Source organism: Lactuca serriola, chromosome 9, assembly GCF_051521515.1.
Source record: "Lactuca serriola cultivar US96UC23 chromosome 9, Lser_US96UC23_V15, whole genome shotgun sequence".
In the NCBI taxonomy this organism is placed as follows: Eukaryota; Viridiplantae; Streptophyta; class Magnoliopsida; order Asterales; family Asteraceae; genus Lactuca; species Lactuca serriola.
Window position 1 is genome coordinate 78,618,716 of NC_136416.1, and position 72,089 is coordinate 78,690,804.

Sequence of the window (72,089 nt, forward strand, 5' to 3'; positions counted from 1 at the left end):
GGATTTAGGGTTTCTTGGACCCTTTTATTAGTTAGATTTGATGTCCATTAGTCCCTTTTTGTGATGAGGCTTTAGATCGGGATCCATAGAGGTCCAGAGAGCATTACTCATCCACCTTTATGAAGAACAATGGGGGTATTGACCTTGGGTTATGATATTTGGGGCTAAAATATCATATAGGATCAAGTAGATGATGCATGTGCATCAAGATATAAACTTTACGTGATTATCATGCTTGGGAAGGTCGGATCAATGGACTAATGGAACAGATCTGACCTCAGGAGGTCATTTGGGTTTGTGCATGACATGGACTTGCCGAGTCCAAGAACAGACTCGACGAGTAGGTTTAAGGTTTCCCTGTAAATCACACAGTTCATATTTGGGTGTGTGATTCCCTGGCGTCTTTCCAGAGGAATTGTCAGGTATGCCTGCGAAAAGGCAAGTGGAGTTCCGGATCGATCTGATCCCTGGTGCGGCGCTAATTGCCAAATAAAGGTTGCTTTTAGATTTTTGGACGTTTTATCTAAACTAAACGCTAAAAGTTTGTAGTGTCAAACGGAGTTTTTTGTTTAAAATATAACGTTTTGTCAAACGTTAAAAGATAGAAGCTCCCGCTACGTATCAAACACGTCCTAAGGATCGATGCTACAAGTCCTAGAATGCTATAATTTAACCCACAAAACCAATGTAAAGTTATGATTTAACCCATGCGTAGAAAATTATATGAGAAATTTCTCATCAAAATTGTCATTTAAAAAATTAAATAGATTAATTAGTTATCATCGGTGACTGCTTATATAGATCAACCTCATTTGTCGTTTTTTAGATGTCATATTTTAAAAAAATATATCTTATATGACAATAAATGTTTATTATAGAAATATTTTATTTATATTACATATGGGAAATTTAAAATAAAGCCCTAACATTATGTCGGTTCTTTTTCAAATATATAAATTATAATAAAATTATTAAGAATATAGTTACAAATTAAAGACCATAAAAATATTAAATAAATGTTACGAGTTTTACATTTAATATTAATAATTAAAATAAAATATTACAAAATATTTATTATAATAACTAATTGTTGAAAATTAATAAATAAATAAAAATTGTAGTGTAAGTACAGTTAGCTAGTAAATTAAGATGAATTAATTACACAAAACATATAACTACGAAAAACAGTTATCGAATAACGTTGGTTAATTAAAATAAAATAAAAAAAAAAAATCGTCCTTATTATCAGGGCCGGCCCATGGGCATGGACAAGCTAACCGCCCAAGGCCCCCATTTTATATTTGTTATAGTGTTTATATGGTAATAGTCCATTAGTTTTAAGTATGTTGGACCGATTTTTAAAGCCCAATAATCTCAAAAAGAAAGCGGGAGAAAGTGATACTGAGACGAGGCATGCAATTGCTTCCTACTTCCAATGCGCAACAACTCTTCAGATTTATATGGAAAATCAAAACGACGTTTCTACTCATTCAAGAAGCAACGGTAATCGATTTCTTATATTTTTAATTTCTTATTCAAGATTTCAAGTGATTAATTGAATCAATTTCTTCTCCATTTGATTTTTTTATATTTATGATTTTCTTAGTTTCTCCATAACAACCACCGACTAAGGAACGACACCAGTGAATTGAGTTTGATTGCTTCTCTTTCTCATGATTCGAGAAAACTGAAATCGATTCTTGCCCTTCTTTTCGTTTTCTAGTTTATTTACTGAAACAACACATGTGAATGTGAATGTGATTCTCGATTCTTCCTCTTCTTATTTCAATTTCCAATTTCTTTTTTTTTTAAATAAGATGATGTCGAGAGCACACTATGTGTATGAGAGGATCCGACCTTCTCATTGTGAATATCTATAAGTTCTACTTTCTAGCATTCATGAATAACTGCCTTTTGAATGTGAATTGTAAGTAAGTCTTCTCCAATTCTTTGGAGATGATTTGTTATCTGTCTTTCTTTTAATTACTAGGAAATTGGAATTGGTTTCTTCATTGTATTTTTTTTATCTCTTAGATTCAGTTTTTTTCTTTAGCATGTTTAGTATCTGTTTGTTGTTAGCCTCGTATTATTGAACAGTCTAATTAAACTCAAAGATGATCTATGCATAGTTTTTAAAGTAAATAAATTATGCTGATGTACAAGAAAATGATGAATTGTTTTAAATAAGCAAGAGTATTAAGACTGATATAGCTATACATTTTTCTATAAACATAAAACTAAAGTAGCTTATATAAAGATTGGCTATGCATTAATAAGAGTTGAAGATATTTCTAGACGGTTTTGCTCTTATTGTTGGCTGAAACACAACTGAGATTGAAATCATATTGGGTGTTGTTGTTCAAAGATGGTGTGGAATCTGGAATCATATTTTTCTTTTACAATATAATCTCTTATATTGATTTTAAGACATATATATCCCTATTGGCAATTTTCAATACTAAAGATGTTCTTTATTCTATGTATAATAAGGACCTTTTGTTAGCTTTAAGACAGATTTACCTCTATTATTGACAAATATGATCCCTGTATCTCTTTGACCTTTTATGATATTTTTTTTAATTTACAGGGACCACATCTGTAAGTTCGTGTATTAACCTTTTATGAAAACTGTTTTTTTAAATGCATACTTAAAAGAGTTATTAAAATGAAAGTTTGTTCATAAACTTCAAAGTGAATTGCTATTTTTTCCATTTAGCCAATAGAGAAGAAATAGCACAATATAGCAATGTCCTTTGGTTTGTTTCTCAAATTAGCATCTTACTTTACCTACATCTTTTTAAAACATTTTTCGTATTTAAAATGGTTTATTTTTATAGAAATGTATTTTCAATAGTGTTTTTATTTTTCAATTGTTGTTTCCAAAGGGCCCTATCTTTTTTGTTTTGCCTCGGGTCTCAAATTGTCGTGGACCGGCCCTACTTATTATCCATTCTAATCAAGCGATATCTGTTTTATCACATGTCAATCGTTCATGAATTTTGACACTTGTTATTTTGTCGTATTTTTTAAATAAATAATATTCATTTGTCAATTTTTGTTTTTTTTTTCAAATTTTAAAATTAAACACATACACACAGATATATATATATATATATATATATATATATATATATATATATATATATATATATATATATATATATATAATGTATTAAATATAATGAATGTGGTACTAAATTGCAATAAATACGTTTTTTTTCCTTATTTCGAAATTTTACTTTAAAAAACTCTTAATGTTACACTTTGAAATTTAAATTTTTTTTAAATCTATCCGTGTAGAACACGGGTCTCACACATAGTTTCTAGTAATAAAATAAGTTTATTGGTTAAAGCCTAAATGTAATATTAATAACCTTTTTTTAACTGGCGGAATTTTATTAACCGCTACCTTAAAAGCAAAGGCAGGGCAAAACAAAAAAAAAACAAACAAAACAAAAAGCAAAAAACACAAACGATTACATAATGGAGAAATGGTTACAACTCCAATTAGCCCACGTACAGTTTCCGAATTTTCTCCTATGAACCATAAAACTAAACACCATAGTAACAACGTTGTCCGCCAGCTTGAGGAGGGAACAGCGAATCTTGTTGAAAACGATGTCATTTCTTTCCTTCCAAGTGCTCCATAACAAACCATAATAAATTGCTATAAAAATCTTTCTCATTTTGGGACAATGACCCCAATTAGCTGCATAGTTTATAAATTCTCTCACCAAGTCAAATCTTTGTGAGGGAACACCACACCAAAAATAGATCCAATCCATAACATTTCTAGCGAAATGACAACTAACCAGGAAGTGATCAACCTCATCAAAACCAAAATCACAGAGCAAACAATAGGTACTATTCACCTTAACTCCCATGTACACCAACGCCATAGCAGAAGGGATTCGATTCAGAGAAGCCCTCCATACAAAACAATTAATTTTGAGAGGAACAATAGACAACCAAATGGTGGGGTTAAAAACTTGAGTCAAAGTCTTGACATCTATCAAGTGCCTAAGGTCGTGAACGTAGTAATTTCCATCAGCGGAAAGCTTGGATTTCCATTTATCAACCTACGCTAATATTGAAAAAGAAGAAACAATACCAGAAATAACGTCCAGCTCCGAAACCTCCAAAGGACATCTCAGAATTCTCTTCCAGGCCCACGAGATGTTATTATCAAAAAATCTCTCCGACACAAAACATGATTTATTCTTTTGTAAATCAAAAAGTCGAGGGAAACTGGTATCAAATTAGCCTCCCCCTAACCAACCATCGAACCAAAATAGAGTTCTCTCACCAGAACCAATCTGAATATCAAAAATGGACGAAAGCACAATGTCAATACCATTAAGGTCAGGGATAATAGTCATGATTATGTACCACACCCTAGGAAGGGACTTTTGGCCAACAAACTGACATGTTTCTGATTACCATTGTAAACCCTGCAAATAAATCGCCTCCAAAGGGAATTAACCTCCATTTTGAATCTCCAAAACCATTTTAACAAAAGCGCCAAATTAAAAGCAAAAAGCGACCCGGCTCCAAGACCTCCCTTATTTTTCAGACTAACAACCACTTTCCAGGCTACCCAATTTATACTACTCTTCTCCTTGCTACCCCCCCCCCCCACCACCACCACATACACACACGCATACACACATAATTTTTCTTCAAGAAGACCAAGGATCGATTTCGGGGCTTTAAAGATGGTGAAGTAAAAAAAAAGGAAGGCTACCCAAGACAAATTTGATCAATGTCAATCTCCCTCCGAAGGAAAGAGATTTCGTTTTCCAATCCGACAGTTTAGTCCTAACCCACTCCACAACAAGCTGCCAGTTCCTTTTAAGAGGCATGTTAGCTTCGACAGGAACCCCGAGATATTTGAAAGGAAGGGAAGAGGCATCACAACCAAGAATGAGAGCACATCAGGAAATTTCATTAATGGGAACTCCAATTTCATAGACCTTCGATTTGTGAAATTTCACCTTAAGCCCCGACGAATCATGGAAACACCTCAAAATACGAGCTAAATTAACAAAATTGGAATTTGACCAAATTCCCATAAACATCGAGTCATCAGCATAGGACATATGAGATAACAAAGGTCCGGAATTTGGGATATTGATCCCCTTTAATAAAGACTTCTGACACGTCGTTTTGATAGCAACATTTTGTAACGCCTTGTTCCGAATCGTTTCTTATTTCGGGGAAGTGATCAAAGACCGGTATCAGTAGGCTTAGGACCTTTAAAGAGTTATGATCTGGACTCATTTAGAGGCGGGTGATATATTTGGATCATCCGGGTGCTCGGTTTGTGTTTTGGATCCAAGGGGTATTTCGGTAAAGTGTTAGTTCGGGTTTTATGGAAATTGGATTCTTGTTCGGGAAATTTTATGGCAGTTATGAGTTCATGAAAGCGTAGAGCTTCTTGTTACCTTTTCAAGGATATAAGGATCGTCGAAATCAGATTTATAACAAAAAAGTTATGGCCTTCGGAGTGTTTTAGGGTTTAAGAGGAAACTCTAGTATGTGAGGCGTACATAGGGAGTACGTTGGGCATACTGGTGCGAATGGTAGCACACGAGGCGTAATTTGGTGTATGTTTAGCGTACTGTGAAGGGTGGATCAGGAGTGCGAGGCCTCGTACGTTGGGTGTACGAGGAGTTAGTGGAAACCCTAATTTTGGGTGTTGTACCCTATATAAGCATCTTAAGTCCTTAGGGATGGCCTCTTTACCAACCTCCAAGCCCCCAAAACCCTATAAATCATCCCTTAGCCTCCATTGATGTGCATTTGAGCTCTTGAGGAGAATTTGGTGTTGTTTTGCTCATTTTTAGAGGGATTGAAGAAGGAGGAAGGTTCATAGCTTGGTGGGGAACTTAGAGATCCAGAATCATTCATCACTTTGCAAGCTCCTAGAGTTATCAAGTTCAAATATTGACTTGTTAATGCTAATATCTCTTCTTGTCTTGATTTTCATGCTTTTGGGTCCCTTTTTGGGTTGATTGATGAGTTAGATGTTTGAAGGACTTATTCTTTTGGATCTAAGTTCATTGGGAGTTCCTATGCATAAAGATGCCAAGTTTATGGGGTATTGGGTCTCATGCATGCATTAAGTCATATGTTAAGTCCTTTTAAAGCTTAAGAGTTTCATTTAGCCATGAATGAACGTGAAGTTGATAACTTTACGTGATTATCCAACTCTAGGAAGTCATATCAACATTTTGGGATCAATGTCTTAGTTGATTAAGAAGCAATTTGTTTTTGGGCTAAATGGAGGAGTACGATGTGCGTACAAGTCTGTACGCGTAGCGTACAAGCCCTTAAGCCAGTACGCTTAGCGTACAAGCTGAGTACGCCCTGCATACTCAGTAGGATGGGATTTTGATGTTTGGGCCATCTTTTGGGCTTAGTTGTTTTAGGCCATTGGGGCCATCAAGTTTTGGATTGATATTCATTTGTGGAGGCCCACTATGCGATTTGGTCCTAATTTGGAAAATTGGGCCATGCTTTGGGCCTTGGGTGGCTAATTAGGTTTGGGCCATTAGATTGTTGGATTGGGCCTTGGCCTTGAGTGAAGTTATGGACAGTGTAAAAAGGTATTTTACCCTAGTTCATACTTTTTAGTGTGAGTTGGGATCCTAGTATTTATTCGGATTTTGTCTTGTGATTGATAGCGCGGGGATTCTTGTGGGGCAGCAGCCAGAGATTCTTTCTGTGATATTCAACTGTGCGAGGTGAGTTCCTCACTAATTTTAGCGGGTCGAAGGCACCAATGTCGGCCCCTGGTTTGCTATATAGGGTGCTAGATGTAGGTGTGACTCTTGCATATGTATGTGCTTGTATGCTTCCTGGGCGGGGCCCGATGGTTATTCTGTATGCTAGAATCTGGTTATGCATATATGATTTGTATGTGCGCGGGGCCCGATGATTGTATAGTATGCTATTATCTTTGTGATTTTTGCATGTGTTTAAATGTTTATATGATTATATGGTTATATGTTTAGTGGGCGGGGCTCGTTATATGATTTTGGGCAGGGCCCGTTATACTCAGTGGGCGAGGCCCGTTGTATGAGTTTGGGCGGGGCCCGTTATATTTAGTGGGCAGGGCCCAATATATGAGTTTAGGCGAGGCCCGTTATATGATATTGGGCAAGGCCCATTATATGAGTTTGAGCGGGGCACGTTATACTCAGTGGTCGGGCCCGTTATACTCAGTGGGCGAGGCCCGTTATATGTATGATATGTATGGTATGTGGTATTTTGGGGAACTCACTAAGTTTTGTGCTTACGATTTTCAGTTTATGTATCAAGTACTTCAGTTTTCAAATGGAAGAGCTCGGGAAGGTAGCAGAGCACACACCACATGTTTATGCATTCTGTGATTACTTTGATAACGATGTAGTATTAATAAACTTTGATTACCTTGGTTTATGAAAATGAGATGATGTACTATTTTAGTAATTTAAAAATGAAAGCTTTTTGGGTCTTACTCTTTGGGACGTTACACATTTAGCCCTTCCATGGTGATGATGAAGAGGAAGGGGGATAAAGGATCGCCTTGTCGCACTCCTTTAGTGAAAGGGAATTCTTTTGTAGCGGAACCATTGATGATCACGGAAGCCCTAGAGGATCTAAGGCATCCTCTAATCCAAAGCCTCCATTTATCTCCAAATCTCATCGGCAACATAGTAGAGTCCAAGTAGTTCTAGTTGGTTGAATCAAATGCCTTATCAAAATCGACTTTGAACAGGAAAGATTTGCATTTAGATTTTATAGCCCAAGCGCACACTTCATTGATGATCATGGGACCATCCAAAATATTCTTCCCCTTAATAAAAATAGTTTGAATCTCGTCAATGACCAAACCAATAACCCTCATGTTTCTAGAAGCAAGTGTCGTGGCAATGATCTTATAGACACACCCAATCAGGCTAATTTGACGAAAATCAACAAAAGTAAGAATGTATTTTACTTTTGGTAACAGAGAAATGAAATAGGAGTTTCTACCCCTTAAAAAACAACCAAACTATTCAAAATGTTTTACAAACCTCATAAAATCATCCTTCATAAGGTCTTAGTAACGTTTAAGAAATTTAAAAGTGAATCCATCCAGGCCAGGGGCCTTTTCACTTCCACAACTCCATATAGAATCCTTAATTTCATCAATATCAATAGGCGAATCCAAGTAATCTCTGTCAATGGGGGATAGCACTCTAAAATTGCTATTGATCTAAGGTGGCCGATTTACACAATATTCATGAAATTTTGCTCCAAAGAACCTCCAAGCTTCGAGTTTATGGCATTACAATCGGTTATCCAGGAGCCATTAATCATGAAGCCATGAATATTTTTTCTGCTATTTTTTACTTTAATGGAGTTGTGGAAAAACCTAGAGTTCTCGTCACCATCACTAAGCCATTCGATGTGGGATTTCTGGATCAGATCTAATTTTGCCATGTTTTCCAAGTGTAAAATTTTTTGTTTTCGATCCCTCCTATCAACCCTCTCGCCACCGGTGAGCAATATGCATTCTGCTTCTAATTCCAAGCTATCGACTATCAACTTTTGATTTAAGATCATGAATTGTCTTGTTTTCTTTTTCATATTCGGTGCGCCACCAAGACCTGATGGCCTCCTTAACATGTTTCAATTTGTCTGAAAGGTAATGGTCTAGAACCCCACCATGTATGAAGCTATCCTTAACATGTTTCAATTTGTCTGAAAGGTAACGGTCTAGAACCCAATCACGTATGAAGCTATCCCAAGCTTCTTTAACCACCAAATCCAAACCATCACGGAATAGCCACGAGTTGAAAATTTTAAAAAGTGGATGCATAAAGTTCAAATAACTCGTACGGAGCACAATAAAATAATGATCAGAGTACTCCCTAGGTAGGGCCAAGACAGAAGCAAAAGGAAAAAAACCACAACAAACTTGGACTAACCAAAAACCGGTCCAGTTTGCTTAATTTGCATCTGTCATCACAAAAATAAGTAAATCTCCTTCCTCCCATGCTTAATTCCAGCAACCCTAATTCGGAGAAAAATTTATTAAAAGCAGTCGCAGTTCTAGGACAGAAATTAGAATTGAATCTCTCATCTGGCCTCCTCACCGCATTAAAATCCCCAAAAAGAAGCCAATTGTCTGGCCTAGAGGCGATTAAATTTAAAAGATTCGATCACAACATTTTTTCTCTTTTAGCGATTGAGGAGCATGCATATTAACAATAATTGTTTCATTAGGAATACCATTCCAATACTCGACGATAGCAAGAAAGAACTAGGATTTAATAATGGTGATATCCTGAAAAATGCCCTTGTCCCAAAAACTAATAATTCCACCTGATCTCCTAGTGGATTCCATGAAGTCTAAACCAACATCATTACATCCCCACCGATTGCCAGTATCAACACGGATGACAACTAACTTGGACTCTTGAATACCACAAAACAAAATCTTATTTTCCCTACTTAGCTTCTTCAACCACTCAAATTTATGGGTCACGCACAAACCCCTTATATTTAAAGACATCAGATTCATGGGATGTTTTTTACACCACCTCTATTAAAGGCATCTCGAATCGCTACATTATCTCTATCCAATTGAAATCCCACCTGATTTCCGATCGCCATTGTTTGACTCAGCACGTTAGAAAAGGAAAAACTTTGGTTGTATTTAATAACCTTTAAAACCCCTCTCTCATTATAAGTGGAACAAACTAAAAATAACTTAACTCGAAATTAATGGATCGGATTAAAAATTTTAGTTTGTCTAATTAAATAGATCCAGAGAAACTTACAAAAACAACCACACGATATTATATATATATATATATATATATATATATATATATATATATATATATATATATATATATAATAATCATCATTCCCGAAATGGTTATTTTGGATTTTTGTGATAGATAATTATTTTTTTCTTTTCATTTGCATCAAACATTTTTTTAAAAGGAATAATGACTTAAAAGGGTAATATATTTTTTGATTTGTACACATTTGGTCACTGGGTTTTTTTTCGTCCACATTTACCCCTTCAACTTGTTAAACTGTACACATTCAGTCCTTATGACCGGTTACTCCAGGTTAGCCGAGAAAAATGACTTAATATGGTAATATATTTCTCATTTTGTACGCATTTAGTCTTTAATATTTTTGTACACATTTAGCCCTTAATATATATTTTTTTTCAAAATAAGTCATTTTTGTTTTTGTACTCATTCAGTGCTTATGAATGATTTCTATAGGTTTTTCTCACAACATCTTACGTGGGACAATCATTGATAAAGTGTGTGGATTGTTGATGTTTATGTGTAACATCTCATTTTCACAACCAAAAATTTTCATTTTTAATTAAGGAAAAAATCTCTAATTATAAATCTATTATTAAGAAAAAATGTTTATTCCAAAATACATTTATCGAAAATCAGAGTAATATAAGAAACACATAATTCTCAATATTGTTGATGAGTGTATACAGTCATGTCTTCACCTTCCCACGATCAACGATAGAACCTGAAAACACAAACAACTGGGTAAGCACAAATTTTAGTGAGTTTTTCCCAAAATATTCGATACAACAAACATATTATCATGCATAACGAACCCACACTCATCATATTAGATTACCTTGGCCCAATCCTTCATCGAACTGGAATGCCAACACGCTCATCAGATTAGAATACGTTGGCTCAATTAATCATCGGACTGGAATGCCAACATGCAACAGATCCGATCAGTAATCAGACTGGAATACCCAGGGTTTGTCGACATGCCGCCTTAACCTAACCGCTCTTCTCGAGCCTCACTACCTACAGCTTACAATCGGCCCACACCAGGTATCTTGTCCTACAACATATAGTAGGACCACCTCAACTTATCCCACCACCATATGATTATCCCACGTAAGATGTCGTGAGAAAAATTTTAAGAAATCATTCATAAATACTGAATAAGTACAAAAACAAAAATGACTTATTTTGCAATGAAAAAAATATTAAGAACTAAATGTGTACAAAGTGAGAAATATATTACCCTATTAAGTTATTTTTACCGGCTAACCTGGAGTAACCGGTAATAAGGACTAAATGTGTACAATTTAACAAGTTGGAGGGGTAAATGTGGACGAAAAAAATCAATTACTAAATATGTATAAATCAAAAAAATACATTATTTTTTTTAAGTCGTTATCCTTTTTTAAGACTGCGGACTCATTTTCAAAATTCAAAATAGTTATTTGGAAATATGTAATATCACCTATTTTTCAACCAAAACCCTCATTTTACGCTGTATCATATTTACTTCCTATGTTTTTTATTTTATTATTATTTTTTTGTGTGTGTTAGATTTCATTAAAAATAAGCATTTTCTTAAAAATTTGAATTCGTTCATCGAATATCGGAAATGTTCTGAAATTTCTTTGAATACAATATTTTTTGTCTGAATATGTGCTTTTAATGTGACATAAGTTAGTTCGTAATAACTATGAAATACCTTCGTTTCAAACATGATGGTCATTTGACTCATTTCTAAAACTAAAATGGTTTGATTATTTTATTATATTCTGAATTTTCAGACGGTTATTTTTGTGAATATCCTTATTCGAACCCGCCATCCTTTAAATATAATATTGTTTTTATTTTGTATTTATTTTATTAACATTTAGTTATCTTATCTTATAATTAATAATTGAATATAATCCTTAATTTTGAAGCACTCCCTACTTACTTTTTATTTTGTAAACCTAACCGACTAATTTGATTTCTTGTCTCCCACACGAACTAAAAAACCTTAAATTAGACGTTTCTAATTTATTTTTTGAACAACTAATTTGTATTTATAATTGTATTTATTTCAAACTTCAAGCAAAATTTTATGGATTTGTAACAGTTATTGCTAAATAAACCTCCAATATATGGTTTTGTGCGTGTTTGGATCCCAGGTATGCTTCAAAATTTTATTTCCTACTAACCAACTTAATCATATATTAAAATATTATTTTTTTCTCTCATATGCGTAAATAGCCTAGTTTTATATTTTACCAACACATTATTGTCTATAGTTAAAAGTTATTTTATTTCAGATCATAAAAAGTAAGTAAATATTATTATTTTGTATAGTTTGTATATTTTACTTATAATCCACCTTCCATTCTCAAACTATGATTCACCTTCACTTCTCTTATAACCTCTAATAAAACATGTTTCACCACAACACCTATATATTTCTATCAAAACATTTAATAACTCTTTTTGCATTTCATGGGTCTGAATTTTGAAAGATCTTAAAGCATTCAAATCAATCCTCCCTCATTCAATATATAATACCAAAACTTGCAATAATACGTGAAATCCAACACAATAATTATTCAAAAAAACCACAATATATTCAATGACATGTGACTCCACGATGACACACGTTAATAAACAAAATGAATATAATAATGATCATGAACGAAATATTTTCTTGAAAACTCTTTACCTAAATCTCAGTGTCAAAAAGACGAATTGTCACTTTTGAAACAACTGCTCGAGCAAAAGGTATGTAGCTTAAACTATACCTGAAAATATTTTATACCACTTACATTATCAAAAAAAAAAATTTTAAAAAAAAAAGGAGTAAAGAGATTGAATAAAGATGACAAACTTACCAGATGAGTGCACATATCTCACATAGTATGGCAAGGATAGTTAACAACTTACTATGAATCTGCGAATGAAAAAAAAAGGTCAAATCATAAAAAGTCAAAATATCTTTAAATGGATTCAAGTTATTTATTTTGTTACCCCAAGAGCACAAATGAGAGCTAGAACAACGAATCCAATGTAAATAGATGTTGCATAAATACGAACTGGATCAAACATCATTTGTAGTTGTCGTGTAGCTCCCATAAGAAAAACTGTGCTGTTAAATGGTAAAAAGAAAAAAGATTAGACAAATTAAATAGATTAAAAGTGCAATTTTTTTTTATAATATAAAAAGGATTATATATAAATACAAGAAAACATACCTTCCAATAGCCAACAAGTTACCAAAGGTAAACAATACAGCAAACTTAATCGGAATGGCAAACACAATTGTCGACTGCAAAATTACCATTTAGATTTTAGATAGATGATGTTAAATTATGAATAATCATGGCCTTTTTATTCATGCCATTATCAATTTAAGTACTTAATGAAAATTTAGTAACATATATGTCAATCAAGATTCAAGCTTGATGCTTGGTGTTAACTTTCATCATGCCAAACACTTGAAGGATTATGATTTAGTATACTTAAGCATAACCCCAATCCCAATTTTACTTGAGATCAAGAACATCTTTCAAACGCAATCGATAATTCGCATTTTCAAGAAAATAAGGGTTTCCATCATAGAAGCCAAACCCATACTTGATTTTTTTTTTTTTTGTTTTTTGTTGGTATCGAATGATCAAAGTAACTAAATAAAACTCAACAGTATCACATTAAAAACGCCTTTCGAAAAAAACCATATAGTGGGAATGAGATCGTATACAGAAGAGTGTAAATCGAAGTACCAGTAACATACAAAGGAGTCCAGCTAAACAACACGCACCGAAGCCATATAATCTCTGTGTCGAACAAGAAAACAGTGACGTTGTATAAGCTTTTAGGGTTCATCACAGATGATCGTGATTTATGGGAAATTTGCGAAATATTGGGGGAATTGGATAGAGTAATACCTGTGTGGGAGATAAAGAACAGAGACCTTCGGCTTCTTCCAACAGATTGTCTTGTGAGTCGTCATATTCTTCTTCCGCGAACAGAGATTGTGCCTGCTTCCACATTTTTCAGACCTGGATCATTTTATTAATGGCTGCTTTACTCCTTAAACAACTTTCCCAACTGTAATTACAGGGCGTAATCGTAACTTTTGAAATATGAGGGGGTTGTCTGTATATTACAGAATTACAAAAAGAGCAAACTATCGTTTTGGTCCTTGTGGTTTATATCCATCTACAATTTTGATCCAACTTTTGATATGAATAGCCCATATGGTATCCAAAGAATGCACGCACCATGCATCGTTAAATCTAACTATTTGACTATTAAATATTTTAAAATGCCCATACCAAATGAGTAAAAACATAAAATGAAAGAACTGGTCATGTAAAAACTCCAAACTCAAACCTAAGAACCCTAAAAGGTCGTCCCTACTATCATTTGAACCTGACGTCTTCATCACTGAAGCCACCACCACCTTCACCTCCATTATCATTTCCCTCACCGTCGTCACATCCACGACCCAAAGGCTTGGTAGGGTTAGTTAAGTCTTGCTGGTTCGGTGGGCATTTATGTTAGGCTGCGAGTGTTGTTATTGGTTAGCGGATCGGAGGTAAGCCTGAGTGTTGTTCGTAGTTAGCGGATCGGGGGTAAGCTCGAGTATTGTTATTGGTTAGCGGATCAGGAGTAAGTCTGAGTGTTGTTATTGGTTAGGGGATCGGGGTTAAGCCCGAGTGTTGTTAGTATTAGCAGAGTTGTTCGAGCCGAGTGAATACTTGGTCTAGTTTAGTATGTGATTGATTGTTTTTTTTTTTAGTTTTGTCGGCATGTTTATGCAGGGTTAGCAATAACGACATTCGGTCGTGGGTTTCATGCTTTATCTTTCTTGTATGGTGGTATCTGGCCGGGAAGATCTCGATTCGATCAAATCTATAGATTTTTGGTCAGTATAGTTGATTTGGAGGTTGGTTAGCCTCATCTTCTAGGCTTTTCTAGAATTTACGTTGGTGCGTCGGTATGCAAGGTTGTCGGCTATGGCATGGGTGGTGGTTTCTTTCTTTGGCTTTTCAATGGGCGGTGCAAGGTCAGGAGGTCTTGGTTGGGTCAGGTCTGCAATTATTGGGTAGCATGGGTGACAATTGGGATGGCTCGGTTTACCTGGAGGTTGTCTAATACTTCGGAATCTACATGTTATGAATAAGGAAGTGGGTCCTTATCGTCATGGTTTAAGGAGGTTGTGTGAAGATGTTTTCATCAGATTGCATGGTTTCACAAATTTAAGGTTGGCAAAATTGTCGGGAAATGATCGACTATTTAAAAGATGTTACAATAGAGGTGATTCAGAACTTGGAGTCTCTACTTAGATTGGCTTATGAGCTTGGGATGGAACCATTGTTGGCTATGGTTGCAAATGTTGGCATTCAAATGATCTCAACCCGCATTGAGGGAGTAGAGTTTGGAGAATCCACAAGGAATTTGAAGAGTGTGCGGAAGTGGAAGCGAGAACTGATTTCAAGGACAAAATCGAATTTAAGTGGGGGGTAATTGTAACATTGAGTTTCCAAATCGAATCGGTTTAGGGTATCAAGGAGTGAAGTGCATGGTTTTAGGGTAAAATCGGGTGTCATGATGTGACAGGTTGAAATTGAAATGTGTATCCAAGGGGGCTTGTCACAACATGACAATAGAATGGTCACGTTGGGAGAGTGGTTGCAGCCCAAGCCCACGAATTTTAGGGTTCTCTTCATATTTAAGGAACTTATCTCATGACCTAGGGTATTCTCTTCAGCCTCCACTCAGTTTAAACGAAACCCTAGCCCTATTTATGAGTTCTTGAGCTTTTGGTGGTGACTTGGTGACCATTGAATTTTGACCAGTTTGACCCTAAGCCAATCTTGAAGGGTTTTGGGCTGATAAATAAGAATCTACCATGTTTTGGTGCTAGTAAGTTCGTGGCATCAATCAGGGCGTATCGCGGTGTTTTTGGGTTCTCCAATTCAGGTGAGTTTCCTCACTATACCTGTGGGTCGAAGGCACCAATGTCGGCCCACTAGATTTGATTATGTATCCTTGTGTACAGGATGTTGTTGTGTTGTAGTGATATATATATATATATATATATATATATATATATGTGTGTGTGTGTGTGTGTGTGTGTGTGTTTTAGTCAAAAATCGATTAAGTAGAATCAACCAAATTGTATGAGGGGATGTGATGTGTAACAATTGGTAAAAAAAAAAAAAAAATAGGAACGATCGTACGATGCTATCTTTTGATTATTAAGCAATATGAGTATTTTATTAAGAATGGTTGAAGGAATTTAACCTCTTTTATTTAAATAAGTTACTGTGAAATATAAAACAAGTAGCTATTGATAAATTTCGTTATGATGTATGGCTACGAACCATCACCGGTTTGTGAAATTAGCATATAACATCATTTGAACGCAACAAACTTAATTTTTGTAACAACATGTATCTAGTTGATAATTAAGTTAGGTTCTATGTAAAACGTGTGCTTAATAGTTGTGTAGGATCTAAATTCGACAAATATACGAACCAAAGTGACAAAACGTGTTTAACGATATGGTTAACTGGTTAAATGTCACGAAATTATACATTGGTCAATAAATTTTATATTTAAATAAATTAAAATATAAAATGAATTATTATAAGGTATAATTAAAATGTATCCAAGTGTTTTTGAATAAAAAGAATAAAACATAAACATTAAAGTTCAAATACACAAAAACTACATTGTTATTTTATACTAAGTATACATGTATGTATTTATACATATGTATTATTATCTAGTGAATAACTAGTTATGGGTCATTACCTAAAGTGATTTCATGTAAGGAATATGATTTCTAAATCAATTAAGATAAGAGAATTGGTGGAGATAAGTGCCAACTTAACTAATAAGTGCTTAATCACTTAAGACATTTTACTAAGAATGCTTATTAATCCCTCTTCTAATTTTCAAGATTAAGACCTTCCCTCTCCTTAAATAGAACTCCTAACTAACTAAATAACTAGTAGTTAGTTAGTTAACTAACTCTATCTCTAAGCAACCACCCAAGCAAGTGGCTAGACAAGATCACATCACTTAAACTCACATCCCATCACAAGCTAGTCTAGGTTTTGTCCCCTTATCCTCTTCCACCCTTTCCTCCTTCATAACCACGAAATTTCCTCTTCATTTTACCCTCATTTGACCAGCCAATACTCCAAGTAATTACTCTCAACCTTCATCTCATTTTCAAGCACAAGAACTTCCTTCCAAAGCCATCAAAACCATGAACTAAAGGGTTGCTGTCCCTTTTGTGTTTCAGCCACCATTTCACCCATCTACACCTTCCTTTTGCTTGATATTTTTACCACCAAATACCCCTGGAAGTTACTTGTTTTGATACTCAAAATTATTGATTCAAAACAGTGAGTAAACTACCCTTTTTCTTGCACTTTTGCTGTGAAATTTTCGTGACAGCAACATAGCCAAAAGAGTGGCTGTTTTGGAGCATCAAACCAACAACCAAAAGTTCATCTTCAACTTTCCATTCTTCAAGTATTCACATAAGGTGAGTTCATACCCCTACATTTTCATGTTTTATTCAAGTTTTAAGGGGGGGAATACAAGTTAGAACACTAAACATAACTCAAATTTAAATGACAGCTTTCTACAGAAAAGTTGAGTCCTGTTCACGGACTGTTTTGACCATCTTAAACTTAATATCTTTCAAAACTGTACAATATGCAAATAGTTCAAGTTTATACCTTTCTAATGACTACTCGCACACGTTCATACGATTTTTCTACAATTTATGGCGATTTTTATAAAACTGCCTGTCATTTCAGAAGTGATTTCGGACCAGTCTGTGAAGATGTTCATTTTCACACTAGTTTGAGACCACTAAAAATCATAATAAAAATTAGGAGCAAAGTAGACTTATTTTATAAACTCTCAGAGGTGACGGATTCAGTTTTTGACTTACGATGATTTTTCTATGAGTTTTCTAAAAACAGGGACAGTAAAGGGTAAAACTGTCAAAAGTGGTTTATAGATTTATTAACACCTTCTAACATTTTTGAGTAATGTTTATACATTAAGGAAGTTAAAACACAATCATTTAAATATGTTTAATGACCATTTTTACAAAAGTAATAAGTACAAAAAGGTCTTTAGTATCAAACTTAAGGATTATTTCATGCAAAGTTTCTAATAAAAACGTAAGAATATGAACAACAATTACGAAACATGCCAAATCATCCTTTAAAACTTATACATATATATAACCATATACATATATATGTTTTGTTTACAAACTTGTCTTCTACATCAAAAATTTAACTTTACTCGTTTTTATCAAATGAATCACTTGTGATTTATTACTACTATGTGAAAACTCTTGTCATACTTCGCATGCACTAGATTTATACAAAGTATTTAGAAATTCCAAAGTATTCTTCGTTGCTAAACCGTTTTATACATTCTAAAAACTTATGATTTATGCTTTGTCAAACATTGTGAAAAAGGATAAACTTTGCATACAAAACTACTACCTTATTACGGACTTAGTTGAGAATCCATGAGTCGTGTATATCTTCAAACGTTACTTTCTTTATTAGAAAATAATGCTACAAGTCCTGTCTATAACCAGAGTCTCCCGTTCGGAGAACGTGTCAAATGTGTATAGATCTATACGGGAAGTCATGATCCCGCGCCCTGACTGTTAGCTACAGTCCGTCTTTTGGGGTGACAGTTGTCATAACGCTACGACGCCTGAAGAACGTCGCTACAGGCATATTATGTTTAGTATGGTTATAAAACTCATCGGATATACAATTATTATGGTATTATGCTTTTATGAAAGAGTAGCTATTAAAACTATTCTTCATCTAACAAATGCGATCTTCGTATAGCTTTATTATATAAAACTATGCCACACCTTTCGAGCACGTCGATTGCTTGCGATTTTCGGTCTTAGAGACTGCCAGTTATGTCAGGAAAATAAGGGTTTTTCCTGTATACAAACCAAACAACTAATAGGAAAATAAGGGATTTTCTCGGTACAATTAGTTGCAACTTATAACACGAACATTCATATGCATTTCATACTTTTATAAGAAAATAAGGGTTTTTCTTGGAAAACACAACAAATCATAACTCCTTACATTTGAAACAGTGCGTTTTCTGGAAAACATACACGAACTTTCGAATGGCGTACACTTTCTCAAAACACTACTTATGAACTCACCAACTTAATTGTTGACACTTTTTCTTTGAAATAACTTGTATTCTCAGGGAACCGCTAAGCAGATTTGGAAATCAACTTTTGGGGATTAACGTGCTGACGTTAATTACTTCTTTTGAAGGATGTTTTTGTATTTATCTTTTGAACAAGTAACGAATACGATTATGTAAACATTTTGGAAACTTTAATATATATGGTGGTGTGTACTTTCCTTTCTATGAACTGTTATGATACTGAATATGACGTCCTCCGCCCCAGAACGTTTCCGCCGTTCGTGGTTTTGGGGTGTGACATGATGTTCGTAGTAAATCAAGTATGAAATGATGATCAAAGTGACACAAGTGAGTTACAAGGAAATCCCTTGATCGTTGATAGGATCTCTAGCATAAAACATTGGGATGTGATAATTATCACCTGCCTTGATGTTTTATTTGATATCAAAAGTTGATTTACTACCTTGATGTTTTATTTGATATCAAAGTTGATTTACAGATATGAATATGTAAATATGAGTACAAGTATCATAGATAAGCTAAATGTATCTGTAGTGTGCTAGTTACATGTGCTATTTATAGTCTAATGTTAATAACAAAAAGTCTGGTAATTTTAGGATCCTCTAGAATCAGCATATGAACTTTATTTGACTTGGTATTCTGGGTCTTTTGCCTAGTTGAGATGACTCTCCATCGAGAATGGGTCATGTGTGGACTCGTTCTGCACATGTGAGAAAAATAAATAGAATATGGTCATTACAAATGTTAGAAATATTAGTGGTAATAGTTAGGATCCCGGGATATATTTAAGGATCACGAGGCTTTAGAAGTATTTAAGGATCCTGAATATGATTCAAGGATCCTGCCCCTAACAATTGCCGCTAAATTATATTTGTGAAATATCGAGTTTAGTTTTCCCGTATTTAAAGGTATAATTTAAAAATAATAAATGAAATATATAAAAATTTTGAATTTTAAATCCTAACTGATAGAATTTATTTGTTCCATAACCATCATTACCCGGTCAAATCAATTTTTCTCTCCTCTGTTACTAAAATAAATAGAGGTTATTGGTTCGAGTTGTTCTTCTTCACACTCTTTAGCTTTCATCTAGGGTTTATCAATCGTATCAGAAGGTATACTTCTTAAATTTTCTTTTCTTTGACCATGGGCAAGAAAATGACTCTATCTCGCAAGAACATCCTCGCTCCTTCTAAGGATGATTTTTTTATCAAAAGATCTTGTCTTATGACGAAATATGTTCTTTTGATGATGATGATATCGAGTTGTTGAAATCTGTCGGAGCTTTTCCCGATGATGTTGTTTTCAAACATTTTAACACAAAGTATCAACCTGATTTTGTTTCTTCTTCTTGGGTCTGCTTCCTTAAATACCCATTTCGAAAGGGAAGAGCTCAGGGTGATCGTATCGCATACACCAGGTTGTTCCGCATTTTTGTTGACTTGTTGTATTTGGATGATTATTGACATACTCTGATTTCACTATGGTTTTACATGAAATGTTTGGCCGATGGTCTTTTAATTAAATAAAAATGTCAATTTTAGCTCTAATTTTTAGGATGTTACAACCATTACCTGAACTCCTACGATTGTGATATGTTATGGTGCAGGCACATGCTCGATCATACGAGGCTCAGGCTGTTGGTTTCCATTAACATCTCCAAGTCCGCTATGAGTTCTCACCATGGCGTTCTAGTGTTCATTGTACCGAGAGGTGAGTTATTATGATAAAGAAGGTTTTAGTTATGTTTAGACACATAATCCTCTTTATCACTCCGAAAAAGTTATATGCCAATTATAATATCGTAACCAAACGTTTAGAAGCTTGAACATATAAAATTTATTTATCCAAGTTATGGTCGACAATAGACCTTTATTTAAGCAATATCATTTTGGCAACCTAAGACATGTTGTAATAGAAATCATTTAGCACGTAACAATAAATAGGCATGTTATCCTAAAGCAAGCTAGTGCTAGTGTCAATTCAAGTATACTACCTAAATAAAAAAGATACTCATCTCACACCCATTTCTTAGCATTCTAAGTTTAAGTCTAGAATTCCTCAAAGTTCATAGTTTGCTTAAACTAATGCTCTAATACCAAATGTGACATCCCTAATTTCTTGGCCAGAAAATACCGTTTTATTTATGCTTATTTTAAAAAAGAGTTTATTTATAAATGCGAAATTTGGCCCATAAAATATATTTACAAAGAAATGTTTTTCATTTATTTATTAAAACTTTGGATGTCATAACTGATACAAGAAACCTAAGCATAAACGTAGTCATTACCGGCCTTACATCATCTAATGGCCTACATTTCCTTTAATCTCTCATCAGATCCAAATATCAAATACCTACGTATCGATACATGTGATACAAAGAAACTAAGTGGGTCAGGTTGGGAAACTTGGTGAGTATATAGGGTTTTCAACCTACAATAATATAGATAGCATGTTTAATTATCAAACAATTAACCCGATTATCATCCCCATTTTCTTAGTTATTCGTCCCTAAGGATCTATCATAAGGGTCATCATAGTCATCATTGCTGACAGTATTGTTTCAGGGATTTCTCTACAATAAATTTTAGTAGGTTTCTTTCTATCTTCATTCTAAAGGATATATCCTAAGGATCATATTAATCATCATTATTGATAGTACTATTTCATGGATTTCTCTGCAATACATGTCAGTAGAAAGTAGAGTACATCAAAAGGACACAAAGTCATCACCTACATGCTATAAACTGCAAATGTTCCATGGGAATGTCTTGAATGGTCTAGTGGTCGTCACCTATACTATGTTAGATGACTGCATCATTATTACACTAGTATCATTCCTACATCATTAGTATATAGTACCATTTCTACATCGTTAGTACACTAATACTATTAAATTTGTGTCATGCTATTGTTAGTTTCATCATTCATCGTACTATGGCATCTTATCAGTTTAATCTCTCATCATACTATGTCATCTTAACTCTCATCATACTATGCCATCTTATCATTCTAATCTCTCATTATCCTTCATCACCCAATGTATTATATTCATGAAAATACATATACGACATAGGTCATATAAAATTTATCTTTATAATGTTTCTTCTAACACATAACATCTTTGCACATGAGCACATATAACATTTAATTATCTAAATACTTCATATCTATGTGTAATATGAAAATAACTATGTACTTGCCTGTTAAAAGTGGGTAACTAAGAAGTCAGGCAACACTTCGCTTCAGTACTTAGTTTTTCCTTTGGTGTGACCTAGGTTCGTATCACTAAGTTTTAGTCTCATATTTCTAGTGACTAATGATAGTCTAGATTTATGACATCCCCAATTTTCAAGGTCTGAAGAGACCTTTTTATTTATGCCCGTTTTAAATCAGAGTGCTCTTTATAAATGCGGAATTGGTCCCATAAAAAGTATTTTCGAAAAAAAATGTTTATCATTGATTAATAAACTTGGGATTTCGTAACCAGTACAAAAGATAAGCATAAACATTACTGGCCTTACATTAACTTATTGTACTAAAGGCCTAAACTCCTCGACTCAATCGTGTAACACCCATAAAATTCAAGCCAGTTTAAAACATTTAACCCATTCAAAAACCATTAAGTTATACAACTTGTTTCAAAATAGTTTAAACATCAGAGTGTTCCCAGAACCAAATCACAAAATCATGAATATGAGGAGCGGTACAATCACGCATTTGCCTTGCCACGATCTCCTGATGTACCTGAAACAATAAACTAAAACTGTAAGCCCGAAAGCTTAGTGAGTTTCCCCCAAAATACCAACCACATACAATCATTATCATATCATATCATATCACAATACAGAACAACCATGCCTCTCCAGTCTGCAGTGTGACTGGTCCGCCCTCAACAGGCCTTCGGTCCACCTGGTCCACTCTCTGAGTCTACAGTATGACTGGACCGCCCGCACCGGGCCCTCAGTCTATCTGGATCGGTATGACTGGACCACCATACGGGTCTACAATCTATCCGGACCACTCGTAGGGTATGTTGGCCTTCAGCACAAAGCAGGACCGCCTCAACCCAACATCAAGCAAATAACCATGTGCACATATAGCAGGTAATCACATAACAATCCATAGACAAACAAATCGATCTAGCAGATCGTAAAGCATAGCAACATCCTAACCAGGATACTGACCTAACCGACCACTAACATAGCATCATCTTATATACCAGGATACCGACCTAAGCCAGGTCACTAACATAATACTGTCCTAATTACCAGGACGCCGATCTAAACAGATCAACAAGCACATCAAACAGTACACATACAGATATCAGATATAACTATATTACAGATCATCGATCATAGTAATCTCTCATAACCAAAACACCGACCTAACCAGGTCACTAACATACCAATCCTAATGGATTATAAGAGCATGACAACATACTGTCTATCAGGATACTGATCTAACATATCATAACCACATGTAGCATACTGTAACCATGATAACAACTAAAAGGGCCGACATTGGTGCCTTAGACCCTATTGATATAGTGAGGATAACTCACCTGCAATTGTCGACTGAAGAGATAAGACCGAGCTGCTCCGACCACCGACACGAACTTCACCATAGAACACTACCAAAGAACCAATTCCATAAATACCAAAATTACGAAAATACCCTCGGAAGTCAAACTGGTCGACTCTTGGTCAAAGTCAAGGTCCTCAGTCAAAGTCAACATTCCGATTGACTCTACTCGCCGAGTCACCCCATGACTCGTCGAGTTCAACAATCTCTGAGTCTCATCCTGACCAACTCGCTGAATCACCACCCAACTCACTGCTCTGAGTCTTAACCAGAAAAGGTTGAAGGTTCTGCTTATGACTCACCAAGTCCAAGAACAAACTCGTTGAGTCCACGACAATCTTCATCAGACTCGCTGAGTTGTTCTTCAACTCGCTGAGTCCAAGCTCATCATCATACGACTCGCCGACTCACCTATGTGACTCGCCGAGTTACTATGCGACTCAAGCCTAAAACCCTGGCCCAACTCGCTGAGTCATCTCCCAGACTCGCCGAGTTCATACATGGATGTCCAAAATCGAGAGATTCAGAGCTACTCCTTTGCTCCAAATAATAGATCTGGGTCTCTAGAGTCCATTGGCAACATAAAGTTGTTACCTTTACGCGCTTCATGCCCCATTACTCCAAAAACCAAGCTAGAAAGGAACTTAACTCATGGGGAATGGCTTTTCATAACAACTAGAAAGGCTTTCTGCATCAATGATCCACATAGAACTCAGATCTGGAGTTTCAACTCCAACTCTAACTCATGCACCAAGATCTCATCAATATTTCTCCAACCAAACCCTAAAACTCCATGAAAATGGAACTAGAAAGGAGAAGGCCAAGGATAACGATTCCTTACATCCAAAATGACCTCCCACTGAAGTATAATCCGGATCTCTTCAAGTCTCCTTGATCCAAGCTTCTTGATCTACAATATCCCTTCACAAATCACACCAATTTGCTTCCAAGGCTTCTCAGAAACGAAATTAGGGTTTCTGGATCTCAAAGGGGGCTAAGGGGGCTGAAGGGAGGACATTAAGTCCTTTAAATAGGGTGCAAACCCGAAGATTACTCGCCGAGTCCCTTCCTTTGTTTTCATATAGCACCCTTCAACTTCTTGCTTCTGAACTTGGGATGTTACAAATTGATTGTACCGTCATATTGTTTCTTGTGATACAAAGAAACTGAGAGGTTCAGGTTGGGAAACCTCATGAGCACATAAGGTTTCCAACCCATAATACTGTAATTATATATTTTTCACAATAAACAAATAATCTCAATTACCCATTCCCATTACCCTTACTCTCTAATCCCTAATGATAGTCTCAAGAGACCTACCCTAAAGGTTCTTAATGAGTAGACAATATTGCTTTGGGGAATCCATATCAATACATGTAAACAAGGCAACCTTAAGGGGTATATCGTACCCGAATGAACAAGTTTCATTTTTCCCTAAAAAGTATGACCATTAACACCTATAGTTGGCAAACCTGCTAATGTTCCACCATACTACCTATAATAGTCAATGGTTGTCATATATACTTTGTTAGATGACTGGTCTCGGTAATACAATGTGTGACCTTTCACCATTATTTTATTTTCCCAAAAACCCTTTATTACCCAACCCATTATTTTATCTTTCCCAAAACCCTTCACTACCCAATGAGTATGTGATACCATAATTTATATAAATAAAATCATATCATATTATGGCATAAATATCAAGTACACAGATAGTAAGCACATATAACATTTAATATATATTTCATATATATGTGTAAGCTGAAAGTAATTATGTACTCACCTGATAAAGTGGATGATTGGTGATTTCGGCAGAGCTTCGCCTAACACCTTGACTTTTCCCCTTGATGTAACCTAGGTATTATTATTACCAAGTCTCGGTCTGTTATTCCTTATGAAAAATGATAGTCTAGAGTCCTTAACAATCCCAATGTCTACATCAAGATCTATCAAGTAAGGAATCATATCGAAGGGAGGGCTTGTTTGGTATACAAAGTATACTATTTGGAAATCCCACTTTAAACACCTCACTAAATCCAATCTAGAGATCACTCCCATAAGTAGATCAATCAGTATAATGACCTTTGAATCGCTGATAAATCTTAATTATTGGTTCATAATAACAACTATGATTATAATTATAAGTTACACTTAAAGCGGAATAAGTGTAGCTCAACTTACATAGTATTCTGATGAAAACCGAGAATTATGTGGCCAAAACTCTGACCTGGAATCTTCTAATCGCTGACTATCAGACACCACAAGGCCTCGCTAAAGTAACTAGGAACTAAGGAGTAAAAGACTAGAGATACGAGAGAAATTCCAGAGAGGATCTAAAGGAATGGGGTGTCGGGTGGCGATGAGGCCGTATTACATAGTGCCAGTAGGGTGTTTAGTGAGCGCCACGATGACGAATCTCTCTCCATGCTTACCGTGGACTTCTCTAATGCCTTTAACCTTGTCAATAGATCCACATTACTTCAAGAGGTCAGCTAGAGGTGTCCTTCTATATCCTTGTGAGTAGAATTCCTATATGGTCAAGTATCAAGGTTGTATCTAGGCAACACACATATTTGGTCCACTACTGGGGTTCAACAAGGAGACCCCTTTGGGCCACTTATCTTTGCCCTTGTGTTGCACCCACTCTTGCATAGTATTAGAGACAATTGCAAGCTTCTTCTCCATGCATGGTACCTTGATGATGGCACGCTTATTGGAGATTCGGAGGAGGTGGCCAAAGCATTGGACATCATTACGGTGATTGCCCCAAAATTGGGCATTTAGCTAAATATCAAGAAAACCAAGCTCTTTTGGCCCTCGTGTGATGGTAGGAAGCTACGTGAGGAGCTATTCCCGGCTGGCATCGGGAGGCCGCCATTGGGGGCGAAACTTCTTGGGGGAGCTATTAGTAGAGATTCTAGTTTCATTAGCAGCTTAGCCATAAAGAGAGCCAAAAATGTTGTGAAATTGACGTGCCTTCTTCCACAATTGTCTGAACCCCAATGTGAGCTCCATTTGATTCGGTATTATATGGGTATTGCTAAGCTTTTCTTTGGGCTGAGGACGTGCCAACCCTTTCACATGGAGGAGGCGGAAATATTCTTTGACAATGGGTTGCGCGGGGCGATTGAAGACATTGTGGTTTGTGGCGGCCCTTTCTTTGGCGACATACAGTTGCGAATTGTTTCCATACCCATTAGGTTTGAAGGTTTAGGTTTATACTCGGCAGTAGAGGCTACATCATACGCTTTTCTTGCCTCGAGGGCCCAATCTTAGGTATTGCAAGTCCACATCTTACGAGATAGCGACATATATGGTATGGATTCTGATTATGATTGTGCATTGGCTTCTCTTCGTAACAAGCTTCCGGATTTTGACCTTAGCAATTTTACTACTAAAGACACCCCCCCTAAAACCCAGAATACATCGGCGAGTGCCCTTTTTCGTAAAATTTTTCAATATATGGAAGTGCATCTCGACATGACGGCTCGACAGAAAGCGGGTTTCCAGTGCTTATGTGCACCACATGCTCAATATTTTCTTTTAGCTATCCCTATAAATGGGTTTGGCCAACATATGTCTCTTGTGGAGTATCTTACTATCCTCAGATATCGACTAATGATTCCAATATTCCCAGTTGGCGAGATATGTCCAGTGTGTCGCAAGGCATGTTTGGACTCTTTTGGAGAGCATGCAGTTCACGGTATATGAAGTGAATTAAGAGCATTGGTTTAACATGCAAAATTAAAGAACACACAAAGAACACGGTGATTTGGGTGTTTAAAAGATGCATTCGATTATGAAAGGTGTTTACAAAAAAGGATCTAGATCTAAATCTACATAATTAACATACACTAATTCTCAATGTTACATCTCTCAAGCACACCTCTAAAAGTGGTATGAACCCACCTTATATAGAGGTGTTTACATCTCTCTCTCTCTCTCTATATATATATATATATATATATATATATATATATATATATCATGTCATAATGCTACTTTACCACATGAAAGTGGGTCTACAAAAGTCAAACCATTTACAAAGTCATACATGGATAACTTTGTACCCAACATTCTCCCCCCTAAAAGTTAAGAATGAATGACTTGCTTCAAATATTCCAAACTCGAGCAACTTCACGAATTGAGCCTCAAACGTGACACATGTAGAGATGAACATCAAATCTTCAATTCTTCCATGATTGTTCAATTTGGGTTCTAGAATGTGAGACCATACAAACTGTGCATCAAAAGGTAATTAGGAGTTTCTCATTCTCCAAATAATTACCCAAAATTTGAGCATTTATGCACACTCCAAAAATCTGTAATAAGTCTAAACCCATCATGAATCGAAATCATTTTCGAATCTCCAATCAGATCATTTCATAAACTTCAAATACTCGAGGTCACTTTGGTCTTCAAGTTCAAATAATATGAAAATTCAACTTTCAAATTTTCGTATCTAAATTTCTCCCCTTTTTATATCTAAAAATGATTATAAAACCAAAAAGGGAATAAGAAAGTGGTCAATTCGGAAATTTTCTATCCAAAACTCCCCTTAACACATGGCATAAACATTTTGCTTCAATCCAGAAAGTCCAAAAAATCTTCAATTTTCAGCTTCGTTCACGGACCACCTTTGACAAAATTTCACAAATTTGGGTAGAAATTGTCAATTTCAAAATTCTATAGTGACCTGGAGCACCCAAAACAACCAAAAATACGAAACACTCCCCCATTTTTGAAACATGGTAGAAAGCGTCAATTCGCATTAATTGCAGGGGCCTGTTTCGAAAATTATCTCATTTCTTAGAATTTTCAGCCCAATGTCGAAGTTGGGTAAATTTTGCCGTATCGTACAAACTTCAGGATTCGAAACGAAACTTCTTCATAATTCTTCAAAATTTCGAAATTATAACTCAATGTCGAATATGGGTATAAACTATAAATTTCAACAAAAGCACAAGGGATTGAAATTAAAATATAGTTTCTTTTCTACCAATTTTTCGAAATCAAGTCTATATTTCGAAATGGGTGTAAAATGTCAAGTATTTGAAACTTTAAGGACTAACTTTGAAACATTTGTGTTTCTTCTCCAATTTGTTACCCAATGACTATCGACATCAACTGTCGACGCTTGATAACAACCTTCGACTATCTACTTCCCATCCACTTGCACCAAAAGCCTTCGAAACATAGTGCATACTCTTCCCAAATGAATTCAAAACCTTTGAAATCAGACCCAAAGTCATCGACATTAACAATCATCCAATTCACAATTCCTTTCCCACAAATCTCGTTTAGTGATGTCTAGTCTCGAGTAGGCATCCCAAAACATTCGATATCAAAACCTTCATCAAACCATCGACATAACCATTCATCAAAATCAAAAGCATCAGACTCCTAACTCCAAGCCTTTAACTACTGAAATCAAGACTAACATTAACCCAATCCTTCAATTTCCAATAAATGACCCACTTTCGAAGTCTATTCAGCCTTCCTAATTTGATTCTTTATTCTCATCCTCACATGTTGTAGCGCCCGGTTCCTGGCATGTAATTTAAATATGAATTCTTGCACTTTTACTATGGGACTCGACGAATTGGAGGCCCCAACTCATCGAGTCAAGGCAAGACTTGGACGCGGGTAAAAGGATTTACTCGCCAAGTTGGAAGCCCCGACTCGACGAGTAGACCTATCTGGATGAAACGCTAAATTTGAGGGTTTGCACCATATTTAAACAACTTATAGGGTCTCCACTCCAGCCTCCACCACCCTCAGACTCTCCTCACAAAACCCTAACTGATTATTGAGTGTTCTTGAGCTTTTTGTGCCATTTGTGTGTATCTTTGAAAGCTTGAGAAGAAAGAGGAGGCTTGGGAGATCAAGAAAAGCAAGTAGATCCAGAGGTTTTGACACATTTCCAGCTCAGTTGAGGTATAAAGTTGAAACCTTGACTATTCATTTCGTAGACCTCTATTTAGGGCTAGTTTATACCTTTTATAAGTCATAGTGAAGCCATTTTCGGGATTGTGTGCTTCTTTGGGGTTGTGAATGCAAATATCGAACCTTTAAGGGTTCCCATGGCATAAAGGTGCCAACTTTATGGACATGGGAGTTCCATGCTCCATGTAGACTTCATTTTAGGTCCTTATGAGCTAGTTAACCCGTGCATGCATGTAAAGTTTGTAACTTTACGTGCTATATCGATCCTAGGAGGTCAGATCTAGGTTCTGGAAGCATTAAGACCGATTAAAATCAACAGTATGGACATGGACTTTGGGGGACTTGATGAGTCGTTCATGGGACTCGGCGAGTCGGGTTATGGTTCCCCAACCTTTTCTGTTTCTGATCGATCTAGTAGAGTCTAGAAGAGGACTCAACAAGGTGGATATGAATATGGACTTGAAGATCAAAGAACTCGACGAGTTCAAGAAGGAACTCGACGAGCTCAAGGCAATGTCCCAACTGTATGAAGAACTCAACGAGTTCATAGAGAACTCAACGAGTCCAGGACTAAACATGCCAACTTCCATGAAGCATGACTCAGCGAGTTCAAGGATGAAGTCGGTGAGTCGGTTGTAGAAGGTACTGATTTTGTATGAAGGAGAACACGGCGAGTTCTTGAAAGACTCGACGAGTAGGGTCGAAGCTTTTAGCATTCTAAGGATTATAGAATTCAGCGAGTTGGTGGATCAACTCGGCGAGTTGAGTCAACCAGATGTTAACCTTGACCAAAAATTAACTTTGACCTGAGTTGACCCTTGAAAAGGGTTAAGAGTATGAAATGGTAATTAAGGAAGATTGTTATGTGTAGGAGTTGAGAGGAGTTGATCCGACATCGTGGACAGTTCAGACACTTCACGACATTGAGGTGAGTTACCTTCCGGTAGAAGTGGGTCTAAGGCACCAAGGCCGACCCACTAGTAAGAGTTATAGTAGAGATAATTGTCTTTGTGATAATTATGTGGTGTGTTGTTATTTGTTAAGATTATGTGCTAGCATGGTATGATGTTATGTGATAGTAAGTAGTAGGGGAATAGTCCACGTGTTACGATCGTAAGGACCAAAGGGTAAGATGGCACCCCATAATTGCCAGACAGGGCAGGTCGGCACCCCAAAATTGCCAGACAGGGTAGGCCAGGCACCTCGGAATTGCCCGACAATATGTTTGTTATGTGGTATGTGGTATGATGGGGGAACTCACTAAGGTTCGTGCTTACAATTTTTAGTTTTGTTTCAGGTACCTCTTCAACGAAGGGGAAGGAGCTGGCGCGGTAGCTGCGCATCACACACACACACAAGATTTCCGCACTATGACATTCTTGGGATTGTACTATGATATTATTACTATTTTTATGATATGGTTTTGAGACATGTGATTATGGTTTTGATGAAATGATATGGATTGATGATGTTTTCTTTTAAACGTTTTCTAAATTGTTATATCAAAAATGAAATTTTTGGTCTTGAAAATTGAGATTTTACACATGTTTGACATCAAAACAACGAAACCCAACTCCATAATTGTTCCTGTGGACCACGGACCAAGATCTTTGTTCTCAGAAGTCAAAATTACTAACCATCTATCGAACTTCAAGTGTGACCCAAAAAACGAAATCAAGTTATTCACACATTGAAATGGCAATTAGTACATCGAACAATTTAATCATCATTTCGAAATCAACTCTGTTCAACTCCAGGACTTCATTAGTCAAATATGTGACCCCAAGAACTCGTTCGATTTCGTTTCACACGTCAAAATTATCAATCCCATCTAGACATTCAAAAACTGATTTCGAAATCAATCAACCCAAGCATCGATCATTCAACATCCAAGAACACGAATATTGGCTTTTTGGTTTGACTTTCTCATTGAACCAGAATCACAAATCGAACCAGGAATCATACTTCCATCTATAAGCTCCAATCGGTAAACTCCAAACGGTTCAAGTTTTCAACATACTAAATCAATAACTAGAACAATAATGTTTAGATTGACTCAATACAAATCTATAAACTCCAATCGATTAGATTAACTGAATCATCTACTCAAAATCAGATTTAAGATTCAAGAATGTAAAATCAGATGAAGATTCTAAATAAAACGATCAACTAAAGTATTTCAAATCATGAGATCAAGATTTAAATGGAATCGATAGAAAAAAAGATTGATTCAACTTGTTTTGAAGCAAGTAGACGTCGTAGCAAGCCAATTTTGAAATATAGTAATTTCTGTCAATAACTAATCAAGAAATCGGATTTGAAAAGTCAATGATATATTGAATGAATAGTAAATGGATCAAATAAAATGGATTGGGCTCAATTCATTTGATCAATGAACAGTAACATCATAATTTGGGACCAAATGATATTCATGAACAATTATTGGACTTAAAATGAACACGATTGTTTATGGGCCAAATTTTGGTTCAAATGAATATTTGCAAATTTGAGAATTGAATCAAACAAGAGAATAGTATCAGATCAAATTTGATCTTAAAAAAATTATTGGATCATAACAAATGGGTTTCAAAAAAATTGATCAAATGAGTCAAAATGATCAAAAATTCAAGAACACAACACACAAATTAAAGAGATTTAGAGATATCATAGAGAGACTCATCATAAATGTTCCAATTGTGTCAAATGTAGTCAAACCGAGAATCGTTTCTTCAAAAAATCATGTTGATCTTCGAAGACCCGCTCTGATACCAATTGAATTGAATTAAGAGCATTGGTTTAGTATGCAAAATTAAAGAACACACAAAGAACACGATGATTTGGGTGTTTAAGAGATGCATTCGATTATGAAAGGTGTTTACAAGAAAAGGATCTAAATATAAATCTACATAATCAACACACACTAACACTCTGAATGTTACATCTCTCAAGCACACCTCTACAAGTGGTATGAACCGACCTCACATAGAGGTGTTTACGTTTCTTTCTCTCTCCCTCTCTCTCTCTCTATCTTATGTCACAATGCTACTTTACCACATGTAAGTGGATCTACAAAAGTCAAACCATTTACAAAGTCATACATTGATAACTTTATACCCAACAGTAAAGAACTCCTAGGGTTCAAATACAGGTACGATGTGGTTAGGGATATTTTGTTTGACATATTTAAGTGTGTCGGGGTTTCCGCTAAGAAAGAGGCACCTGTGAATTTCTTGACCGACCCGACAGAAGGAAGATCAACCCTCAAACCGACTGACATTTTGATTTTTTGATGGATCGGAGGGAAACCCGCATGTGTGGACCTTACAGGGGTATCCCCTCTCGTGGTCTTGAGGATTGGGGGTTTCACGGTGGGACATGCTGCTTTAAAAGCTACTACAGGCAAAGTCACCAAACATGAAAAATCGTGCATGAAAAATCAACACGTGTTCATACCATTTGCATTTGATACGTTTGGTTTTCTCGCGTCGGATGCGGTAGAGCTTCTTAATAGACTACAACGAATTATGCATAACAATGTTATATCTCATAAATCTATGAATGTAGTATTTAAAAGAATTAACTTTACCATACAAAAAGGGTTAACAGTACAACTTGTTGTCCATTTGTCATCTCAGTCGTTGTACGATGATAATTAACTATCTTAGGGGTGATATTGTTGGAAATATAATAATTCTTTAAAAAAATTAATGACATGTTTAAAAGACATGCATTTTTGTGGACAATTGGATATGTTATATTTTATTTATTTAATCTCAACGCTTCATTATCCATCGAACAATCAAACGGTTTCTAGAATATTGGGAGAAAAAAAATAAAATATGAGGTCAAATACGCTGAAAACTCATAGCACAAGGGTGTTTTGTGTAAATTTATCCATACACGAGGGGAGCAAAATGAAAATAACAATCAATAATACTCGATTCCAAGTCTGTTCGATTTGTTCCCTTCTTCTAAAACCCTCGTGGTCTCGAGAACCCTAGATTGAATCACACAGTGGATAGAGAGCGGGAAGATGTCGTCCACGCTGTTAGAGCTGACTAGAGCAGCTCACGAGGAAACTGAGAAATTGGAGAGACTGATAGTGAAGGATCTACAGAATGTACCGGCGTCGAACAAGGATCGCCTCTCGCAAAGCCACCGTGTGCGCCATATGATCGACCAAATCACCTCCACTACTCACAAACTTGTAAGATTTCTTGTTCTTTCTACTTATTTTGTCGTGATAGTATGTAATACTCGCTTGTTTTGATATTTTTTTGGCATTCAAAAGGGGAATGCTTGTGTAAGCTGTATGTTTTTTGAAACTGAGCAGAATTAATTTTAATTTAGTGAAAATGTTCACCTAAAGAATCTAATACTGTAGGTATTCAGTTTGCAATAGTTTTTTGTTCATCTGATAAGGATTAGCTTGGCGTAATTCGTAAAAGTCATAGGGTAATTTTGTTTATTTCATAGGGTACTTTTGTTTATTTCATATTTCTTGTGAAACACAGAAGCAAGACTTTTGACTTGTTTTTTTACATTACTGGTTGTATGATTGTAGATTGAAATATATGAAGACAAAGACAATGCTAGGAAGGATGAAATCGCAGCCCTTGGTGGACAAACTGCATCTGGGACTAATGTTTTTAGTGCATTTTATGATCGATTGAAAGAGGTCAGTGTTACAGCTTATTTACTGTAGTTTCTAGCATCTTTATTTATAAGTAGGACCTCAATAAGCTCTTAAAGGAGATAGATGCGGGATAAATTAGTTTGGTCTACATATCCTTAAAGAAATAGTTTCTTATACAGATTCGGGAGTATCACAGACGCCATCCATCAGCACGTGTCATTGACACCACTGATGAGTATGAGGAATTACTTCAAGAGGAACCACAACTTGAGTTCAGTGGAGAGGTTAGTCACTCTCTATGTTTCTTTTAGCATCTAAATATACATACTTTGCATATAGTTTTATAAATAAATTGAGGTATTCTACTATTCTTACATTGCACTCTCATTAGATCATACAACCATGTTTGTTGGTTATTCATCCCTCATTATTATTGGCACATTCAGTTTGTTGCAAAATCTTTTGCTTTGTTTTCTCTTATTAATGAGACTCATTCTTTGCAGGAAGCCTATGGACGCTACCTAGATATGCATGAGTTGTACAATGACTACATCAATTCCAAGTTTGGAAAGCAACTTGATTATTCTTCATACCTTGAAGTGTTTTCACAACCACATACAATCCCCCGGAAACTGAAAATGACAAGGTAATAAATAATCACTGTTTATCTGTGTTTATATGCACAATAAAAAAGATCTTTAGCCCTGATTTTATTTTGTTTCTTCAGGCAATATAGAGAGTATTTGAGCAAAATGATGGAATATCTAGTGTATTTCTTTGAGCGTACAGAGCCCCTGCAAGATCTTGATAGATTATTCTCAAAGGTTCTCACTTTTTACCTCAAATGTGTTAATTAGATACATTACAAATTTACAAATCTTCAAACGATTAGTTTCTAATCACTGGATTTGGATCTCAGGTTTCAGCAGAGTTTGAAGAGCAATGGGCAAATGGGAAAGTAGATGGATGGAAGAATGAAGGTCAAGAAAATGGACATGTTTCTGATGAACATACTTCCATTGATCTTGACTACTATAGTACAGTTGAAGAGCTTGTTGAACTTGGTCCTGAAAAATTAAAGGAGGTAAAAAGAACATATTACACAATTTATCTAGTAACTTTTCCCCCTATCTTTTTAAAAAGTTACTTAATTCACTATCTTCTTGTTCTTTAGGCATTAGCTGCACTTGGATTAAAGACAGGAGGCACTGTTCAACAACGTGCAGAAAGACTTTTCCTCACAAAGGTATTATTATTGATCACTTTATATGTTGTTATCTTTTGAAAAATGCAAGAAATGAAATTATTAGTTAAAAGGGTGTGTTCTTAGATTAGAATTTATTTCCATTTACATTGAGACCTTACTTGCAGGTTTTGGGGCATATGTAATCTCACTGTGAGTAGTGTTATTATTATTATTTGATGGAACTTATATTTTGTTAATTGTTAAATAGAATCTTACATTTTAATCATGCAGAATACGCCTCTTGAAAAGCTTGATAAGAAGCATTTTGCAAAAGGTTCAAGAAAGCCTCAACAGAATGGTGGTGTTGCTGTTTCAAATCAAGAAGATGATTCAAAAAACATTGCTCTAATGGAAGCCAAGATAGAGAAGCTATGCGAGATTTTGTCAGAGGTACGCTAAATCATTCTTTTTATTTATTTTAATTTAATTTTATTTTTTTGATGTTCCTAATTTTTTTTTTACCTTTTCAGACAATCATGCGAACAAAAGAGAATGTTGAGAAGAAACAGGCTTTGACTTATGAGGAAATGGAAGCTGAAAGAGAGGATGTAAGATAGGTTTATTATCATCATTATCATTATCATATTATCATTTTCATTATTATTATTAATTAATAATTATTATTTATAGGAGGAAGTACCTGATATTGAGAGTGATGATGAGGATCAACAAATATATAATCCTTTAAAGTTGCCAATGGGTTGGGATGGAAAGCCTATACCATACTGGCTATATAAGCTTCATGGCCTTGGACAGGTAATATTTCTAATCATGAATGGAATGGAATTGAATGACAACGGAATGGAATGACTAATTGCTTTTATAGGAATTCAAATGTGAGATATGTGGAAACTATAGCTATTGGGGAAGAAGAGCATACGAGAGGCATTTCAAGGAATTTAGACATCAATATGGCATGCGTCGCCTTGGTATTCCAAATACCAAAAACTTCAATGAAATCACATCAATCGAGGTACTACGAATTATTTTCATTTTCTTTTTTTTATACTAAAAAAGTACAAAAATGTAGTTTAAATTTTGGTTTATTACACATACAATACAGGAAGCGCAAATATTATGGGAGAGAATAAAAGAGAAGCAAGGGGTGAACAAATGGAGACCAGAGCTTGAGGAGGAATATGAAGACAGAGAGGGGAATATTTACAATAAAAAGACATACACTGATCTTCAACGTCAAGGCTTGATTTGATATAGAGAAAGCAAGTAAGTGTTGAAAGAATCTTTTATAGTTTTTGGAAAATGATTTTTTATATTTTGTTGTGTACTTATTTGCAGTTCCAGTGATTTTGTGAGGGTGTGATGTGAAGTTTGTATTAATGAAGGGGCATAAAGGAAAGAGATTTTGATCGGAATTTTCTGAATGATGTTATGTATGACCATGAGTTTACTTGTTTTTTTTTTTGTGATACTTTGTAGTCAAATTCTAGTTTTTAGATATTTATACATACAAGTAAACCAGCCTCTTCTCAATCTATTTGATAATTTTCATGCATTAGAATACTAATTGAGTTTATTGAATGTGGAGAGACTCCATTTACAAGTTTATGAAAACATCACCCAATGAATGAATGCTACTTAGACTACTTCTCATTACACTCACAACTCAACTTTCTTCTAACTAATTGGATGCTAAAAACAACAAATGGTCTTCTTTAGACTTGTCTGGATCACTACAGTTATTATCTCCTTGATTTTTAGGGAGGATAAATGGACAACTGTTGTATTTTTCTCTAGTTTGTCCTATACTATTAGGGTTATGATCAAAGGTTTTTTTTCCTCTCTCTCTCTCATATAAGTACTTACCTGAACATAGAGATAACAATAAAGTTTCTGAATATATATGGATAATTGATTAAGTTTTTTTGTATTTTGCCCTACAAAATAAAGTATTTATATACAATTAATTTCAACTTAACTATCATAAACATAAAGTTAAAATTTCAATATATATCACGTACCAATATCAATTAACTTTATAATACAACATTACAATACCAATATCTATTAACTTTATAATATAACATTACAACAAATATCACCATAAAAATATGATTATAAATTTAAATAAACTAGGCATACATAACATCCAAACTTACAAAACATAAAATTACCTATTTTGCACCAACCATTTGTACATTTTAACACAAACCGAATATATATAATCATATACTTTGTCCTTTTGACACAAACAACGTTAACTTTCTCCCCTTTTCCATACGTGTAAAGACTAAAACAACATAAAGAATCATCATAAACAAGCTTTCCATGAGACAAAGAACACCAAAATCGTGTTTAAACTATGATGACACAATTGAGGTAGGTAACCTATCAATTCATCCTTCCAAATCCCCCTTACACCTACTCTTCTCTCCTATATATCTAAACATTTTTTTATTACCTTTTTCCCAAACCCAAAAAAAAAAAAAAAAAAAAAAATTACAAGTTAGCCTAATGAGCCCAATTCTATACTCTTTTATCCGGTATCACTATCATCCTAATTCATAAACTTCCTGCAATTTGGGGCATTACATAAACACGGAACTTTGCATTCATCACTTTCATCTGGATCAAACAAGTAATCATACCTACAAACACAACCAAAAAACTTTCAAATTTTGTTACAATTTTAGTTTAAATAGCAAATAACTTTGAAATTTAATTACAAAAAAAAAAAAAAAAAAAAAAAACTCACGTTAGTTCATCTCCTGTTGTCACATTAGTCCTTGCAATAAGCACAATTCGGCTTTCATCACCACCCACACTCATAATCCTCGCGTAGCAATTTGGCATACACTATTCAAAGTTGAAACAGTTTCAATAAATAGCAACCATGTTTCAGTTTTAGTCCTTATTTGAGATTCTTATAACATTTTTGGTCCATTGAAGGGACCAAAAGTGTAATTTACTCTTTATTTGTTTTTTATTGTGAAAATGTTAAAACATTGAAGGGACTTACAGAATGGTTTATTAGGCGTGCTACGTTTCCTTTATCTGTTGCGTCCACCACCACTTCTTCACTGATTTTGAATAGCTGAAAAAACAAGATTTTCAATTTTTCAGTGAAAATGACTAAAATACCCTTTTCGTGTATTATACGAGAAACGTGTAAAAAAGAAACCCACGTAGCAATCTTTTCCTTCTCTTCTATACGATGCTTCCCTTAAATCCGCCACACTCCGTCTCACTTGTTCACCACGATACTCAAGAACCTACATATATATTTTACAAAAAGTGAGTGAAATGACTAAAATACCCTTGATAACTAGAAAATTCTTAATTTTTTTTAAAAACCATTTCTCCTTCCATGATGTTTCGACGTGCAAAGAGACCCCATCCATGTATCCCCGATCTACCAAAGCAAACGCGATCATTTTCTGTTCTCTGAATTTACAAAAAAAAAAAAAAAAACCGAAAATTTTAGAAAATTTGTAAATAAATAAAGTTTTGTTTAAAAAAAATACAAAAAGTTTGCCTGTAAATGACGTAATCTTTCTCTAAAAGTAGAAAAGCTTCGAGGTTCTTGCATTTCCTGTTAGAAACAAATGTATCCATCCGATGAGTTTTTAAAGCTAAAACAAGATTTTTTTTTTTTTGAAAAAAAAGGATAAAATATTAATTATTATTATTACTCTGAGGCTGTTTAACCGTTGTATTGTTGTTAAAGAATGATGACATGGTCTTGTAACACGGTGGACAATTAGCCCCTCTGACTTCTAACAAACACAAATTTCGAAACAATTAAGGGTATGAATGAACATATGGCTAAACCTCGAGGTTAATAATGAAAAATGTGGATAAATTATATTAGACTACCTTATTGTCTGATCTAATGTGCACTCTGCATCTAGCTGCTGAAAATGGTTCAGCCTCATTGGAAATTTCAGAAATTGAAGCTTTTTCAGGTTGTAATTGTAATCTTCTAGAAGAAATCAATCTTGAACCATTCTTGTTGTTGTTTAATAGTAAACTTTTTGCCGAAATTACCCCTCCAGGTGTCTGTATTATTAAAACCGTATCTGGATTTGGTGCCCTAAAAAAAATACCAAGATTCAGAACCCCCCCCCAAAAAAAAAAAATATTTAAAAATTTAAAATTTAAAAAATCCCAAATGGTTACCTGTGATAAGCACAATAAGACACCATTCTTGTAATCTGCTTCCCATTCTTTTCAAGAGAATGCAACTGTGGAAATAAAAAATTAAAAATCACATCTTTATAACTTTTTCTTTTTTCCATTTTGAAAAATGATTGATGGATTTTGACAAAAGTAGCCTCACCTCCATTCGATAGCCAGCTCTTGATGCACATGTGGCATGGTAATAAGTGGAACATTTTGAACATTGTGTACATGATCCATGAATTTGCTTACAAACAACACATATCTGACACAAAAACAAAGAAAAAAACACAAGATTTTTATAAAATGTACTATTTTTTTTTATATATAGTAAAAAGTAAAAAAGATAGCAAGTACCTTTACAAAAGAATTTGATGGAATACTTAAAATCCCAAGTGCAGGTTCCATTTTTTCATCACTTGCAAAACAAACTTCAGGTCGAAACCATGCACATGTTACATGGACCCACAGTGGGTCCACATCAGTAGGCTTCAAAGCACCTCCTGAAAAAAATATATTTTATTTTTTGAATTTAATAATTTATTCATAAAAAAAAAAAGATTTATTAAAGTTGATACCTTTCACAGGACAAAGGCAGCATTCGCGTTCGATATCTGGTGTCTCACATGATCTGCATACCCATGATGTGAAATCTTGAACATTTCTTGCACCATAACATTCTTGATGCACAGCTATTTGACACCTGTCATGTTTAGATTTAGATTTAGATTTAGATTTCTTTCTTTTATATCAATGGGACCCACAAATGTTTAAAAAAAGAAAGATAGGATCTTGACCTGATGCATATAATGATTTTATTGTAGTCCCAATCTTCAATCCAACGACACACAGCACAACGTTCGGTTGTCCACTTGGCATTTACAGGTTCGTATTTTTCTATTAAAAAAAAATAAAAAATTGTTCAACTTTATTTCCAATTTCTAAAAACCAGGACATATATGTATTTATGTATTATATATATATACCTTGTAGAAAACTAAGCAGTTTCTGCTTTCGGGCTTTTAAAGAAGGGCGTTTTAGGGAATTCACCGAAACAACAGTACGAGCATGATACTCGGCTACTTGAAGCATCTGAAAGATAACATTTTTTGGGTGATTAAATCAAAATCTTGAAACATTTAATGAAAAAATGTAGGAATTTAGAAAATGTACCCATTGTTCAAGTGGCAACAAGGAGTCCTTCACTTTAATGCTAGTTTTCCAATTTTTCACTTTTGACCCTGTGTGTCTCTCCCATTCACTAAGTGCTAGTTTTTCTGTCCCACAAGATCCACACTTGCACACAACCCTTTAAACAAAAAGAACATAAAAATATAAAAGTTGTTCCATTTCTGAAAAAAAGATATATATGTTTCCCTTAATGGTTGACACATATAGTGAAAAAAAACTATCTTTAAGCTTAAAACTTATGAATCATTCGTTTTCTTGACTATAGTCAAACATGAGTTACTCAAAATGCTTACAAATGCAAGCTTGGAAAATACACTCCTTCTACCCCTGTGCAAACAACAGTGACTTTATCAGGAAGCACCATTTCCTCTTGCTTTTTATTACATCTGGAAGCCAAAATACATTGTTATTTAGAAATAATGAACTGTTGATAATATATCCAATGAGAATTTATATCAAGATTCAAGATTCAAGAGTTACCTGTGTTTAGGTTGATAAGTTTCTGAATCTGATAACTCAAAATTGAACTTAGCTTTGCAATCTGGGCAATAGTAATCAGTTGCCCCAAGATCCTACAAAATGTTTTGACTTTGTAAGACTTTATAAAGAAAAGGGACCAAAAGAAAATCAAGATTGATGATAACCTTAAAATGATGACCGGATATTTTGTCACATTCTGCATGTACCCATACTTTACAACCATCACATCGTACCTTAAATTAATCAAGATTGTCACCAAATTTAGTTCTTGAAGGATAAATGAAGGAGCTTTTTGTAAAAAAGATTTTAAATTTCCTCACCCAACTAACAGTATCCGCACGATTCCATATCTTTTTGCATATCCCACAATAATGTTTCAATTTTGTCAACTAAAATAAAGAAAGCATTTCATCAAACACTTGGTAGACAAGACAATCATAATAACCAAGAAAGTGAATGAAATGAAACCACAGACCTTAGCACACGTATTACAAAGCAAACGGTTATTAGGAGATGTGTCATTCATTTTTCTTAACATTCTAAGAGATATGGTGGACCCACATCCTTCACATGATTGTGAGTGACGTCTATTAGATACTTCCTGCAAAAAAAAAAAAACATTTTTATTGTTACACAGATATAACAGGATACTGAATGTCAATGAGACAAAAACTTAAACTTGCCTGTTTTTGAGAGATACGTTGATGTTCAAGATTTTGAACTCCTCTAGGGATAGAATCAAGATAATCTAAGTTACCAGCTGCTGCATTAATTTCAACCATTAACATTTCTGTAAATCCATGTTCTGCTAAAAAAGCTTCTTCTATAGCAGAACGAAGAACACTTGGCTCATTATCATTCAAGTCAGTTTGACCTTGAAACCTATCGACATTTTCTACAAAAGAATATATCATTCCACTTTTAATCCACGCATAATCCCTTTGTGTGCCATTTCCAGAATACCCAAAAAACATGACGCAATAAGCACCATCAACACGAAATCCAAGAACTTGTTGAGGCGCATGCAATACAGGATCAAGAACAATGGCTGGCCAAGCTGGATAATGCTTCCCTGATTTTGCCCACACGATGTCACCAGGAGAGAATTCATCGGGTGCTTTGATGTTTGTGTCATTATCGTCGTCGTCATGTTGTGAATTTAATCTGGAATACTTTGTCATCTCGAAGCTCTTGTATTCTTCATCTTCGAATTCTTCAAACTTTGGTAAAGATTTGCGACATTTGTAGCTAACTTTATCCCCGACATGTTTCTTGGTTTGAATTTGATCTCGGGGTTTTGGGATTTTGAGAGTGGATTTGTCTTTAATAGGAGTGAATTCATGGTCGAAGTGGGAATCTTGATTGACATCGAGTTTTGTTTTTTCTTTCTTCCAGTTATCGAGAATTGAATCGTTGAAACGAGATGGGAGTACCTGAACACGACCTCGGGAAGTTCTTACCAACGGCGGTCGTGGTTTAGCCGGTCGTACTGTATCATTGTTGATAGCATTACTGTTATCTTCCAACTCCGTTTTTGGTGCAATTGGTTTCGAGTCAACGATCACCACCGCGCCGGTGTCGCTGCAGAAGCTAGGGATAACGCCGGCGGCGAAGTGAAATCCCAATTCACTCAACGTAATGATCCCGGCGGCAACCTCTCCGAGCAGATGCAGAGGGTAATAACCATGGCCATGGCTGCCGTTTTTAGTCTTTCGTTTCTTTCGAGATTTCCCCGACCATTCGTCGTCATCTCCGCCTCCGCCCGACTCACTAACTCGACAACGCTTCAAACTCGGCATTGCCGATTTCAACTTCCGCTTGATTATCATTCCTCTAATACTCCCAACACCCACAAATCCACTCTTTCCGAAACCCTAACCACCAAGAACCTCAATTCACAAAACCTAATCGTCTAATTGAAGAAACCCAACACTTCCCTGAAAGAAATATCCAAATGGGTGTTCCAATAATCAATCGAAACAACAGAGTACCCGACAAAAACAAGAGATTTGGGAGGGAAATTTGATGAATTGATAGAAATTTCAAGGTTGTGAATTAGGGGATCTCTCTCTTTCTCTCTGTTCCACGAAGCCACTGATAAAATAAGTCGATATGAGTTGTTTTAATTAACATTACCACTGCACATTACATACAATCTCTATTTCGTGAAACAAACGTTAAAAAAATGAAACCCAAACCAAACTTCATGTCATGTGGAGAGAAGATTATAAAATAGGGAAGAAAGATTTATTTAACTGTAAATATTTTTCGTTTCTTTTTGGACATATAGATACAATGTCATGTATCTATAGATACATGGACTGCTTCAGAGGAGAGAGAAAGTGAGTTTTATGTTAACTTACTTACGCCTAATTGGGTCTCCAAACAAAGCCCACTTCCAACTTCTTTCAGATAATCTTCTCTTCTTCTTCTTCATTCATCAAATGAAATGAAATGTGCGTACTTTCTTTCAAGAATCTATCACAAAGCTGCTATTTCCTGTTAGTTTTAGATAAAGACAACAAAAAAGAGGATGAAATTTGAATACATATATGTTATGGGTTGTTTAGGACTTCAATTATTTTGTTTATAACGATTTCAACTTTGGCAATTGGGCACATAGTCCCGCCAAATCTTGTTACAGTGATCTTTCTTTTTAATTTACAAAGATTTAACCTTTTTTTAGTGGGTTTTCAAAACGAAAATCATTTTTTTTTATGATGGGCAAGTTCGGGATTTCAAAAAGTTTAGATTTAGTTTTTGTATAAAAATGTCGTCTTTATGGTTTTTGGTGGACGATAAATGGTTGTACAATGATTTGTTGCTGTCAAAGATCAATCTTCATGAGCTTTTTTGGACCTTTTTTTTTCCGGTGGCAGCCATCTGAGGTCGCCGGAATTATGAAACATCTGTTCAAAAAATGGGGTAAATTGAAAAAAGAGACACCCAAAAGCCAAAATGTTAATGAGATTTATATGTATGGAAGTCTTGTCGTGTTTCTATGAGCTTGGAATGAAAGGCTGTTCGTTAAGATATGCAAAAGAGTAAAGGGTCTGCTTTTTCTTTGATGGTATTAGTTATAAAAAGGAATATTCATGATATTTTGTAAACCTATATTACATAGTAATCATATTTTTTTAAACTAAACTACAAATTTGGTCTATGTGGTTTGCAAAAAAATATAGATAAGATTTAAAAATTTTCAATTTGCACCATCGGTAAAAAAAAAAAAAAAAAAAGAGCTTTTTATGTAGTTTTGGTCCTGAAAAACTTAAAAAGACTGTTATATCATTTTAATTTTCTTTTTACATTTCTTTTAATATTTATCTAAATATTCTTTATATATATTTTTTTATAGTTTATTATTCTAAAATTATATAAATACTAATTAAAATAATTCAATACATATCGATTGAAGGCAAACCGGCAACAAGCTGTGTCGCTAGCTCTTTCTGGATGACAAAACTAATTCTTTTAAAAACAACATTTGTGGATCTAGGAGATATGACATTAGAATTCATGACCCATTGGACTCTGTTGAGGAGCTCCACCGCCTCTGGTGCGAGAAAAAACCAAATGTATCGAATTCAAAAGGTATAAACACATGTTGATTTTATATACATTCATTCTCGTGCTTTACCACTTTGCACGCAGCGGCTTTCAAAGCGGCATGCCCTGTTGTGAAACCCCCGCTCCCCAAACCAACGAGAGGAGAGACCCCAGTAAGATCCACGCACACATGCTTCCCTCCTATCCATCCCACAACCAAAATGTCAACCGACCTAAGTGTGGACCTTCCATCCTGTGAGTCCGTCAAAAAGTTCACTGGCGCTTCTTTCTTCGCAGAAATACCATCTCGTCAATTGGGAATAGGGGAATCATGAGGTGGTAACGAAGGATAGTTCGGTACTCCACATGAGACATGTGATGGCCAAGACCATCAATAGGAATAGTTAGCAGAAAATCCCGAGCATGAGGTGCCCGCAGACACTTAAAGACTGATTTCTGTCTGACAGTCATGTCGAAGTCGACTTCCATATCTTTGACGATTTTGCTAAAAAGGGCATACAAATGCTTTTTGGGATTTAGGGGGGGGTGGGGGTATCCTTATTAGCGAACCGCTACAGTCAAATCCCGGAATCGTATCGTGAAGATGAGTCATAGCACATAGGTAATCCGAGTCCATACCACATACGCCACTGTCACGTAAGATGTGGTCTTGTAATGCCCAAGATTGGGGCCTCGAGGCTACAAATACATAGGAAGCCTCATATGCCGAGTACAAACCCAAACCACCGAAATGAATAGGTAAGGAAGCCAGCTGCCACTGAATGTCTCCAAAGAAGGGGTCTCCACATACCACCATATTTTCTCTTTATATTAAAGAGAAAATAGAAAACTACCCCCCCTCCCCCCCCCCCCATTTTACTAGGTTAATACTGTATCATCTTTGTCTTGCCTCCTCCCCCTTCTTCTAGAGCCACCTCCGGCAAGACCTAATCTTTGTCGTCGCCCACGTCTCTACCGAGAACAACAATTGAGACTACCTGCCACTCTCACCTACGATATCCCTCTATCACCCATCTCTCTCTCTCTCTCTCTCTCTCTTTCTCTCTCTCTCTCTCTCTATATATATATATATATATATATATATATATATATATATATATATATCTTTTTCTCCATCCCAAGTCACCCTCTCCACCTTGAAATCATCGTCATGACAAATATGATGAAATCATCACAAACCGCTCCAAATCAAACTCGTTGAAGCTCTTTTACTTTCTTCTCTTAAAGATGAGAAAGATAAGAAGAAATGTAAGCACCCATATGTGGGACGACGATGTGGTGGTGTTGTGACTGTATTGGGGTTACGCATAATGGTAAGATTCAACATTAGAACTCTTTTTTAAATACGGCCTACGAGGTGCTTGATCAATTGTTCCTTATTAGCGTTTTGGTGCTTAAAAAAGGTACCAGTGACATGAATATCGATTTTTCTTTTCTGGGTCCTTGAATCAACTAAGCCTTCTTCACCAGACAATTTCTCATCAATTAGAACATGGTTTTCGAATAGGTTTTTGTGGATTTGTGTTATTTGGGAATTTTGTTTGGTTTAGGTTCAACAATCAAATCATAGTTTTCTGTAACATTTTGCTTAAATGATTGGAATTATTGTTTTTGCTAGTTTTCTCCATGATTGTATACCTATTATTCCATAAACACATATTTTTGATTTTGTTCTTTGTGTGTTTAAATCACTTGTGTATGTGTGTTTGTAAATCTCATCTTTTTTTTTTTTGTTTATTTATGTTCAATTTGTAGCTATTTGTGCGTGTATACGTGTTTTCGTCAAGAAGTGAGAAGGGTTATACTGGGTGGGGCGGAGCTGTGCCCGACAAATTTAGTGGTGGTGTTGTGGGGATACAATGTAGGGTCGTACAAGGTGGAGGGATTTGTTTTTTATTTTAATTTAAAAAATACCTAGATAAATCTTTAAAAAAATGTTAAAAAGAAACTAAAAAGACAAAATAGTACTTTCAAGTTTTAGAGGGACCAAAATCACAAAAAAAAAAAAAAAATCCGATTTTAAACCAATGATACAATTTGAAAAGATTTTGAATCTTATCCACTTTTTTTTTTGCCAACCACAGTACCAAATTTACAATTTACTCTAATTTTTAATTAAACTTAAATATTATATAATAATAATAATCATATTTTTAGGAAAACCCAATTAACAGTCTTCTTTGAAAATCTAAAATTTTCTTACCTCCTTTTCTCACACAGACATATCAAAGAAAATGTTATTTTTTCAAAGTTTTCAACCATTTTTAAATTTTGCAAACTATTAATATAATTGAAAACTGTTTTTTCAAAATTTATTATGATTTTTCCAACTATAAATTAGCCTACAATTTTGAACATTGCAAAAAATTCCTTATTTTTAGACTATTTAAGGGTACTATTTCTTTGATATTTTGATGCACATTCTAAATTTCACTTTTTATAGAATAACATATAAATATAATACCAACATATCGATATATAATATCATATAATCGTTTACATTTTTTGATTGTGTTATCATTAAATCAATAGATGTCATCAATTAATGCAACATGAGAAAATTGCCTGCTAAAGACACATAACATGTGGTATGGAAGAACGGTCGAGCGGGGGAAACATTGTCACTTGTAACAAGTGACAGATTAAGATAAAAATCAACCTGGATCCACCCTATAACTAACAACATTGTACCATCGAGCGACGATGACAAGAAGAAGAAAACAAGAGATTTGACAATGATTCCTAAAAAATTATAAAAGCATACGGAGTTTTTGATTTTTTTTCCAAAGAAATGAAAAGTCTAATGGTAAAAAGTAAAATGGGGTAAAAATCGTTCATTCATGGTATATGTTAAATAAGAAAAGAGAGTAAAAAATCTAAAATTTTTAAAGGAAATGCAAAGATTTAAGCAAGTGGCAATATCTCTGCAATTTATAAGAATAAATATTTTTTTTGTCTAAAATATAAGATGATACCCACTTCCAATTGGGGTTTAAGAACCCCACTGTTGCTACAAAAATCCACTATGTAATATGTGTTATGTATTAACTGAACCACAAACTACAGTAACTTAGTATTAGTAGTAGTATCAGAGTTAGCCTAAAAGCACCATTAGGTTTTTACCTATGATTTGGCATGTAATTGTAAGCTTTTAGGAAGTCTGAGAAACAACTGGTTAACCGACTCGATCCTTGAATATTTATGAATTTGTATTTACTTTTTGGTTCAATGACGACAACAAGTATGTCAGAGACTGATCCTTTATAAGAGTTGTCATCGTCCAAAAAATAACTATTCATTCCTAGATACATGAGGAATTTGTTATTAAAACAACATGCATGTATCAAGTTGGGATATGTATGTATTAATTTCAATAATTTTTTTTTAACCACTTCATACTACTAAAATTGATAATATCATAATCTTATTTATAATAAAAAAGTTTCATGTATAATACATTATGCCTCCATAATCTATATTGTTAGTCCAAAAAACCTAGAAATGAATTTTTATATCTCGGTTAATGATCACTTATGTGAAAGATTAGTCTCTGACACACTTTCACATGAGTGATCATCAAAACAAGAATAAATAAACATTAATGACTTTTTTGGAGCAACATCTCTAGGTTCATCGATAAAGGTCTCGTTAGTTAGTCAATGAATAACTAGATGGCTTATCATTCGGTCAATGAATAACAAGAACCTTTCGCCTAATGTAGATCGACTACTCATCACCGACTTCAACTCTCATTATCGGTTCTAGTCCTGTCCGCAAAAGGCATCATATAGCATACATGAATGCCTAAATGATTTTCTTCATTTATCTTGGTTTGATGGTCACTCAGACACAAAAAAGCCTATGAATTTTAGATAAACAAAATATTAATAAAAAGCTACATCTTGATTTCAGTACATGTTCTTCATTTTGCAAACATGTTCATGATTTTCGAGCATGTTCTTGTCAATGAATTTCGAGAATGTTCATGATTTGTGAACATTAAGATGTGCATGATTTCAAACATATTCATGAATTTTGGACATGAAAAAGTTATTTTTTATTTGTATACAACCAAAAGCACATTAGATAAGATCAAATAAAAAGAGTTTCCATAAATATTTATAAGTTTTAAACATGTTCTTCACGACATATATAGATAAATTTGTATATATATATATATATATTTTTTCCGAAGTGGTGTTGATGAATTAAAATCTCATATCAGGACCAATCATGCATAAAAAAAAAGCCGAACTCATCCTTTACTTCGTAGGAAAATACCATGGCCCATTTAAGTATTTTTCTCAACTCTTGTTATTTTGATTCTTATTTTATTCTCCCCAAGAAAAAATTGTTTCCATTACATTCCTCTCGTGTCCTTCGATATTTCTAAAAAGCAGTTATAAGACATTAATACCCCTTCGATGATGATTGTGGTTAATAAAAGTTGTTATACCTAGGCTCGAACCCTAAGTGAGGATTTTGTTGGGTACATGATCCCTTATCGTTATGTCAGTTATGTTGATTTTAAGGTTCGGTCTCAAAATGTCTACAAAGCTCATGACATGGTTAGCTAGAACTTCTTGCGTTCTTCGTTAGTTGGATTTGGATTTTTCATGTGCATGATCGATTGGATTATGCCATGTGTCTCCATTGCTACCTACTATGTTAGTATCAATTGGAAAATCCATTGTTTCTTTGAAGTTAAGCATGGTCTCATGTAAGGAAATCCTTTGTCTACATATCTTGTCACCTTGGTTAAGAAGGTCATTAACCTCTTGATTGAAATGAGGATTGCCAATTCTAATGCCTCCAAGTTCCATAAGCTTTTAAGAATAACAGAATACCATACGATATGATGGTCAAGACTATTACTATGATGTTCATTCAAGACTCTCAAGCCTTATTTTTAAGTTCTACCAAATGCTATTAAATCCAAGGTCCTTTGGAAGCTCCCTCTACAAAACAAAGTTATCTCCACTACACACCTACCTCGACTCTTTGATCTAAGGTTTATTTCTTTTATTATCTTCTTGGGTTGTCTTTCTTTTTATTGTTTATGTGGTTTTTGTTTTCTTTTTTCTATGTATTAGGGATTAGAACTTGTTCTAGCCTCCTTATTATCCCTTTCTTTTTCCTTTGATTTCTATATTCTTTTTAGGTTGTTTTGGTTCATGGGGTCTGTCTAAAGCCCATTTCCTTTCGGCAGGTGGGGAGTCACCAACATACTATTGTATTATTTTTTCCATTAATAAATATTTATTTGCGGTGTCATCCTCCATTATCAAAAATATAGGGGGATGACTATTATTGTTCGCAAAAATAATAAAAACATTCATAAAAGTTTCATCATCAAACAATAACACTAGAGAACAAACTATAAGATTACAAAAAAAACGGTCTAATAAATATGTCAAGCTTCGGGATGCGTGTTGACCTATTAATTGTTTAGAAATACAATTTCATTGATGTTTGTCTATAATCATTGTTACGAACGTTCTAGAATTAAGTTTATCATACATTAAATATGTTGGAAATATGTGTCCAATGTCATAACTATATTGATATAACTTTAGGAATAATAACAAAGTCCTTTTTCTGCTGACCTCAAGAGTTAAAAGAGTTAGAATGGATTTGGGAGATTGAGATAATTAGTTTATTAATTTATTACATATTAATAAATTAATTAGAAATAAGTTAGAATTGATTAAGAATTAACTAGAATTAATTTAAAATTAATTAGAATTAATCGGGAATTGATTAAATGTGTAGGGATTGAATGTTATGTGACAAATGGTAGTTTTGGGTCAATCAAAATCAACAAGTCAGCAAAAGTCAAACCAGTTAACAAAAGTCAACTGATTAGGACATGAATTTTGGGTTTATACCTTTTTGTTAGAGTTTTCGGTTTAGGACCGAAAACTCTATGATCTCGGTGACACTGGACCAAAATCACCATGTGATTTTGGTGGGCTAGTGGAGTTTTCGGTTGGAAGGAAAAGAAAAAGGAGTTGACTTGTGATGTGATAGATACATCTGTTCCCAATAAGAAATATTACCCAACATATAACAATGCCTTTATCCATCAAATAACAATGCAAACATCACTTCACCCTCCCCCTTTTTAACTTCGGCCGAGAACCCCCAAACCCCCCACCATCTTCAAACTTCTTCACTTTTCTCTCAAGAAACAAGTGCAAACGTTACAAGGATTAATTCTTCAAGTTGGTTTTTAGGATTTTTGGATAATACCACCTTCAAAGAGTTCTTCAACCAACTTCAAGTGTTCTAGGCTTGAAGATCTTCACCATCACCTCTTTATCCAACCACAACCACACTCAAGGTGAGTTCATACCCCCATATTTTCGAGATTTTCATGTTTTAGGGGCGGATACAAGTAAAGTTTGGTTTATAACACAAATGTTTGCGTGTTTCATTTCTATTTTGAATAATAAGTATTATTGCATGAAATATGAGTATTACTAGTTTTTAGAACATTTACACAAATAAAAAACTCAAAAATCTAGCATTTTATGAAAAAATGGGGTTTTCTAGCAAAAATGGTCCTAACTAGTTTATGACACCATTTTTGCGTGTTTTGACTAAAGATATATGGTTTTACAAAGTTATATTTTACTAATTACCGGTAAATGTCGTTAGAAAGGGGCAAAAGCTAGAAATGGACTTTTTCATACCAATTTCTCATACTTGTGTTAGATGTAAGTTTATATGATATAATCTTTTAAAAACATCCAGACAAGATAACTAGTACGTATTTATATAAATGATTATATAAATAGACTTAACAAAACAATCATAATAAACTATATTTAGTATAATTTGGGAGTCACAAACACTACTTTATCATTTCGGACGAAACATATACTTATTTTAAGGTATAAATATTTTTACAATATGTAAGCACTATGGAAGAGTACTTACATTTACAAGAAAAAGGGTTTTCATTACACTAGACGTAAACCGGTTGATACAATTTTGTGAGACATTTGGCTTCACTGTACCTACCAGAGTACACACTAAACTCCTGAATTATAACTAGAGTATCGGTAAGAGAGCGTGACACTTGTGTATAGATCTATACGGGATTGACAATCCTGCACCCAAGCTGTTAGCTACAGTTAGACCGACAAGTCTAGGGTGACAAATGTCTAACATTCTGACGCCTAAAGAACGTCGTAGTAGGCCACTAGTCGCTAGCATGATTATAATAACTCACATGGGGTATTAACAATACATTTGATTTACGGGGTTAACATACATTCAATTAGTTTTATATATAGATAAATCTTCATAATACTATTTTCCTGTACAACACTTCGTACATTTTGGTCTTTGGGTTTAAGACTTATAATTCATTTTTAAATAAAATATTGGATTTTCTGAAAGTGCACTCTATCTTTTTACAAGGAAAAGTTATCGATTTTTCTCATACAAAACACTATGAACTCACCGACTTAATCATTGACACTTTTCAAAATCACTTGTATTCTCAGAAAATCAGTAAACAGGTAATCTAAAGAGTTTTGAGGATGGCGTGTCACACGTCACGCCATTTAATTTTGTCGTATGTATTTAGTATCAAGTAAACAATGTGTCAGATACAATGTAAACTTCTTAATTATCAATATAATGGTTATATGACTTTGATCACTATTATTCATTTGTTATGATACTGTACATAAAGTCATCCACCCCCAGACGTTTCCGCCGTTCTGGTTTGGTGGTGTGACATGTTAATTTTTTAAAAGTTGAACAAAATGAGCATTCTAGAACCCTTAAAGGGCGTAGACGATTTTAGGAGCCATTGGAGGCTTCCATAATCAATTTAGGTAACCGATAAGGAACTAAATTTGATTATTTAATTGATTCAAATCCTACTTTGTCTGCAAGTTACCTCAACTATAAATAAACCCTTAGAGCCTTGGGAATTTCGTTCCTAACCTTACCAAGAGTGAGATTTCCTTCTTAATCCTTTTTTTTCTCTCTCTCTCTCTCTCTCTCCTAAATATTCTAGGGTTTTAGTCTTTTGGGTGTGAGCCGTTAGAGACACTCTACTTTGGGTGCTATCCCTTCCAAGTGATTACAAGGAGTTCAAGATCCACAAGTGGTCAATAGAAAATATGATTTTGTCCTAATGGTTAGCAATCCTTTCCCTTTTGATAGTTTAAATTCATGTTTTAAAAGTACGTTGCTATAATAGTAAAACTTATATCCTAGGGTGCATGTACGCTTAGGATGATTTTTGAATGTTTTTGTTGCCTTAATCTAGTGTATAGTTGCATAGAAACCCAACAGTGGTATCAAAGACTCAAGTTTTTGTTATATGTACAAGATTTAAAACTGAAAAAAAAATCACAGAAAAAACCTGTTGTCGAAGGACGCAGCGCCCTAGCCTTGGCGCGACACTCCTTGCCAAGTTTTTATGATTTCAGGATTTTAACAAGATTTTCAAATTTAGTGTGACATCCACTGTTTTCTAGAACCAAAAAAAAAAAAATTTCTTTGTGATTTTAAAATTCATAACATCTTTATTTGCAAAAAATTCCAGTATATTACAACATTTTGAATGCAAATGATTGCTTCAAAATATCAAAACTCTGAGGATGTCATAATTGATACACAACATATGTTACAATGTAAATACCTAACGATCCTGAACACTATTGCATGTCTCCTCTTTAATCACTCAACATCCTATTTAAGTCTTCTGCACTCTTAACACTGCTACCTATGATGCATACAAAATGAGTGGGTCAGGTTGGGAAACTTGGTGAGATACATAGGTTTTTCAATCCCATAATGTTTTATTGATAATAAATCATATATCTCAAACCTACAAAATCAACTGTCATCAACAACACACACACACACACACATATATATATATATATGTATATATATATATATATATATATATATATATATATATATATATATATATATATATAAGACAATCTTCTCCATCTAGTCGATCCTTACATACTGATCCTATATAATGATCTTGATGAGATCTATCCCGATGGATCACTGTAAGCAACGAGTGACTGTACTGCTTTGGGGAGCCCTTGGCAGCATGCACTATTCAATAAAGGCAAACATTATGGGGATAGAATGCATTGAATGAACATACGATCCAATATCCTCGGATTAGTATAATTCATTAACACTTACAAACTATAATTCTGCTAGTGTATTCCACAAGATTGGGTTTAGTCTGTAGTCTTCATCCCACTCTGACAGATGATTAGTTATCAATGCACCTAACGACTGCTCGGTATAGATGCACCTTTCCTAGCTGTCTAAAAAGGAGGGGAATACTAATATAGTACTCTTGTACATAAAACGTGCCCCACCGGTCAACAATGTCATCGAATAGAGTTCTACTCTGTATTCCCATCTCACACATGCCCTTAATATGATGCTACCCAATATCCAAAACTTAATTGAACTAACCATATCTTTTGGGTCTTAGTCTATAACTAGACAAGATTACAATGTCCGTAATCAACCTCCAATAAAAATTTTCCTGTCTATGTAGTATCTTTACAATACAGGATATTATCAACACTTTTTCAACTTAACTCGAACTAAATGTCCTTGACAAACCTTAGTTTGTAACAAGTCCAATTCACTATTCATCATCAATACAAACTTCATGATATCATTCCAATATAGAGTATGACTATTATCCAACTTAATTGGATCTAAACATCATTTATACATCTTAGTTTAGAAACTAGACTAGACTACAATCTATGTAATCAATATCCAATACCAACTTTGTTTATTCAACACTATCCTAATTAAGTGTGTATATTTATCATAGAGTATTAGATATTTAATATACATTAATCTTCTCAATAATAATAATATTTATATTATTGACATCATATATACATCTTAACACATATAGAACCATATCTGGTTCGTAGAGCGTATGCCATTAAATATACATCTAACACATATTCCAGTCAATAAATATATAATTCACATATAAACTTTCAACATATATTTAATACTTTTCAATAAATACTCGTATTAAAAATCATGTTCAAGAAATTAACTATGCACTCGCCCGATTGAGGTGGAAGATCCATGGGAAAGCTAGCTCATCGACTAATACTTCAACTTATCCCCTTTAGATAACCTAAATACGAATATTACTATGTTTCAATATTCGTTTGTATTTATAGGCTTATAAATTATTTTTGGATTCTTCAATAATGCCCATAAATACTTCAAGTTCTATCAATTAAGGAACAACTAGGTAAGATCATATTGGAGGTAGGACCTGTTTGGTGTGTGTGTGTGTGTATATATATATATATATATATATATATATATATATATATATATATATATCCCCTAATCTAATAAATAAGTAGAATTTTGCCACGTTGCATTTCCTAAGCCATCCCCAATCGATTTTCCCGCTGAAAATATAAAAGTGAATTTCCCAAAATATCCTCTGCTTCATCTTTAATAGTTATGCATTACATTGACTTTTTGAATTGATATCGACAATCAGCTTTAATGGATGTATTATCCTATAACAATAACAATACGATTATTCCAATAAATCAGCAAAGAGATTTGAATTTCATTTACATTAGGCAAGAAATCAGGAGTTGTTATCATATCCAAGATTAAAAACGATGGCTAGGTCTTCCGATTCATATATACTTCCAACCTAACAAACTTGCTTTCAGCTGCATGTAATTAAAGATGTATTGGATTTGTGGCATCGAATTTCTGTTCATATATACCTCCAACCCATCAAGTTTATTTCAATCGCCTTTAGATGCCTTCGATTTTTGCCAAGAAATTGAAGATTTTTCTGTTTTACCCATAGATTTCAGGTAGTTTCAAAGTTCTTCGTCTTCCTGTAATGTGTGTATAGCTATTAATGTTGCTCTGTTTTACCCATAGATTTCAGGTAGTTTCAAAGTTCTTCGTCTTCCTGTAATGTGTGTATAGCTATTAATGTTGCTCTGCTTTTTTGGATGTCATTTTTTTTAATTCATGATGTGGCTAACTTGGAAAAGTTGTTTTTCCTACCACATGTTTGATAAAATGCCTAATAGAACTGTTAATTAGTATATACAACCAATTGCAATCATAACTAATATACTATCATTTGAAGTTATTGTTTGACAACGAGCAAAATAATATAGTGATATAATGTTTAATTTTGTAATTTTTATATAATTTTAATACCTTATGATTCATTTGTAGGTTTTGTATTGTAAAGGCCCGATGGTTATAAGGATCCAATGCTTAATTGTCCATGGTGATTATTGTTTTCATAAAATAGATTATTCTCTTGCTAATGTTCCTTTTGAGGCATAAGATACTTACAAATATAAAAGTGTGTAGCAGTTATGTAGTGGATGATGGGTAACTCGTGATGAACTATTATACTATCTTGTGTCTACATTAGATGTAGTTATTTAGTTATTGCAAAACTTCGGTAAGTAACACTTCTTTGATTTTGCAGAAACAATTACATAATCAATTGATTAGTATTCATTTTTCTTACCTGTTATTCTACCATATATGAAGTATACATGCTTTAGCTTTTCATTTAATAATATGCATGTGGTTTGTAGTGATGTAGGTTTGTAGTGATGCATGATACCATATTATTTGGCTTCTTAAATATAAATAACACGGAGAGGTTTTAGCATTAGTTAAAGGCATACATGACCATAGTGGCCTCCTTTATGAGGTAAATATATGAAGTATAAGAACCTTTATGGATGTGTTGGTATGGTTTCTGTTTTTATAAGATTCCATACATCTCCATAACGCTAAAATCATATTCGGGTAATTAAGATCACTTTCCAATCCGAGACATTATTTTAGTTTATGCAATTTCAAGAAACCCATAACTGAATTTCATTATATAGTTAATTATCACCATTACATGAGATATGTTTTTAGAATTTGAAGTGTGTTTCATGTAGTTTTACTTTTATTTAGGTAAAATATTGTATTATTTTTTAGACTGTTTAAATCCATCATTTGTAGGCTGTTTATTGTATGTATTAACATAATTTATTTCTATGTGATGATAACAAGTTTTTCTTTGTTGGCATCACCTGTTACTATTTCGTTGATATATAAAGTTTGTGACTTATGTTTTTATTTTTAATAAAAAAGCTTTAATTGTTCTGCTTACAGCCTCAAATTTTTAAGTAAATTACTTAGGCATAATATCATAAGGGTATTTCCGTCATCATTTTTATACATAGCTAATTTAAATTTACAATTATATAGTCATGGACAAAATATTTTTAAGTTTTTAGAAAAATAATTATTTGCATATATATTACTAATTATTATTATGTTTACTAAGTTTCAAAATCGTTTTTATTTTGCTGAACCGTGTAGTACACAGGTTAAAACCTAGTATATATATATATATATATATATATATATATATATATATATATATATAGGTTCAAATGTTTATAGAAACTATTGTGTTCCTAAATGTACCAATCACAATTTAGCAAATAATTAAATAATTAATTAAATCAAAAAGGGTATTTCTGGTTTTTTACACTTGCAATTAAGGAAACAAAACAAATATATGTTGACCTAATATCTCTTATTTATAACCATCACAACTACTCAATTCTATTCTATACGTGTATGATCTGTACTCAAAACCCTAGGCGAGTTCTCCGATCATGAATTTGTTGAGATCGCTAGGTCGCGACTAGTGAAGATCGAAGAAAGCTTGGCGAATCAACTTGAAGAGGTCGCTCTGTCCGATAAATCTTCCTAAAGCCTTTGGGAAGCTTTGTATGTTGGTTTTGTTGGATTAGTGTCTAAGTCCATAACTATTTTGGTATGTACTCGACCCGATGGTGCATGGTCCTTTTGGGTTGCCTTCACCAAAACAACTTGATAGGATGAATTATGGAGAGAAAGGATTAAATATGATTTATTAATATATTATGAGAATAATATATTAAAGGATAAATCATATTGTTTAATTAATATTAGTCAATAATTAATCGGTAATTAGTTTTGTGACTAAAAGAGATTAATTAAACTTAAGGGACTGGAATTGTAATTATAAGATAATTGCAATTAGGGCCATGGATTGCCTTTTATTATAAGGTGGACGAATTCTAATGGGGAAGCCCATATGAAGTCGTCCAAGGCTTTAAGAAAAGGGCTCCATGGGTTGCTTAGGGCTTAAGCAACCAAATTAGGGTTTCCTTGTTAGATAACCCTAATAGCCTCACTATATAAAGACCCCTTATGCCTCAAAAACGGGGACAAGCAACCTTCTAGGGTTTCACACGTTTTTGGGCAGCTAACCTCTCTCCTCTTCATCCTCTTGCTTATGGTGTTTGTGAACCATTAGAGGAGTGACACTTGTGACTCTAAGCCTTCCAAAGTCAATTCAAGGAGGAATTGGGATTGTTATTGCTAGATAACAATCAAGGTAACATTATAAACTTATTCTAATATCTAATATGATTACTTGTATGCTAGAATTAGGGTTTATAGTCTTGGATTCAAAGCATGTACAATAGAGAAACCTAGATCCAAGCATTAGGGTTTGTATGAGCACATAGGATGTCTTATGACCAAAACCCATCAGTGGTATCAAAGCCTAGATTGGTTTCTATTGTATTGATGCTTGTTGTAACTGAAAAATTCGATTTTTTGCATTCTGGAGGCTGGACTCGCCGAGTCCATGGCTGAACTCGCCGAGTCCATGCAGACTCGACGAGTCCAAGCCTGACTCGACGAGTCAACTCGTCAGAAGGAGGGTACTTCGGGATTTCTTGCTGTTTTTGCTTATGGATAGTTACCTTATCATGTTAGATCAATATTAATCCGATTATATGATATATTTGACCATAATTTTGATCTAATTGAAGATATTTATCAATTAATAAGATAATTGTTTCCTTATGTGATAATTGATTAATTATTTTGAGTAAATTGATAAATTGTTTTGCAAGAAATCATTAAATAAATCAAATATGGATAATTATGTGATTAATTGTTAATTTAGATTATTTGTTATTTGATCCTTGTTGTTATGAAAAGTTTCATATTTTGCCCTTTTAGGTTTTATAGTTTAAATTTGAACCCAAAAGTTTTGTTGTTTTGAAATTTAAATAGTTGAAACCCTAATGTTTTGAAAAATGTTTCAAAACTTGCCCTCAAGTTTTGGAATTTAAATTTTGATTAATTGTTTAATCTTGATGTATATTTAAATTCTAAACCCTAATGTGTTGAAATGTTTCAAAACTTGCCCTCAAGTTTTGGAATTTAAAAGTTGATTAAAAGTTTAATTAGGAATGTTAAATTCTAAAACTCTAGTATAGTTTTGAAAAAGTTCAAATCACACCCTTATGGTTTATTAATTAATTAAGGTGTATAATTAATAGAGATTTAATAAATCCATAAAAGTTTAGGTTTACAATTTAATTGAATTAAAAGTATAATTGTTAAATTAGACCACCTAATATTTTAAAAGTATAAAATACACCCTATACTATATATATAACATTAAAGGTCTAACATTATATATATGTATGAGTAAAAGTCAGTCTTACGTTAGTAGGCCTCATTCACGAAGCTAGTCTATAAGGGATGTTTAAGGAAATTGCCTATAAAATGGCGATTGAATGGGTATCCACTCTTACCCACCGCACTCTTGACTAGTGGAGGGTCGTTAGCCGAACGGGTAGGATAGGACGAAACCTTCCATTATAAGTATAATGAATTACTAAAGTAACTAAATGTTTTCATAAAATTCCCAATCTTAGTTACTTAGGCAAAAGTGAATTGATGCAATTCCATGAAATTACACTTTGTGCCCTTGCGAAGACGTTAGTGGAGCGTGTGTGGTTAACCGGCACACTAAATGGTTCTAAGCAAAGGTAGCAAAGGGTGACTCAATGTTTGTCATAGTTCGGTGGAGCGTGTGTGGATTACCGGCACATCGAATAGGTGACTGTAACATGTGAGGGCACCATGTAAGTTTGCATGGTTATTCACACCCGCTTTGTGATCCTCGGCATCCCAGTTACAAACAAGAGGGGCATATCGAGATATAAACATGCCATTGAAAGTTCAATGTATCTCAAAGGATCTAGGAGTTTTCATAGATTTAAAACTTAAATTTCTTTTTCGTTATTCATGATGGAAATTAGTGAATCGTCATTCACTTACCTTCAAATATTCTGCAACTAGATTACGGCATCCCTTTTCTAGGTTGTAGCGTATTGTGTTGGGTCCTAGCCTTAGTATCTCATTTGGGTGATTTACTAAGGACTCAATTGATCAACTAACTTGAATTCGTTTTCTCCCGTTTTGAAGATGTCAAAGTTTGACAACTATGGTCTTCTCAAATCCCGTGGAATAAGCATTCCACATGAAGATGATATTCCACGATTCGATCAAGGAACAAGAGATCATACTTCACTTCCTCCTCCTCCTCTAATTATTCTCCCTAACCCACAAGTACGAAGGCTTGAAAAGTTCAAGATCACTCAATCCCTTTTGGCAAGTAAACATAAAGAAGGAAAGTCGGTGTGTGCACACGTCCTAGGGATGAAGTCACACATTGATAGGTTAAGAATGTTGGGATCCGTTGTTTGTGAGGAAATGGCTGTTGGTTGGGTTCTTCAGTCACTTCCTAACTCATATAGTGAGTTCATAAGAGAGTACTATATGATGAACTACGACGTGACCCTTATAGATCTCACCTATATGCTTATTGCTGTTGAATCAGAAATGATTTGGCGCAATAGAAAAGCAAAGTTGATTGGTGAATCTGCCTTCGAGACCTCTATGGATATAGACAATGGCAACGAAAGACATGCTATGATCGAAAAGTTTGATCACAAGAGAAAGGCAATGTCTGAAGTAGTTCCATGTCATGTTCCAAAAGAGTCAATTTGTTTTTATTGCCAAGAGAAAGGGCATTGGAGACGAAGCTGCCCTATTTACCTAAGAGATCTAAGAGATGGGAGAGTCGAAACGTATGGCTCTAATTTAGGTAAAATCCATTGACTAACTCTTTTAAGCTCCTATTCTAGATTCTCAATACATAATGTGATAAGATTACAATTAATGTTTTGTAGGATCGAAGAAAAGAAAGGAAGCTTAAGGGAAGAAGTGAGCAGAATCTGACCGTGAAGGAATGGATTTCGATCGCAATTCTCGAAGATTAGATTCTTGAACTACTACTTAGAGTTAGAATTAGATTGCTAAGAAAGATGTATTAGCATAAGTTTTTCAATGAGTTGCATTGTAAGGACAAATTTTTCCGCAATAAAATAAATTTTGACTTTAAATTTTATTTATTTATCCTTGCAATGGCGAGTATGAAAAATTGATGTTAAAATGTTTCTATTATTAGCAATAATGGATTTGGTTCTTATTATGTTATGGAAAGTCGAGAATTTACCAAATAGGGAGAGTTTCTCATCCCCCAAGTTTCAATTGGACAGAAACTTGGAATCATGCAACGTGGATGCACGATGAATGAGAAATTTCGTATTTGGAAATTAGACTAATTCATTGACAAAGTGTCAAGTGAAGGACTAGGAGATCGAATACACAAAGTTGTGTATTGATCAAGTCCACCATAAGAGTAACAAAGATATTCGTCATGATTTACTAAAGGCTTAGTAAATATGATTATACTTACAAGATTAAGTGTAATTCTGAATTGATTAAAGGGTTTAGATCAATAGCAGAACGAATAAGAAGAATCAAGTAGGCAGAAAGATAAAAGTTTCTCCATTCTAAGAAGAAGGGAGAGTACCTTTTATGCTTTATGAGAGGTCTTAATGATTAAGAACCATATCTCAATTGATCCTCTAAGTGAGTCTTAGTACAATTGTATGTCTAAGAAGAGGAATCAAGAATTGAAGAAATGGTTAAATCAATAAGTCAATCATACTTCGTTTCAATAACAAGTCTTAAAGTTAAGATTGTGACAATGAGTGAAAAGTATTAAGAAGGTTTAAAACATTCATTAAATGTGGTAAGTTGTGATGTCTTAGATAAGACAAAGACCAACTAGGACCAATTTATGAAGAGTTTTGATAAAAGCTACACTAACTCTTGAATATTTGTTTGTCAAGAAATGTTTTGACAAGAGAATCTTATATGTCAAGGAGTCAGTGGGAGTCTTAATGGTCTTGAAAGGTTTCAAGAACAAATCAAATAAACCTTATCGATCATCACTAACACACGAGTTGAGGTTTACAACCTATCGTGCTGACATTATTTTGTTTCTGTGCCAATCCAATCGAGTTAATTATGCATGAGAATTCTATGAGTTCTCATTTTGAATGCATAAAAGGCAAAGCACCTTAATCAATGAAAGGTACATTGATAGAAAAGGGTGAGCTGCTTAACTACTTGGAAGACATGGTGGGCAGCTGTGCTACCATAAGGCAAGAAATCAAGATTAAGAAAGTTCGGTCCATATGAGTTTAAATTTGTTGTAAACCTTGGTTTTAACAAATTCACATGGATAGGAACAAATACACCGCTTTAAATATAAGTGTCATAAGATTCCCTCCTTCATGAAAATGATTGTGAGGAAATGATTTCACTAAGAAAAATCTTAAGAAGATAGTGATTGTAAAATTGCATTCTCAAATTCGATTATGGTTACGGCATCCCTTTCCATAATTTGAATTGTGAGGTTTGGCAATTGTTTACACACACATATGAACTATCTAAGGCAAAGGTATATAAGAAGCATTGATAAAGGATTATCAAAGCACTAAGTATTAGAAACATGAACTTAAGAAATTCAATAAGTATTGTTTTCTGAAAGTTAAGATGTTTATGAATACATGTCGAAGCTAGTGGGAGCATAAATGTTATGTTTTACAATAATCATCATGATAGTGGGAGCATAAATGTTATGATTGTATGATGATTAAGGCAAGTATTGCAAGGTTAGCAATATTAATTATAGAAAACAAGAGTCATACTTTGCAAAGTTGTAAGAGTTGAAATGTTGTTTTGCTATAATTAAGGGAGAGAATATTATGCTTTATTTCAAATCTAAAGGATTAGGTTGAGAAATGTTAATAAATTTAGTCAAAGGTACATAGTGTGTTCTTAAAATTTCGATTATGATTACGGCATCCCTCTTCACAATTCGAATTTTGAGAACATAGCAAATAAAACATTATGCGTCGTGTCCCATACGATTCGAGTATAGGATCGATTGCAAATGATTTAATGTTGGACCGTTCTAAAATTTTCCAAATGTCGAGCGCATTTAGAGGGAAAAGGGACTAGAATTGGTTTTGACTAAAACAATTAAACAACTATCAAAGGACAACCCAAAGTTCGACGAGGATTGGTCGCTTGTGAGTAGTTGGAAGTATAGTATTGGAAAATATGGAAATGGTTCCATATTGGATGGACCGTATCGACATCATTACGAATAGATAAGATTCTATTAAGAATGAGTTGTCATATGGAACATATGGAAGTGTGTCCATATTGGGAATTGAATATTGAGAAATCTATGACTAGATTAGAAACTTCTATGCAAAAGGATATTCAAAGAATGTACTTTGAGTGAGAGACATCACGTCTATGGAATTGTCTTGTAACAATCTCCGATAGAGGACTTTGTAATATCATTGGCAATAGTCTTTGTGACTTTGGTGCAGTGACATTACGAAAGGATAGTTGCATAGAATGTTAGAATCTAGCATATTCTATAAGTAACAAGAATTTGATATTCTTTGACTTATGAAAAACGGATTTGGAGTTGTGAAGTGAGAAGGATTGGAAATGTATTCAATGAGATCTATTTCACAAAGTAAGAACCATAGGTAAACATTGTGTTCATGCTAGGAGCATGGGACAAGTGTTGGAATTCAAGTAAGAAGTTGATTACCCGAAACGACAAATAATGAGTAATCAATATGGTGATAAATAAAAGGCGTTTTATTTATACTCAAAGGTTTGAGGCCATATGGGATTAGTATTATTCTTGTGTTTCACTTTGCATGTTTTGACTTCCAGAATAATTGAGTTTATTAAGAATAATCGAATTATTCAAACGGGCCATAGTCGTTCATATGTTGGAAGTAGATATGAATGAAGACTGTCATGAATTGGTGTGTGGATTGTCTATAAGGTATTAGACATAAGCAAATGTTTGCTGCAACGTTCATGAGTGCTTATGAATATGATTTGAGCATTGGATCAAACCCACGCTCACTTGGATCACTCCATGAATTGTATCACGAGTGATTGGTGAGACGATAACATCTTATATTCTTGAAACCGAGATGTGTGAGTTGTATCTTGCGAATCGGTTGCACATTGATAATATGTAAACGCACTAGTAACTTGGTGTTATTAAACATATTGTTGTGTGTGATTCGGTGCGTGAGTGCAAGCGAGCATTGTATCAAAGTTTATTCGTTCCTTTTATTCAAAGTAGAATAAAAGCGATATCTTTGGGCCCCTCGATGGTTTAGTGATGACAAACGTAAATGCTCGGCCGGGCTAGGGCTAATTGGATTTGTTCAATTAGTCAGTCGTCATAAATCGGAAATCGAGACATAGTACAAATAGAATGATTTGAAATCATATCTCATATGATATCTATAATGGAGGAATATATGATCCCTTATCTAAGGACACGCGTTTCTGATAGGATCAGAGTTGACAGCGGCTTTGGAAAGCTACGATTGCAGATCGGGATCCGAAGTCATACACATAATAGTTGTTAGACTTATCCAAGTGGGAGACTGTTGGATTAGTGTCTAAGTCCATAACTATTTTGGTATGTACTTGACCTGATGGTGCATGGTCCTTTTGGGTTGCCTTCACCAAAGCAACTTGATAGGATGAATTATGGAGAGAAAGGATTAAATATGATTTATTAATATATTATGAGAATAATATATTAAAGGAGAAATCATATTGTTTAATTAATATTAGTCAATAATTAATTGGTAATTAGTTTTGTGACTAAAAGAGATTAATTAAACTTAAGGGACTGGAATTGTAATTATAAGATAATTGCAATTAGGGCCATGGATTGCCTTTTATTATAAGGTGGACGAATTCTAATGGGGAAGCCCATATGAAGTCGTCCAAGGCTTTAAGAAAAGGGCTCCATGGGTTGCTTAGGGCTTAAGCAACCAAATTAGGGTTTCCTTGTTAGATAACCTAATAGCCTCACTATATAAAGACCCCTTATGCCTCAAAAACGGGGACAAGCAACCTTCTAGGGTTTCACACGTTTTTGGGCAGCCTCTAACCTCTCTCCTCTTCATCCTCTTGCTTATGGTGTTTGTGAACCATTAGAGGAGTGACACTTGTGACTCTAAGCCTTCCAAAGTCAATTCAAGGAGGAATTGGGATTGTTATTGCTACATAACAATCAAGGTAACATTATAAACTTATTCTAATATCTAATATGATTACTTGTATGCTAGAATTAGGGTTTATAGTCTTGGATTCAAAGCATGTACAATAGAGAAACCTAGATCCAAGCATTAGGGTTTGTATGAGCACATAGGATGTCTTATGACCAAAACCCATCAGGTTTCTCTTAAGATATCCTCGAATCAACTTCAGGTTAGTCTAATAATTTCATCACCATATCATATTTTTTTAATTTAATTGATTTATGTACTTCAATCATCTACAAAAACAATTTCAACCCCGAAAATAAGCATTGTAGAGGAGAAACAGAAATTAGGGCTTGATTTTGGATATTCATGCTGTTGTTTATGCTGCTGTTCCAGGGATATGTGTTTGATAAATGATAATCATTAACATTGCCATCATCTTCAACTGCTTCGAATTTTGAATTGAAAATCATAACCAAATGCAGGGAACCGTTTGGATTATTTCTCCCTCTGCCTTTCTCTTGGCTTGATTGAAATAGTGGAGTTGGAAATCCATGTCAGGTGGTGATGGTGAAATTAGCAAATTTCAGGAAAGAATTCATTTATGTAAGTCCTTTATATCTCTCTCTCCTTTTGCAATTTTGATTCTTATGATTAGATAACTACCACAATTTTTTGATTATGGGTGTATCTGACAACAATTTTGGAAGATCAAGTTCTAATTCTGTCATAATGGAATCTCGATTTTATGGCATGGAATCTCAAATTACTCATTAGTATTTAAAGTTATACACTTTTTTTTTATTGTAAATTGAGTCACATTCATGTATTTATTAATTATATATGTTGTATGTTTCATCAAATGGAGTATAAAGATATGGGCATCCGATTTTGCCCGCCAATTGTTTGCTAAAATGCTTGAATCAAATATTTCATCCAATTTTTTTTTGTAATCTTTGAACTATCATATCTCTGTCATACTAGCTTGGAATGATTTGAAATTTTTTATGCTTTTATTTGGATTAATATTGGTTGAGTTACAGTCCTTCGAACATTGGATGTTACAACTATATTTTTAGCACTTCTACTTTGTTCAGAAATTTTTTGTGATCTTTGAATTGTCATATCTCCCACATTCTTGCTTGTAATTAGATTAAGTCGATTATTCAGATCAAGTGACTCGGGGAATACTTGATCAAGTGACTCGAGTATTACATTATGTTAGAATAAATTAAAAGTCTTTAATGTCTAACACATTCTATTAGAATTTATAGTTTTATTCTTTAAGACTATACTAAGGGTTTTAATATTTTGAAGTTGATTATGTTTAATTTGTGGATATAGATTTTGAAGAGGCTGCCATTGATATGGAAAAAGAAGAAAACATGGAGAATGAGAGTATTCTAGCAGAATGTATTCTGCTAGAATGTATAAAGTGTTTCTTAACAATAATATTGTTTCAGAATGGATTAATGTTTTTGTTAGATTTTGATGTTTTTATTTTTATTTTTTTAAACCATTCATAATTTTAATCTGTAAGAATAAATGTAAGTCTTATTCTTTACGAATTAATGTAATTAGTGATTCTTAAAAAATAAAATCCGTATTCTTTAGAAAATGTTATTCTTAATAATATGTTGTACAATTCTTTAAGCGTGTTAATTATAAAAACTATATTGAATGAACCATATCCTGCAAGAATAAAATCGAAAATATATTTACTAGTTTATGTTTGACTCTCTGTCATTCTGACAGAATAAAATCGGTTAGTATTTAAAATTATAATAGAATTAAATTTGAATTAATTTAAAAAATCCAGATTTAAAAAAAGTAAATTAATTATCCCTTAAAATCTGAAAATTTTCTCTTTTAATATAGGTTAATTGACCAAAACACCATTTTGCTGAAATTTGTGTGATTATATGGTACATGTTACCCTATTGTAATATCGTAGACCCCCAGATCATGATTATTGATTTTGTTCATCCATTGGTCCAAAATTGTGCTTACGGGCACACAATAGATGTAAGAAACAAAATAACTTATCTAGCCTAGACATCACTCTTATAAGTAGATCAATCAATATTATGACTTGAAATTATTGATAAATCTTGTTTATAGGTTTATAATATGATAATGAACTTAAAAATAAGTTACACTTAAAGTGTAATATGTATAAATCAACCTACATATTTTCTAGAGAAAAATTGGAAAGTTTGCAGGCAGAACTTCGACTTTGAATACTTCATTTCGTTGGAATTTCCAACACCGTCACACCTTGCTAAAATTCCCGAGACTCAGAATTCGGATCCCATAGTTTAGGAGAGAGTTTGAGAGAGAGATTTGAGTGAAAATGGACAAAGAAATGAAGAGATTTCGGCTGCTATTTATATAATGTTTGAGTGGGTGTGTCTGGTTTATGGATAAGAGCGCTCCGTGCCTTAGCACGTTGGCCCCATCCAGAGTTTGCCACGTGTCACGCTGCTGTTGGTCTACATCATCGACACGTCATCATGTCGGTGGAAGAGTTCGGCCTTCGCTTCGCCACGTGGCACGCTCTCAGGTCGCCACGTCATCATACGTAGGTAAATCCTTAGATTTCCAACAAATCATATCTTTTGCGCAAGAGCTCCATTTTCGACGTTCTTTATATCCGTGCGTAGGTATTTCTGAGTACGACAACTTTTTTTAGATCTCAACAGCTAATTCTTACTCAAATTAAAATCATATTTTTATAGAGATTACACTGTTAAAATCTAGAGCTCTTATGTTAAAAATCATAACTTCTTCATACATACTCCGTTCTCAACTGTCTCTATATCAATGTTCATATTTACCATATATTCAACTCTCGTTTACATTGTTTTGACTAACAATCCATCGATTTTAATTTCAATTTCTGTGTCGCACACTATTATACCATCACATTGAAACTTCAAAAAACCATAGCTTTCTTATACAAAGTCATATTTAGACGTTCTTTATATTCACACTTTTGTAATTCTGATTACTACGACTTTCATTTAGATTACTTAGGCTAATAAACAACCTACCTCTGATTCATCTTTTATGACACATTTTGTCGTATACGGTTGAACGCGGAATTTGAAAAATCATAACTTCTTCATACAGAGTTAGATTTAAGCGTTCTTTGTACCCACATAATGGTCATCGCGACTACTACAACTTTTATCAAGACTATTTATCCTAAATAATATTTTATTTTTAAAGGTTTATTTAACGTAATTCGTTGATTTTATAATAACGTTTTATACAAATACTATAAGCCCATAATATTTGTCCATAAAACATGAACACAATATATAAATATAATTAATATTAACTCGTATCGTGTAGGAATGATTCTTATTTATTTATGATTATTCTATTTGAGGATTTAATTATTCGTCAAAATGAATATTTATAATTTATAATCCTAAAAATGTCTAGCACGAATTCACGGACGTTACAATTAAGTTTTATCTTTAGTTTTGATTATTATCTAAATTTGTTTAAATCTGATTAATTAAAATAGGAAGATAAATATGCCTATTTGAAGATAATGATAATGATTTAAATATTAATTAATTAAAAGTTACTTAAAGATAATTAGATTTTAAATTGTTTAAAATTCACCCCACATATAATTAGAATAGTTTATAACATATATATATATATATATATATATATATATATATATATATATATATTTACTATCTTATAAAAGAAATCTCACTATTTCTAAAAATAGATTGAATATAAAAATATTATTTTTTTAAGACGTTCGAATCATTAAGCTAATAGTTTAAGTAGTCATCAATAAAATAATATTAAATTTTAACTTGTGTTTTGAATCCTTATATTTCTCAACAAATTCTATCTCCTTACCTAAATTTCGGATAATACAAAATTTGAAACCATCAGAAAATACATGTTGATTCAAATATCCCTCCTGCAGATGGCTCTTTCTTAACAAGTTTTTATTTTAATCCTTACTTGTAATTGATTTCATTATTTTTAACTTTTTGTATTTTTATCTTATAAATATATTGGGTGAAGGCTTTATTATATTAGGTTTGTTCCTAAAAAGGTTTTTACTATGTTTCTTTAATGTGTTGGCTTTGCAGGTTCAAAGAACTCAACCAAGATGGTCAGTTAGATCATTGTATTATCATTAGTTTGTATATTTTAGCATCTTACTTTTGCAATAAAGAACGATTAAACACAAGATTTGACATGATTAAGGTAGTTTGTATATTTTTCATATTGTTTAGTCTAAAAATGAAACCTTTTTCATCATTGGTCCTTATAATATCAAGTTTCATCACATGGACTTCCTGATTACGGTGATTATTGTCCTTATTATAAGGTTCTATATAGATTTTGTTCAATATTTTAAGTTTTCGAGAACCTAAATCAATATGAATCCTTGAATTACATACCATCGTTGAAAATGTTTTAATTTGTGACCAAACTTGGTTTAAAATCACAATGAACAAGTTGACACCTGAGTATTTTGGTCTTCTCAAAGGCCTATTTATCAACTTTTAAATCACAACACCTGATATTCTAAAAGTTTATTTTTATAAACTATTATTTATATATTTTAGTGTTTTACTTAGTAGGACATTAAATTAATAAAGGAATTAAGGAAAACGAAAAAAAAGAGGACGATAAACAGTACAAGTGGTTTGGGTATGTATAAATGGAAGTAATAACCATTTAGGGGGTGTTAGGCAAAAAAACTTATTTCTTATTAGTTTATTAGCTTATAAGTTAATAAGTAAGTGTAGGGTAACTTATGAAAAAATGACGTATTAGAGGTTCCCCACCGGAATAAGTTATTTTAATCTAAACACTTTTTTAACTTATAGTGATGTGGAACCTAATAAGTTGTTTTAAAAAAGCTTAGCCAAACACCCCCTTAATATGGTATGGTAATGCTCTTGAAAAATAGATGTCATTTAATATTCATTTCTCGAAATGAACGTAAAATGGTTTTAACTCTAAAGATATCAAATTATTCGCCGCCCGCCGCTTTGCGCGGGTAGACGGCTAGTGTATATATATATATATATATATATATATATATATATATATATATATATATATATATATGTGTGTGTGTGTGTGTGTATGTGTGTGTATGTAATACCTTAGTATATGTAAAAGAAAATTTACAACATGTGCCCTCATGTGTTTAATTAATGATCATTAGCCGAATCAAGACTAGGCCCCCTTCATGAAAGCATAGTATAAAAGAAGTATAAGGAAACGACCTATAAAATAACCATTGAATGAGTGTGCTTTTCACTCACCGCTTCTTCATGTGGTGGATTGTCGTTAGCTGAAAGGGTTCTATGGGACGATGTATTGTTACAAGTATAACAAGTATAAGTACTAAAAACAAAATTCCCGTTCTTAGTTATTTTAGGAAAATGTGAATAGTTGCTAACCCATGATAACACACATTATTTTTTACGAGCTTATTTATGGGGCGTATGTGGTTAACTGACACATAAGTTTGAGACGTAAAAGGAAAATGATGTGGACTTATGATTGTGGCTCATTGATTGTGTGTGTGTGGTTAACCAACACATCAATTTGAGAGTCATGACATAATCAAGGGTCACATGTTCTTTCATAGTTCGTTCACCATCTTATTTGTGAGACCACAATATCTTGACACAAATAGAAGATGTGTAACTTTGAGATTACCATGTCATTAAATATTTTTAATGAAACTTAAAAGATCTAGGAATTTTATAGTGACTGAAGTTAGTAAAGTGCATTACCTACTTAAATAAATTCATGGTGTGTTGATAGCAACCCTTTACACATTGCAAAACAAAATATGGATCCTAGCCTTAGTAAATAATATATTAGGGTTGAAAAAATTAATTAAAGGACCACTAAAACAAACAAGAATGGATTTAATAAAATTGAATGATGTATATAAGATAATCCACAAAATCTACTGGAATAAAACTTCTCAAAAGGATTAGCTAGAAGGATAATCACAATTCGTAGTTTGAGAATAGTTCTCACTTACGATTTGAAAGATCATGCTTTATATGAAGCTCTTATTGAGGTTTCCCTTTAACCACTACATCCCTAAACTATTAAGAACAATTATGATATTAACATATTGAAGTAAAATACAATGTCAATTAGTTAGGAGTTGACTATGGTTATCAACTTAGCTGACAATGCACATATAAAGTTCAATATGATTTTGATACAAACAACTTAGAAATATTCATTAAGGAGTTGAATGGATGGAGAGACCCTTTGTGACTAACATATCCAATCATAGAACTCCAACTTCAAATACTCTCATATTCACTATCATGAATAGAAGTGTAAAAAAAGCCATTTATCCATACAATTTGTGGTGATATACCTAATCGGACCCCAAACGCCAAGGACAATATGAAGGATTATTCTGAGGCTTGTTTTGATACACTATCGTTTCCAAAATTAAGAAAAAGGACTAAAAAGCATAAAAGCCCAACATGCCTGATTGGTCAGACTAAAACATAGAAGAGATAATTTGATCATGGATTATGAGCCCATGTTACTTACCATAGAATTAAAAACTCGTGAATGTTTAGTCTACAATCAAATATGATAATTCATAATACCATTGGAACATGTAGCATACACGTTTTGAAATCGTGTTTTGTAAATTTTAAAAGTAAATAATATTATGAAATATTATATGAATTTGAGTATTGAGTTCTAACAGATAGTTTTTACTAGAAATGAAGTAAAACTATGTTTTGAATCATTCAGAAGGTATTGGAAGTCTTATGAGATTCCAATCAAAAGGAAAATATTGAAATTTAATG

The 72,089-nt window shown here is 33.9% G+C and overlaps 3 protein-coding genes and 1 long non-coding RNA gene across 4 annotated transcripts; 2 read left to right on the forward strand and 2 right to left on the reverse strand.

Annotated features, from left to right (window-relative positions):
• Positions 1-12,318: 12,318 nt before the first annotated feature.
• On the reverse strand, positions 12,319-13,891 carry LOC145073506 (Got1/Sft2-like vescicle transport protein family). Its single transcript, XM_079020056.1, has 6 exons — positions 13,730-13,891; positions 13,565-13,618; positions 13,037-13,110; positions 12,813-12,930; positions 12,677-12,735; positions 12,319-12,586 (listed from the first exon to the last, which is right to left on the reverse strand). The coding sequence occupies exons 1-6, from the start codon at positions 13,832-13,834 to the stop codon at positions 12,508-12,510; spliced, it is 489 nt and encodes a 162-aa protein (XP_078876182.1). The 5' UTR covers positions 13,835-13,891; the 3' UTR covers positions 12,319-12,507.
• A 2,978-nt stretch (positions 13,892-16,869) lies between these two features.
• Positions 16,870-19,239, forward strand: LOC145074211 (uncharacterized). The gene is made up of 2 exons (XR_013691747.1): positions 16,870-17,349; positions 19,074-19,239. It is a non-coding gene; the product is annotated as an uncharacterized LOC145074211 (long non-coding RNA).
• Positions 19,240-33,540: 14,301 nt separating this feature from the next.
• ATO (splicing factor-like protein) lies at positions 33,541-36,977 on the forward strand. The gene is made up of 13 exons (XM_079020852.1): positions 33,541-33,777; positions 34,135-34,248; positions 34,386-34,490; positions 34,710-34,852; positions 34,934-35,030; positions 35,126-35,290; positions 35,381-35,452; positions 35,684-35,842; positions 35,923-36,000; positions 36,083-36,208; positions 36,279-36,425; positions 36,516-36,676; positions 36,749-36,977. The coding sequence occupies exons 1-12, from the start codon at positions 33,604-33,606 to the stop codon at positions 36,660-36,662; spliced, it is 1,527 nt and encodes a 508-aa protein (XP_078876978.1). The 5' UTR covers positions 33,541-33,603; the 3' UTR covers positions 36,663-36,676; positions 36,749-36,977.
• A 624-nt stretch (positions 36,978-37,601) lies between these two features.
• On the reverse strand, positions 37,602-43,498 carry LOC145072445 (histone-lysine N-methyltransferase ATX4-like). The gene is made up of 21 exons (XM_079018864.1): positions 41,944-43,498; positions 41,736-41,861; positions 41,581-41,649; positions 41,425-41,493; positions 41,261-41,352; positions 41,074-41,166; positions 40,763-40,898; positions 40,576-40,681; positions 40,387-40,486; positions 40,168-40,292; positions 39,947-40,092; positions 39,750-39,854; positions 39,590-39,654; positions 39,287-39,503; positions 39,103-39,186; positions 38,946-39,002; positions 38,765-38,854; positions 38,596-38,682; positions 38,430-38,504; positions 38,166-38,266; positions 37,602-38,058 (listed from the first exon to the last, which is right to left on the reverse strand). Exons 1-21 carry the CDS (start codon positions 43,087-43,089, stop codon positions 37,968-37,970), a joined length of 3,180 nt encoding a protein of 1,059 aa, XP_078874990.1. The 5' UTR covers positions 43,090-43,498; the 3' UTR covers positions 37,602-37,967.
• Between the last annotated feature and the right edge of the window lie 28,591 nt (positions 43,499-72,089).

Excerpts from the sequence above, each read along its gene's own strand:
- LOC145073506 (XM_079020056.1), bottom strand. The coding sequence starts at position 13,834 with ATGTGGAAGCAGGCACAATCTCTGTTCGCGGAAGAAGAATATGACGAC. Across the intron at positions 13,111-13,564 it reads GACTCCTTTGTATGTTACTG|TCGACAATTGTGTTTGCCAT; the intron begins GTACTTCGATTT and ends GTAATTTTGCAG. Across the intron at positions 12,736-12,812 it reads CTCTCATTTGTGCTCTTGGG|ATTCATAGTAAGTTGTTAAC; the intron begins GTAACAAAATAA and ends TTTCATTCGCAG.
- ATO (XM_079020852.1), top strand. The coding sequence starts at position 33,604 with ATGTCGTCCACGCTGTTAGAGCTGACTAGAGCAGCTCACGAGGAAACT. Across the intron at positions 33,778-34,134 it reads CCTCCACTACTCACAAACTT|ATTGAAATATATGAAGACAA; the intron begins GTAAGATTTCTT and ends GTATGATTGTAG. Across the intron at positions 34,249-34,385 it reads TTTATGATCGATTGAAAGAG|ATTCGGGAGTATCACAGACG; the intron begins GTCAGTGTTACA and ends TTTCTTATACAG.
- LOC145072445 (XM_079018864.1), bottom strand. The coding sequence starts at position 43,089 with ATGATAATCAAGCGGAAGTTGAAATCGGCAATGCCGAGTTTGAAGCGT. Across the intron at positions 40,293-40,386 it reads AAAATCATTATATGCATCAG|GTGTCAAATAGCTGTGCATC; the intron begins GTCAAGATCCTA and ends TAAACATGACAG. Across the intron at positions 38,267-38,429 it reads CACGCCTAATAAACCATTCT|TGTATGCCAAATTGCTACGC; the intron begins GTAAGTCCCTTC and ends AACTTTGAATAG.